This window comes from Vipera ursinii (genome assembly GCF_947247035.1).
Source record: "Vipera ursinii genome assembly, chromosome: 5".
Taxonomy (NCBI): Eukaryota; Metazoa; Chordata; class Lepidosauria; order Squamata; family Viperidae; genus Vipera; species Vipera ursinii.
In genome coordinates this window covers 65,630,280-65,702,368 of record NC_139518.1, presented here as the reverse complement: position 1 = coordinate 65,702,368, position 72,089 = coordinate 65,630,280, and the positions used below count along the sequence as shown (strand labels likewise).

At 40.6% G+C, this 72,089-nt stretch overlaps 1 protein-coding gene across 2 annotated transcripts; it reads right to left on the bottom strand.

Annotated features, from left to right (window-relative positions):
- Nucleotides 1–43,565: 43,565 nt before the first annotated feature.
- Nucleotides 43,566–69,166, bottom strand: GLRX3 (glutaredoxin 3). Of its 2 annotated transcripts, none has more exons than XM_083364115.1 (11): nt 68,968–69,166; nt 64,405–64,513; nt 61,386–61,460; nt 60,638–60,839; nt 55,943–56,115; nt 55,792–55,853; nt 51,399–51,456; nt 50,343–50,395; nt 47,112–47,151; nt 46,939–47,031; nt 43,566–43,832 (listed from the first exon to the last, which is right to left on the bottom strand). In XM_083364115.1, exons 1-11 carry the CDS (start codon nt 69,048–69,050, stop codon nt 43,782–43,784), a joined length of 999 nt encoding a protein of 332 aa, XP_083220241.1. In that variant the 5' UTR covers nt 69,051–69,166; the 3' UTR covers nt 43,566–43,781. The 2 variants fall into 2 exon arrangements, with proteins under 2 accessions (XP_083220241.1, XP_083220242.1); XM_083364116.1 differs by lacking the exon at nt 68,968–69,166 and adding an exon at nt 65,126–65,266.
- Nucleotides 69,167–72,089: the final 2,923 nt, after the last annotated feature.

Below are 72,089 nucleotides of genomic sequence, written 5' to 3'. Positions count from 1 at the left end.
TGATTCTTCTAAGAAGCTGACTTGATTTATTGAAAATCAACACACCAACTTTTCTATTTGCCCACAAATACATGTTGCTTCTTCAAAGTAGCAGAAATCTAATAAATTAGCATGGAAACTCAATGACTGAAAAATAATAATCCCTTAATAGCATTTTAGGCCCTTTAAGAAATTTGAAAGATTTTGCTTAATCAGCATCACAATATTCATTCTCTGTTCTGTATAACTTGTTAAATTCAAAATTATTCCAGAAGAAATATTAGCATTGAGAATTTTAATGTGAGGTTCAACTATATTCCTAAATATGCTATTTGTCAATTATGATGAATTTTGGATCTTTTGAGCCTGGAGCAAACAAACAGGATAATTTTATATAACTGGAAAGAAACTTACTCTCCTTATTTATATAAAATGAATCCACAATGTGCTATTGCTATCAATTTTTGAAAGTTTTTGTGTTCCAAAAAATGAGAAGATGACATTCATATCTGAAATCAATGATATTGTAAGGACTGAGTTAATTACATACTGTTATTTCTGGTTATAATATGGAACTTTTCTTTATTAGAATATGTATGTATGCACCAATTTATTTATTTACTCATTGTCATGTTTATTTTAATCCCTGTGTTATATTTAGATTTTCTTTCTTCATTGTATAATGATTTAAGGTGCTGGTACTTACCTTTAAAGCCCTACATGGCTTAGGCCTGGGATACTTGCAGAACCGTCTGCTACCGGGGACGACTTCCCATCGCCCAGTGCGCTCACACAGAGAGGGCCTCCTCACGGTGCTGGCGACCCCCAGGGGGAGGGCCTTCTCTGTGGGAGCACGAGCCCTTTGGAACCAACTTCCCCTTGAGCTTCGGATGGCCCCGGACCTCCGGTCCTTTCGCCGCGACCTCAAAACTTTTCTCTTCCATCAGGCTGACCTGGATTGATGATGGGTTTTTAAATATGTTTTAATTTTTAACTGTAGTTAATTTATTTTGGGGCTGTTATTTAATTCTTTTTTAATTTTTGTATTGTTGTTTTTATTGTTGTAAGCCGCCCTGAGTCCTTCGGGAGATAGGGCGGCATATAAGTCCCAAAAATAAATAAATAAATAATAAATAATTATTCTTATTTTTCTGATGGTTCTGTAATTTCTCTCTCTGTGTGTGTAGTATATTCGTGTGTGTAGGGGGTGTGGGTGTTTGTGTGTGTGTGTGTGTGTGTGTGTGCGCATGTGTGCGTGCGTGCTGGGGGGGTGGGCAATCATCTCCTTAGCTTGAAAATAGACAGCTGAAACTCTAAACAAAATTAGGAGAGTAAAATCTGTCCCCTTTGGATCAAGTCTGTCCACATTATTCTTGTTTCATCTGAAAACACTGAGAAATGTTTTCAGTTGACTGACATGCAGGTAACCCTGTGATAGATTATCTTCTTGGATTTTTCAGAGAGCTCATTCTTTGATGTTTCAAGTTCTCAGGAAGTTTTTGTATTTAGCAACTGCTGAAAAGTAAATGATACTATATTAAACAAAATAACTGCCTGTGACGAACATGAAACCAAATATAATTAAAGACTAACGAGGAGGCTATTGTCAGTAAAGTTTTAGCATTTTTACAACATTGCTTTTTACATTTGTATGGTGGCTTGTTAAAGACAGATGCTGTTTGAATTCTATTGTCCCAGAGCACTTCAGATTCCTTTCTATTTGCTGTCCATTTTCTCTTTCTGCTGTCACAGATTCCTGCAGTATGTTTGTGCTCATCTGAATATAGTAACGTTCTTTCACAGCTCCTCTTGTGATAGTTTGGATTGTTAATATTTTGCTAACAATAGCTTTCTTCTGTAAAGTCACACAGAGGAGTTAGGTGTGGAAGATTGTTTCAGGTAAAGACTGGGAGAAGGCGAGAATATAGGGATGCTACAATTTTATGAAGTAAATCATGGAGATACAACTATTCCTCCTCATTATAAATATTTCTGTAAGACCCAGATTGTTGGGGGCAATTAAGCTGACTTTGTAATAATGCCGCGTGGGGTGTGTGTGAAAGCCCTAATAAGCAGGCATATACATAGAATGAAGGCTACTGCTAAGCTTGTAAGCCGCCCTGAGTCTTCGGAGAAGGGCAGGATATAAATGGAATTTTAAAAAAATATTCACAATTGTTGTTAGCTCTCAATACTGGCAGTGTAGATTGAAACTAATTAAGCCCCAGGCCTAGACTAGACTGAGAAGGTTTTAAAAAGTCCTGAACAACCTGAACAAAACAATAGTATGGAGATTTATTTATTTATTTATTTATTTATTTATTTGTTTTTATAAACCGCCCTTCTCCCGAGGGACTCAGGGCGGTGTACAGAATAAGATAGGCATACAGAATGAACCGTAGTGAAAAACAAACAATAGTAAAATACAAATTGGGACCCCAATAAGAGCTATCAGGCCAGGCCGGACTGCTGGAACAGGTAAGTTTTTAATTCGCGCCGGAAGGTGCGGAGGTCGGGGGCCATCCGGATTTCGGTTGGCAAGCTGTTCCAGAGGGCTGGCGCACCCACTGAGAATGCCCTCCCCCTGGGGGCCACCAGCCGACATTCCTTGAGCGGTGGCACCCTGAGGAGGCCCTCTCTGTGGGAGCGCACAGGACGGTGGGGCGTTGACATTGGCAGAAGGTGCTCCCGCAGGTAGTCCGGACCCATGCCATGTAGGGCTTTGTATGTCATTGTCAGCACCTTGAACTTCACACGGAAGGCAACTGGAAGCCAGTGCAGCGCACGGAGGAGAGGTGTGATATGGGAGTATCGGGAGGCTCCCAAGAGTGTCCGCGCCGCTGCACTTTGCACCAGTTGAAGCTTCCGAGTGGATCTCAAGGGCAGCCCCAAGTAGAGAGCGTTACAGTAGTCTAGGCGAGAGGTCACAAGAGCATGGGTGACTGTACGTAAGGCATCCAGGTCCAGATAAGGCCGTAATTGGCGAACTAGTCGAACCCGGGAGAAGGCCCCCTTGGTCACAGCTCCTATGTGATCTTCCAGGGAGAGCTGCGAGTCAAGGAGGACACCCAGGTTGCGGGCCCTATCAACAGGGGGTAGTAACTCGTCCCCGATGTTAAGGGATGGGATGTTCTGAGTATCCTGGCTAGCCGGTACGTACAGCCATTCAGTCTTGTCCGGGTTCAGTTGAAGCCTGTTCCTCCCCATCCATTCCCGGACCGCTTTCAGGCAGCGGGACATCACGTCGAGGGCATCACTGATGTTGTTTGGAGTTGAGATGAAAAGCTGGGTGTCATCAGCATACTGATGGTACCCTACTCCAAAGCTGCGAATGATCTCGCCCAGCGGTTTCATGTAGATGTTGAACAGGAGAGGCGAGAGGACCGACCCCTGAGGTACTCCGCAAGCGAGAGGCCTCGGGGTCGACCTCTGTCCTCCTGCCAACACCGACTGCGAGCGACCCTGGAGAAAGGAGGAGAACCAGCGCAGAACCGTGCCTCCCACTCCCAGTCCCCTGAGGCGTCGCAGCAAGATACCATGGTCGATGGTATCGAAAGCCGCCGAGAGGTCTAATAAGACTAGGACAGAGGAATGGCCCCTGTCCCGGGCTCTCCAGAGATCATTTATCAGAGCGACCAATGCCGTCTCCGTGCTGTACCCCGGCCTGAAGCCCGATTGGTACGGGTCTAGATAAACCGCTTCGTCCAGGATCTGAGGGAGTTGGTGCGCCACCACGCTCTCAACAACCTTCGCAAGGAAGCGAAGATTGGAGACTGGACGAAAGTTATTCAATGAGGATGGGTCCAAGGTGGGCTTCTTGAGGAGAGGTCTCACCACCGCCTCCTTCAAGGCGGTGGGGAAGTGACCCTCACTCAGAGAAGCGGAGATGACCGCCAGGAACCAGCCTCGTGTCCCCTCTCGAGCTGCATATGCCAGCCAGGAAGGGCACGGGTCCAGTAAGCATGTGGAGGAGCTCAACCTCCTCATAATCCTGTCCACTTCCTTGGGAGTCACAGGATCAAATTCCTCCCAGGTGACGTCGACAAGACTGTCCATGTCTTGTTCTTCCAACTCAGCCCAGTTGGAGTCCAGGCCGGTTCGGATCCGAGCAATTTTATCCAGCAGATATTGACCGAATTCCTCGGCTCGACCCTGCAAGGGTTCCTCCCTCACCTCTTGGTTCAGTAGGGAGCGAGTCACCCTGAACAAGGCAGCCGGGCGATTATCTGCGGACGCGATGAGGGTGGAAAAGTAGTTGGATTTTGCCACCCTTATCGCAGCGAGATAAGACCTGGTGAGGCTTCTTAATCGCAATCGGTCGGATTCGGATCGACTGGATCTCCAACGGCTCTCTAGGCCCCGTCTCCGACGCTTCATTTCCCGGAGCTCCGCGGTGAACCATGGGGCTCGCTGGGATCTGCGCCGGGTCAAAGGCCGCATGGGTGCAACTCGGTCCAGAGCCTCCGTGGCTGCCTTCTCCCAGGCTTCCACTAAGGCATCCGCCGAGCTGTGAGCAGGGAGTGCATGTGCGTCCCCAAGCGCTGCCTGGAACCTATCAGGGTCCATTAGGCGCCTAGGGCGGTACCATCTGGTTGGCACCGTGCACCCACGGCGGGGGGTGGCAAAGGGGAAGTCTAGCCGCACGAGGTGATGATCGGTCCATGACAGGGGCATAACAGTCGTGGCACCCCCACCGAAATCATCGCGCCACCGCGATGATGGTTGTGAAGTCACCAAATTTGAACAAAGGTGTAAATTATGACCTACTTTAATTAATTTTAATGTATCTGGGCTATCAATGTTATTCTATGTTGCTATGCCTTTCGTGTTTCTATAACAATTCTACATTAGATTTGTTGCTATGGAATTATTTAAAATATTGTCATTATTTTAGCTACTCTCTATCCACTGCAGGATGAAGACATCTTCTGCATGTTTCCAGCCAATACGGTCCTGAGTTTTCTTTTCCCAATTGGGCCTGCAACATTTGCTGATGGTATTGATCCATCTTGTTTTAGGTCTGAAAGAGACCTTTTTATCAAGTGAGATCTATTAGTGTATTTAAAATATACTTATTGAAAATGTGTTACATATGTGTATATATACATATGTATGTATATGTGTCACATACAGACATTCATACACACTCGGACTTTTGTTTTCCTTTTGTTGCCACAATAGAATTATCATTAAAATGAATAAAGCAAGCACAAGCCAGCTCCACTCTATGGCAGGTGACCAGAAGGAAAAGGAGGGAATTTAGAATGGAACCATCAGCTGGCTTCCAGTTTTGCGTCGTGGTGAGACGAGACACACGAAGGTGGAGTTCTGCCTTCTGCGCCCAATTTTGCCCTGCTGGAGACCCTGAAAAGGGCCTAAAGTCACCCCAAAGAGGCAATGAAGAAGGAGGGGTGCTTTGTTGATCACAGAGAGATGATAGTCTCTCCATTCGATCCAAGGAAAGCCCTCTAAATTGGCAGGGAAAAGACTGGCCACTCTTCTGTGGCCGGCCATTACCTGCTGACAACTGAAGAACAAAAGCTTTAATTAGCACATTGTAAACAGCATGTTTGAACTGGGTGAGAATATTGATCCTTTCTTTACTATTTTACAATTGAATTCCCTGGGAAAGGCTCCCAAGAAACTTAAAACCTCCAGATGTGAATGGAAGCGGCGTTTTAAATTTTTTATGGGGGACAGAAATACACAACACTGAAGTGAAAGTAATACAAAGCTACAGTTTTGATAAATCTGAGAACTGAGATAATTGTTAATATTTTCTCTTTGGAAAAAAAACTATTGAGGTAAAATATAAGAAATCAACCTTTTGTTTTAAGAGTGGAAAATGGACTTTGAATGACATCTAGTAGTGGATTTGAGTATAACTAGCTCTTGGCTGCTTGGTGACTTTCAGCTTAAGGGAGAACAGCTGGCAATAAAGGAAAATATTTTGGCATATTTATCATTCTGACCTTCATGGAGTGTAAATACCTACTGAGCTTGGACTTTTAATCTCAAGAGTTAATGGGAGAGAAAGAAAAAACTGACTTTTGAATATGCCTGGCTGCAGGGAGGTTGAACATTTTAAACACTGAGAACATTGTGGATTACAACCTTGCCTGATTGATAATTTTCAGGATACTTGAGACAAAGGATTATTATAAAATATTGCCATTAGGACTGGACTGAAAAGGCTATATATAAGGACCAGAAAACCAGATGAAATTTTGTTCCACTCTTACTGAGACTGGTGATACTAGAGGACATCTAGGAATGATGCTTCAAGAAAAAAATAAATACCTTTCAGAAGGAAATACTCTGTCTGCTACAGCAAATTCATGATACAATTCTTTCACACAAAGAGGACATAAAAATAAACCATAATGAGACTAAAATAACCTAGATGATATAAAGCAGGGGTCCCCAACCCCTGGTCCATGGACTGGTACTGCACTGTGGCATACCAGCAACTGGTCCACACAAACAAGTAAAGCCCCATCCATGGGATGCAGGAAGCACACAAATTCACACCCTTTCCGTGGAACCGGTCCCTGGTGCCCAAAAGGTTGGGGACCTCTGATATAAAGAACCAAATCTCCAAACTGAAGCTACAACTGATAGCTCCCAGACAACGACTACAAAATATAAACAAATAAACCAGAAATCAGAGGGTGAAACAGAAGAAATGGATCTAGAGATGGAGGAGACAGGAGAAGGGAAATATGGTTTGCCATGCACAAATAAAATACTGCAAGACCTACCTATAACAATGAAAAGATCCTTTACTCCTTTCTCCAAAATACACCTGATGGCAAGGAAGATTCTAGGAAAATGGAACATAGAGCAGGCAGGGAAAATGTCCAGGGAATGTGAATGGGTGGAGTTCCTCCCCAAAAATACTCTACCTAAATGGTCTTTCTCATGCCAAGCAGCTTTCACCAAAATAGAAAGAAAATTCTTGGGCGATTTAATTGCCTTGGCCTGGAAAGCTGCTTGGCAAAGAAAGTGAGGATTTGATCTATCAGAGGGGCCACTATCTGTTTAATATACCTGTTTGAATATGATTAAAAGAATGGATGACCCTTAGATATAACTAGATTTTTATAATGGAAGATATGATTTAGAATTAAAATAGCATCTTTTTTCCTACTTTTGATATGGGAAATTTGAAAATAAGAGGAGGATTGGTATGAATACAATTTTTAGCTATATAAATATAATTAATATTGAGAAAATCATAACTGACAAAGATACTTTAAATACTGATGGGAAATCAAACTATAAGAGCACAAAAAACAGGATATTGACTTATGAATTGATATTATTGTTATTTCTATCATATTAGTAATATATGATGAAGATGTCCATATCTAACTTTGTATACATCAATAGTACTAAGAATTGTAATTGTTTAATGAGGGGAAAAGGGAAAAAATATGGGGAAGACAGGAAGATTAAGGAAAAAATACTGAAGTGTGCAGTATATAAATAGATTTATATTGAAGAAGTTAATGTTAAATATCTGAACCCAGACAACATGTTGTTTACTAAGCTCTAAATATTGTAATTTTAAAAAAATTAATAAAATCTATTTTTTTTAAAAAAGAATGGAACCATCAGCAACATCTTGAACCATCGGCCAACTGTAAGGAAATTTCCATTGGGAGATTTTTAATGGAAAGTTTTTTTCTTTGTGTTCCCTGGTCATATCTGGCCTACAGTATTATCCTGTTCTGGATTAATATACTGTAAATAATAATAATATAATATAATATAATATAATATATAATATAATATAATATAATATAATATAATATAATATAATATAATATAATATAATATAATATAATATAATATAATAATATAATATAATATAATATAATATAATATAATATAATATAATATAATATAATATAATATAATATAATATAATATAATATAATATAATATAATATAAACAACATAACATAACATAACATAACATAACATAACAACATAACATAACATAACAATATAATATTTATGATGACAAAAACCAAACGCATCTACTAAATGGCTAGCTTTCCAGGCCGATTCATCAAAAGGAAGACAGTTTATGCAGTTTATAGTTCTTACATATTTAAAGGTGCATTCCATCACTTTCTCGCACATTAAACCTCTGTTAAAGAACACAGAAAGATATGTCACATAGCCTGTCTTGAATTTCCTAAGCTAACATGCTACTTCAGTTTCTAATGGAGAAGCTGATCCCTCAATTACCAGTCCAGTCACATTCTACATATCTAATTGAACGATGAGTAAAAATATATATTGAGCTGATTGCATATCCAGATGAACAAGGTGAGCACCTTAGATTCCTGTGGTATGGACCTTAGATGGTGTGGTCCTACACTGTCTCATGAAACAGTTTTTTAAAATCTCTGAGATCAGCAGTATCCTTATTCTTCTTTATATGGATTTGGATTTGGACGCTTCAGATTAGGAATAATGTAACCATTAATGTTGGTAACGGAAAATTATTATATGCTGCACCATCACATGTCTAGCACTGCATACATGTTTTTTGTTCTTGAAGAAAAACAGCAAAAAAACCTCTGCATTTTAACTGCCAAAGCATTTCCAGAACAGCTCCATAACATGTGACCACTATCAAAAGGCACTTATGCCCATCACCTGAGTCTACTACATCCATGTATGCAGTGCTAGACATGTGATGGTGCAGCATATAATAATTTTCCGTTACCAACATTAATGGTTACACTATTCCTAATCTGAAGCATCCAAATCCAAATCCATAGAAACATTCTGGGTCAAAATAGGATGTATCTCTACTATTGAATCTCTTGGCCAAAATATGCCAGGCCAAGGTTGGAACGTATAAGATGTCAAAAAGAAAAGAAAAGACCAGTGCAAATCAATAACAAACTTGGCTATGAAACTCAGCTTTCCTAGGTTAATTACTCTTGTTTTGAACACCCCATAACTCTAAATGGATGCATCGATCAATAGAACTCTTAAAAGGTGTGTGGTACAGCCGTGGGACACAACAAAATCCAAGATAATATCATCAGCATAAAATACACCATTAAAAAGGCTGAGAATTAAATAACTGACACTTAGCATTCTTTATCATCTCTGTGAGCCTTTTAATTTCCCAAGTATTGCACTTAAGATGCAATACATATATACATATACGAGATCATTCATCCCTTGGAGCATTAATTACTCAGCTTCAGGTTTTAATATGTTTCCTCCAGCATGGTAGAAGAAGTCTTTTCCAACTAAGAACTATTGCTTGTTGTATTGTAAACATATATTTTAGGGCAAAAGAGTACCTGTAGTAGCCTAAAGCCACATTTCACTAAATTAGTGAAATCATGGAAAGTAGAAAGAATTTTAATAACTGAAGCACCAATGCTTTGCATAATCAGGCTTTGCAACCTGCAACTCTCTCCTCAGTCCCTCTGAAGTAATTTACCAAATTAAAATGTTTAACGTGGACTAAGCAGGATATTATTACATTCATGAAAGCAATCACATTAACTGTGTTTAATGAATTTAAGTGTAATTTAATTTAATTCAATTTCATTTTTTCTGACCTTTGTCCGAGTCCACTTTTTGTAAAATGCAGAACCACTTACACTGGATCTAAGGCCACATGGGCCTCTTGATCCTAAAATGATTCCTCTTTAGATTTTTATGTCTGCAGCATATATGCTCTCCATCTGTCACCAAGGGACTCAGAAAAAAATCCATCCTAAACCTGATTGCTTATGTGCCTTAATTCCTGTACAATGAAAAAATTGGAAGAAAAAAAACTAAAAATCAATATGTTCAAAATGTTTATCTCCTGTCTTTCCCTTTCTTTGCAGCTAGCGGCAATAAATAAAATAAAAATAGAAGTTACCAAAAATGTCTATGGAGATTCTCAGTCATCCAGGTCATGGTTGTCCCAAAGGTGCTTTTTCAAAAGGCAATTGGACTTTCTTTGTTTTTCCTTGAAAATGTTTCACTTCTCATCCAAGAAGCTTCTTGTTCTGTACCAGCCTGCTACTGGCCCTGCAGAAAAGGCAGGGACAACCCCTTTAGAAATGGCAAGAGGCTGGAATTACGCCTGCCAAATTTATTCACATAAAACAGAGTAAGACAAGACACCAACCATAAAATACGAGCTAAGAAGCAGGAACAATCCAAGCGGTTGCCTTCAGCAAACCAGCCCTCCCACACATTTCCCTTAAATACAGTTCAGGGCGTGGCCTCTCTGTGCCTCCTTCCGAGGTGCCCCATTGCCTCCCTCTGTTTACTCCTGACTGACTGCCTCCTGTGTCGGGCGTCCTTGAACAGGGCCAGCTGTGGGTCATCTTCATCCACGCTGTCAGGCTCACACAGCTGGGTCTGCATCGTGACCAGATGAGAGGGGCCTTGCTGGGGGCTCTCATCAAGCTGTCCAATCCCCTCAGCAAGCTCTTCAACACTCCCTCCTCCTCCTCCTCTGAGTCGTCCGACCCAACTGCCGAACCCACAGGCTGACCCTGAATCACAACACTTCTTCAGTTCTGACAAAGAAACTTCTGAGATGAGAAGTGAAACATCTTCAAGAAAAAAAAAGAAAGTCCAGTTTCCTTTTGAAAAAGCATCTTTGGGACAAGCTACCAAAAAGATATAAAAACAAAGGGTTCAGGCACTTTGCAGCATCCAGCATCCATTGCTCTTTACCGTTTGTTTGTACTTTGCATTGACTTCTTCATTTATGTATCTTATGTAACATTAAGGTCAGGCATCACTTTGGATCCAATTCCCAAAAGGTGCTTCAGAATGTGCAGGAACACTCTCCTGCCTGCAAATCAGTGGTGGGATTCAGCCAGTTCGCACCACTTCGGCAGAACCGGTAGCTAATTTTTTGTTGGCCAGGCCCAGCATGGACTTCCAGAAGTGGTATCCACGCAGAGAACCGGTTGTTCACATATCTGAATCCCACCACTGCTGCAAATCTACAAAGCAACAGTGACACAGACCCTAGGAAACACATACCTTCACAGATCAATTATCTCTAGAAATGAGTTTTGTTTTCTTTTTCTTTGATACTGACTGATTGCACACACAAAAAAAAGAAGATAAAGTCCTTAAGATACTTTTTTCCCTTAAAAGCAAAATTAGTTCACTGTTAGCTGTCAGGAGATGTGCTACTAAGAGTAAAATGAACATATTCTGTTTTGTAGAAAATCACAATAATTTTTTTTTTGATAAATTGAGGATGAGATGATGAATTTATTTATTAAATTTATATGCTACTCTCAAGACTTACGAGTCTCTAATCCATGACACACAATAAAATGAAGGCAAGTTAAAGTTGGCTTCTCTTTTCCCCACTTCATTTTGTTCATGCCTTAGAAATAACACTGATTAAATCTGCTTATTCTTCAGTGTTAAATGTTCATTCCATTTTCCATGTGAATGTATAAAAACTGAAGAGCTATATCAGTATTCTCTCTCTTTCTCTCTCTCTCTCTCTCTCTCTTCCTCTCCCTCTCCCTCTCTCATACATCTACTTATTCATTTAGAGAGTTTCATCATGCTTTTCCTACAGCACTTCAAGGTAGTTATTGAGTGTCCTTCTTCCATTTTTGCCCATAACAATAACTCTGAGATCAGTTGAGTTGAGAATAAGCTTCTAGGGTTGAAGTGCACTTGAACCTGAGTCTTTCCAGTTCTATTCTAACCCAACTAGCTACTGTTACTTTGATCTCACTGATTCCATTTCTACTTCCACAGGATTCATTATCTTTCACTCATTAAAAAAGACAGCACACTAAAAAGCAGAGACATCACCCTGCCAACAAAAGTGTGTATAGTCAAGGCTATGAAAGCCTGATTGTGTTTTACCTGCTCACCCCATTTTTTTTTATAACCGTGTATTAGGAAGGTGGCTATTTGAGGCATTTCTAAATATTACCTTCTGTTTCTCAGGACTTAAGGAGTCCCTTAAAGGTTTACTACCAATGATAAAGGGCTCCAAGATCACTGCAGACGGGGACTGTAGCCAAGAAATTAAAAGACGCTTTTTCCTCGGGAGGAAAGCCATGGCAAATCTAGACAGCACACTAAAAAGCAGAGACATCACCCTGTCAACAAAAGTGCGTATAGTCAAGGCTATGGTCTTCCCAGTTGCAATGTATGGCAGTGAAAGTTGGACCATAAAAAAGGCTGAGCGCCAAAGAATTGAGGCCTTTGAACTCTGGTGCTGGAGAAGACTCCTGCGAGAGTCCCTTGGACTGCAAGGCGATCAAACTGGTCAGTCCTAGAGGAGATCAACCCTGACTGCTTCTTTAGAAGCCCAGATCCTGAAGCTAAAACTCAAATACTTTGGCCACCTAATGAGAAGGAAGGACTCACTGGAGAAGAGCCTAATGCTGGGAAAGATTGAGGGCAATAGAAGAAGGGGACGACAGAGAATGAGGTGGCTGGATGGAGTCACTGAAGCAGGAGGCGTGAGCTTAGATGGACTCCAGAAGATGGTAGAGGACAGGAAGGCCTGGAGGAACGTTGTCCATAGGGTCGCAATGGGTCGGACATGACTTCTCAGCTAACAACAACAACAACAACAACAACATTAAAAAAAATCACTGGCCCAAGACATTCAGGATCCTAGAAGGTTAAGCTTCTAAATCTTACATGTAACCTTCACCAGCAGGAAACTCTACTTTCCAACATATGGAAGGATGCAGGATCCTAGAATTAACCAACCTAGAACTAAGGAGATATTTCCTGACAACTGTTAGAACAATTAATCAGTGGAACGACTTGCCTCCAGAAGTTGTATGTGCTCCAACACCGGAGGTTTTTAAGGAGAGAATGGATAACCATTTGCCTTAAATGGCACAAGGTTTCCTGCTTTAGCAGGGGGTTGGACTAGAAGGTCCCGTATAACTCTGTTATTCTGTTAAGAAGAGATTGGTTAACTATGATGATCTGTGACAATGTCACAGAAGGGGAGCAGCAGTCCAGGCAATGATCAGATAAGAGGCAGATTAGCCTGCAGAAGAAACCCTCCCTATTTTCTTGGACTGTTAGAGAAGAGGGAGAGATTTGTAAGATTCTGTTAATGTAATCTTACATTAAAGGTAGTCTTTGTACTTTGTACCTGATGCCATTGTCAACCTCCTTTGCCCGGTTCGCTCCCACAGAGTCGGCCTCCTCAGGGTTCTGTCGGCTAGGCAATGCCGGCTGGTGACCCCCAGGGGGAGAGCCTTCTCTGTGGGTGCGCCGACCCTCTGGAATGAACTGCCTCCAGAGCTGCGGACGGCCCCTGACCTTTGGTCCTTCCGCCGTGACCTGAAGACATGGCTGTTCCAACAAGCGGACCTGGACTGATGATGGTTTTAAATTTGGCTTTTATTGGGTTAAATTGTCATTTATTTATTATATCCATTGTTTAATTCTTTTTTTAAATTTTGTACTTTATGTTTTTAAATTTTTTAATTGTTGTGAGCTGCCCTGAGTCCTTGGGGAGAATGGCGGCATATAAATTTAATAAATCTAATCTAATCTAACTTGAAGGGCTGACAATAACTACAGTTGTACTAGACAGGCAGAAATAGCCATTCTCTCGTCATGTGCTGATGAGGCCTATAATGAAATAACAATAATCTTGCATTTACCTGGCAGCCTCAATAAACTCTGACTGACATTAGAAAGCTCAGAACTGAGTAAAATCCATATTTGCTTTAAGCCAGCGGTTCTTGCTTTCAGACCAATTAAGCACCACTGACTTAAAATTCTCTGGTAGTCTTGGTTTTGATTCTCCATATTGTTTCTTAAACCTTTCTGGGAAACCCACCCAACACATAATCTATAGGTACAATAAAAACAATACTGCTCCCTTATTTTAGCAACATACTAAAATAATGTATAGTCTTATACACGCTTCAGGTTGTGGGCAAAAATTTCATTCTATATTGTTAATGCAAAAGAAGAAAAAATGAGGGATTTTTGTCAAGGATTGTAAACTGCTGGGATAAAGTTTCAGTGTGTTTTTTATAACCTGGGAAAACCAAACCTTTGACGGGGTTTATGAATGTGATAAGAGTTAACTAGAGGGAGAGAGATTGGGTTAATCTTAATTGGGTTGAGTTGCCTGTGAAACATTCTAGTAGACTCCAGGTCAGGCCAGACCAGGTGAAGAAAAAAAGTGAAAAAATGGCCCATCCTCTGTTGTGATTCAGCGTCAGCCTGTGGTTTTGGCAGCTGAGTCGGACAATTCTGAAGAGGAGGAGGAGGAGGGGTTTGCAGAGACTTTGGTTGCAGAGGAAAGTTCTGATGCACCGCAGAGCTCTCAGGCAGGCCTCTCCCGTCTTGTTCCTCCTCAGACCCAGCTGTGTGAGCCTGAAAGATTGGAAGAAGACGATCCACAGCTGGCTTTGTTCAGGGATGCTCGAAGCAGAAGGCAGACAAGCAGAAGTGAACAAAGAAAAGCAATGAGGCACCTCAGGAGAAGGCAATGAGAAGCCACACCTTGAGACTGCTGTTTAAAAGGGGAATGTGTGGGAGGTGCTGGTTGCTGAAGGCAACCGTTTGAAGAGCTTCTGATATAGTCTCGGTCTGTATTTGTTCAACTCTGTTTTCAACTGTTTCGTTTAGTTTTTGCAAATAAATTTGGTTGGCTTAATTCCAGCCTAATGAATATAAAAAAGGGGTTGTCCCTGACATTCCAACAGGGCCGGTTGTAGGCTGGAACAGAACATCCTCGTTCAATCTACAGTTCAACCAGAGGTGACTCAGCTCAACTATCCAATACAGCAGACATTATGAAACACTGTACTGTGAGTTCTGCATTTACCTTCAGATGGGTGCAGAATTTTTCATGAGAAAATGCCCTCAGAAAATTTTACCTGGAGACCCAGCAAGTTATACATTAGATTTGGATCAGGTTAGAGATCACCCAAGTTAAAAATCCATTCTTAGCCATTCTTAGTTACTGGATGACTTTGGGTTGGACCCTGTTAGGTTTATGGCTTTGGATGGGGACAAAAACAATACCCTGAGCTTCAAGAGACAAAGCTAGATATAATTCTGACAAATTTATTCCAAATCAAGAATATGCAGGCTTAGCTGATACATTTCACTACCTGCATTGCATCACACATGCAGATATCTCACTCTGAAAACTCACTCTTGACAACATCCATTGCTAAATATTCCAGAAAAAAATGTAGATTCGCTGGTTCCTTCTCTGTTAAAGGTAAAGGTAAAGGTTCCCCCGCACATGCCGGTGCTCATCTCCGTTTCAAAGCCGAAGAGCCAGCGCTTGTCCGAGGACATCTCCGTGGTCATGTGGCTGGCATGACTAGACGCCAAAGGCGCACGGAACACTGTTACCTTCCCACCATAGTGGTCCCTATTTTTCTATTTGCATTTTTATGTGCTTTCGAACTGCTAGGTTGGCAGAAGCTGGGACGAGTAACAGGCGCTCACTCTATTACGTGGCACTCGGGATTCAACCCGCCAAACTGCCGACCTTCTGATCGACAAGCTCAGCGTCCTAACCCACTGAGCCTTCTCTGTTACAGAGCTGCTAAAGCACTAGTTCTCTGAGGTCACCTAACTGCACATGATTTATTTTTTCTCCCCGTTTATATATTGAGAAGTAACGTATTTCTGATAAATGAAGGGATGGGGGGGAAGGAAGAAAGGGATCAACATTTAAAGTTTCCACATGGCTTTCAGCAAAAAGTAAATTCCCAGTTTAACAAATAAATGACAAGAAGCAACAGTTAAAAGGATTTTTTTGTCCCGGGGGTGGGGGGGAGAGGTATGTTACCAATGACATAATTAGGCAGAACAAAAGGAGACAAAATCTGCTGAATTTGCAGACAGAAAACCTTTCATTCAAGTCACAGTAGTTCTGGAAAACTGTGCATTGAGCAGGCTAGAGCTGTCTTGAATTCCATTGCAAACAGGAGAAAAAAATCACTACAGCTGAGGTCTGAACTAATGGAGGGGTGGAGAGAGATTGAACATACTACATGAGAATGCAGGGGGCTGGCTCCTTGACATCTCCATAAATAATTGGTGAAGAAAGAATGGCAATTCCAACCTAAATTGCTAATTGGAAACAAAGGATTGATTTTTTTTTTAGTTATCATTCTGTTCACCACTACTAGACAATCTGGAGACAGAGACCATGTTCTGAAAACAATAGTAGTAAATCTGTCTTTCTTTTGCTCTCCTTTCTACCAAGGAATAAACTATATATTATTCAAGAGATGTTAATGGAAGGAAGACTCTACCAGCTACCAGAAGAGAGAAGGTGGGAGACAGACTGCACCAATTTCCTACTTTTCCCACAGGAAGTGAATATGAACTATATATATATATATTGATTGGGGAAATGACATGGGTTGAAAAGTTAAATAGAGAGAGGGCGGAATCCCCAGGGAATTAGATTTTATCAAGGAAAAAAAGTAAAATAATAGTTGTGATTATTTGACATAAAGCTCTTCTACATCCTCACACCTGTCAAGTATAAATAAACCCACCTGCTTTTAAAATTTATTTGTGAGCTGCCTAGATAATTTTTATTTATGGAAGCTGCATAAAAATGTTGCCATTAGGGAAATAAATAAATAAACATCAAGCTACAGGGCCTCGGATTATAACCGTGAAAGCAGGAAGTGGGGGAAGAGAATTTCTGTGCCACAAAGTCTAAACCGCTCAAGCATATGCTCTCATTAGTTTCTCACCTTTAAGACACCACAAGACTCTGATTCTGTAATTGTTTGGAAGCTTACAGCAAATACGTGACTGTTGATACTCAACTGTATATATCCATTATTGTTTATCAATGCACAAAATCCATCTGGATTCTCTATTTTCTTCTCTTCTACCCACTCATTCCAAAAGCCGTTTTATTCTAAACAACAGCATGCGAAATTATGTTGCTCTTTGAAAGACTGAAATAAAAGATAGATAGTGTTGAAAGAAAAATCTTCATCAGGCTCCAGTCCAAGCCGGGAATAATCAAAATGGTGACTGCTTTAGAAAAAAGGTTGTAGTTTATTGAAGAAGAGAGCCAGACGGGAAGATGGCTCTGGAAAAACTGACAGAGAATGAGGTGGCTGGATGGAGTCACTGAAGCAGTAGGCGTGAGCCTAAATGGACTCCAGAAGATGATAGAGGACAGGAAGGCCTGGAGGAACATTGTCCATGGGGTCGCGATGGGTCGGACACGACTTCGCAACTAACAACAACAACCTTCTTGAGCTTTTGTTTGGAGTTGTTCCTGTGGCATGAACTTTGACCTAAATCTGACTGTGCCTTTCTGGTATTCTGATAGTGGGGAGTTAATCCTATTATGTCGCCAAGGTCATATCCTGCTTCTCTGGAGCTGTGGCTGATGACTGTTGGATTTTATTTTATTTTTTGGTGTGAGGGATATTTCTTTCTAATCCCAGCTTCCTGATCACAAGATTACCACATCTGCATTTCTGCAGACCTGGTTTCTGTTTGGGGCAGAGAGGCTTGAAGGGGGTTGATTTCTGCGTTTAAAATCCTTTGGGGGAATATATTCTGCCTTTTTTAATATTTCCCAAAATATTTCTTTCTCTGGATTCTTCTCACAATTGAATACAGCAAATACAGAGGGGCAGGGATAGATAGGTAGATAATCAATTCAGCCTCTTCAAAGACTTTTGATAATATTCTTTGTGGGATGCCCTGAGCAGTTACTGTAAACCAAAGTTTAATTTAGTAAGCAGCCATAGCAAAGGAATAAGGCCACCTAATCTCAGTTGGATATAAAGGAAATCTCCCAAGATTTCATCCAGAGTAAAATCGGTATCAATCTTGGAGCAGACTCCACTAGAACATAAGCAGACAAAAATGGATTCAAGCTTTCATTTCATATATTAACAAAACAAAAAAGGAAAGTCCACAATCTGGAAAGAGGTATCAAACAATCAATATTTTTTTTCGTGGAGGGGGAAACAACCCTCCCCCAATCCATTAATTATAGAGACAAATGCATACAAAATCCTGAAAATTCAGAAATGTTTTGAATGGTAACAGATATTTTTAGTGTTCTAATAAGGCAAAATAATATGTAAAACCTATGGCACTGACGAATGGAATATTCTGCGCATTCCTATATTTCCTTTGGAGGAGCTAGCATAAAAAGACAAATTTTCTACTCTCTTTTAGGATTTCAAACTGAACAGCCAGTTTGGTCAAGTACTTAAGGCACCAGGCTAGAAAGTGGGGAACTGTGAGTTCTAGTTCCGCCATAGCCATGAAAGCCAGCCGGGTAAGTTAGAACAAGTCACTCTCACTTCACAAGGTGCTGTTGTGTGAAAAATTGGAGGACAAAGGTGTGTTTGCCACCTTGAGTTATTTGTAAAAATGATAAAGGCAAGATACAAATAAATAAATAAAATAAATTTCCCAACAATCATACTTCTCTGGTCCTTTCTTTTAAAATGTGGCCAGCTATAAGTGATTGTTCTAAATAATTACTGCATTTGGGGGGGGGAATCAAAAATTCTCTGTCTCACATCAGGCATTCACAAGATTTTGGACTACCTGTCAAACACAGAATCCACATCTTCATGAGTGACAGATTTTTTGCCCCAAACACTGATAGATATTGAAGTTCTTCACCCTGCAGATTAAAGAGAACGCCTTTTGGTCATTGTATATTTGGGAATCACATTGGAGAAGAGAACTGAAGCAGTTGCTGGACCAAGGCTGGAAAAAAAATATGAGTAGCATTTTTTCCCCTGAACATCAGTTTAAAGTTTTAATTTCCAACAAAAAGAGAATTCCAGATAAAAGAAGCAAGTGGTCTTTGCTTAAGCACAAAAGCTCTTAAAGTAGAAAGACACGTACATATTCAGAATTTATATTAGAAAGTTTCTTTATTTTTAGTCTAACAATTCCTCTATGTAACCTTTGCATTCTATATAATTTCAACCTTTACCCATTTTTCAGGTGGAACAGGAAGATATTAATTTTATTTATACTTTTCTGATGATTTATATATTAAATTGCATCATCTCATGGGTTGAACGTTCATTTGTATCAGACCAGTAATTTCTTATGGTCTGGCTAGAACATTGCATTCACTTTTATAAATTTTCAGGGCTTTTCTATTTTCTTCTTTTTAAATAGCATTTATCGTGTTTAATACTAAATAAGAATGAGAATGACACTGATGTATTTCCCAGTAAGGAGAGGAACAAAGTTATATCACATGCTTCTGTGACAAATGGCCAGAAGGTAGCATGATTGAAATTCATTCCATTTTTTTACTTGTAGACATTTTTAATTGTCAGAAAGAACAGATGTTGGAAAAGCCCATCTCATTTTCAAACAGAGATTGGGGGAAGATTCCTCCAGAAGAAAGGTGATGGCCAAGGAATTGGTAGTGACCAAGCCACTAGCCCCCCAAGGTAGGAGATAGGAACAGATGTGAGGACATGGGATCTTAAAAGGGAGGTTTAAAGCCTCCAGACTATTCTATCATTTCAGCTCTTCTGCTACAAATCCACATTTTAATGGTTTGCATCAATCTTTATTGGGAATCAAGGATAGTTGTTTTGGCTCCTTTCTGACTTGGATATTGAGCTTCTGTCAGCCATGCAAAGCAGTCCAGAAAAGAAATACACCTAGGATATGAGCTCTATCTTTACTGTAATGTTATATTAACAGAATCTTGCAAGTCTAAAAGTACTTCTCCTAACCCTCACATTGACTCTCCCTAAAGCTAGGGAGAAATCTTTCTGAGACGCTTTCAACCAACCCTCCTCTTTCAGACTCAAATTTTATTTATCAGACTGTGGTCTAGGCTGTGTTTTCTCTGCATGCCTCCCAAGATCATCCCCATATACTGTTTGGTTCTAATTGACGAGGACTCAGAGTGGTTTAACAATGAACGAGTTTATTGAATACACAAAGTCAACTGTCAACTGTCAAATGTTGCAACCCTTTTATAGAGAAAGCCTTTGAACTGTAACCAATCAATGGAGTCTCTTTTCCCGCTCCTAGGTTGTGGCGTCCAATGAATGCACCTTAATTTCCCGCTCTGAACCTTGCTAAGCTGCAATGTGTTTGCAATCTCTTACTTGCCTTGTTAATAACTATTTACATACACAACACCCCTTACCCCCCAGTTGATGTTATTTCTTTACAAAATCCTTTAGGTATTTTGGTGGCCTATGTATTCTAGAAGGGTATCTGTTACTTTGGCTGCTAGGGACCCCTCTTCCTGGTTGACTGCTTGGCTGCTTGTCACTGCTGGGCCTGGGCTCTGGGTTACTGGCTTCAGATGTGCTGTCTTGTGTATTAGTTTGTGTTTGTAATTCAGTGGTCACTGGCCTACTTCGCAGGGGTATTTCCCATTCAATTTGACTGAATTGTTGTTGTTGGGTACGAGGGGATGAGTCATTTTGCCCCTCCTCTACGCCACTCTCTGGCCTGTTGTTATCTGTACTGTTTCCCCCTACTATGCTTTGGTCCCCCTCAACTGGCACACAACCACTAGATCTTTTCCTCAGCTGGTCTATGTGTCTTTTACAGATCCTGTTCCCTTCCCCCTCAATAGTGTACGACAGGGGACCTAAGATTTCAGTCACCACCCCTGGAATCCATTTGTCCCCTTGAGCATAGTTTCTGGCCCAGATCAAATCCCCCACTTTAAATGTTCTGTTAGGAATGTCTAATTCAATGTTTGTTTGCAGTCTGTCAGGGTGCAATCTGTCCAATTTGGTGGATAGTCTCCTGCCCCACCTCATTTCAGCTGGACTTTTCCCTGTAGCAGAACATGGGGTCGTGTGCTGAGCCAACAAGAACTCTGCCAGTCTCTGATGCCAGTCACCTCGAATAATTCTTTTTAAAGCGTCCTTTGTGGTCCTCACATTTCTTTCAGCCAATCCGTTGGTGGAGGGGTGGAAGGGTGCTGAAGTCTTGTGCTTAATCGAGTTGGCCTTGAGGAAATCCTGAAATTCAATAGATGTGAATTGTGGCCCATTATCAGACACAATTAAATCCGGCAACCCGTGAGTGGCAAAGAGGCCCCTTAATGCCTGTATTGTTCTGCCTGAAGTTACTGAACTGACCGGTACTACCTCTAGCCATCTAGAGTAGCTGTCAACCACTACTAGGAACGTTAACCCTTGGAAGGGTCCAGCAAAGTCAATATGAATCCTGGACCAAGGATTCCTAGCTTGTTCCCATTTATGTGTGCGGATAAGTTGTTGTTCAGGCCTGGAACGTTGGCACAGATGGCAATTGGCAACACATTCCTCAATGTCGTTGTCCAGTCCTGGCCACCACAAGTGACTCCTAGCCAACGCCTTCATCCTTACTATTCCAGGATGTCCCTCATGCAATTCTAGTAGAATAGCTGATTTGTGGATTCCTGGAATAACTACACGAGTTCCCCAGAGTAAGCATCCCAAATGAACTGACAGTTCATCTTTCCTTCTGAAATATGGACTGTATATTTCGTCCGGTTTGGTGTTAGGCCAACCGCTCATGACCCAGGCCATTACTCTCCTTAAGGTGAGGTCCTTATAGGTTGCCTCAGCAATGTCTTTTGCAGTTAAGGGCAAATCAGGAATGTCCTGTAGGGACATTATTTGTCCCACTGGGGCAGGGTCCTCCTCTGTTGTGCTTAGGGGCAATCTGCTAAGAGCGTCTGCATGACCCATGTCCTTACCTGGTCTGTATTGGAGGGAAAATGAGTATGCTGAGAGGAAAATGGACCACCTCAGCATCCTGGGTGACATAATTTGGGGAGTCTGTTTATCTGTGGTAAACAGTCCCAGCAAGGGTTTGTGGTCCGTCAGTATAGTAAAGTTCCTACCATACAGGTAGTCGTGGAACTTTTTAACTCCTGCCACTATGGCTAATGCCTCCCTGTCTATTTGCGCATAGTTCCGCTCTGCCTTGGTTAGTGTGCGGGAGTAGTATGCAATGGGTCTTTGTATTCCTTGGTTGTCTAAGTGGCTGATCACAGCCCCTACGCCATATGGCGAAGCATCGCACGCCAGGTAGATTGGTTTGTTTTCTATAAAGTGGGTTACAGTTGAATTACTGGAAAGGATGTCTTTTAAAGTTTGGAAACTCACTTTGTGCTTGTTCTGCCATTGCCAAGGGGTCTTCTTATCTAAGAGTCTGTGTAAGGGTTCTGCAATGGCAGCCTTGTGTGGCACAAACGTGTGGTAAAAATTTACCAAGCCAAGGAAGGCCTGTAGTTCCGCCTTGTTCCTTGGTTCTGGGGCCCCTTTGATTGCTTTAATTTTTTCAGGGGTAGGGTGGATTCCACTTTTGTCAATCCTGAACCCCAAAAAATCAGTGGATTTAACCCCTATGCTACATTTTTCCTTCTTTAGTTTCAATCCAGCCTTCCTAAATCTACCCAGTACCTGTTCCAGCCGCTCTACTAACATTCCTTCATCCCTTCCGGCTATTAGGACATCATCGAAGTAAGGGCATACTCCAGGTATGCCCTTTAAGGTCCTCTCCATCACTTCTTGGAAGATGCCTGGAGCTGCTGCAATTCCAAATTGCAGTCTGTGGACTCGGAACGCCCCCTTGTGGGTAACGATCGTCTGTGCCTCTGCAGCCTCTTTAGAAACAGTCAACTGTAAGTACGCATGCGCCAAGTCTAGCTTGGCGAATATGGCGGCGTCCTGGATCGTGGCGAGGACCTGCTTCACCGTCGGGACCGGGTAAGCATGCTTTTTCATTCCAATGTTGAGGGTGGCTTTGTAGTCAGCGCAGATTCTCACATCCCCATTGGGTTTGAGGGGTGTGACAATCGGCGTTTCCCACAAACCGCCCTCAACAGGTTCTAATACTCCTTGGCCTACAAGCCGGTCGAGCTCGGCCTCGATTTTTCCCTTTAAGGCAAAAGGTACCCTTCGGGCCTTAAGCCTGATTGGTTTTACTGAGGGGTCTAGGTTGAAGTTAATGGGGGGCCCTTTGTACTTGCCCAGAGATCCATCGAATACGTCTGCAAATTCATTGCAGACGGATTCGAGGGTCTTATTTTTAATCACTGAATTTATTCCCCCGATCCAAATTCCCAGGGCAGGGAACCAATTAAGTCCGATTAAGCTAGTCCTATTCCCCTCTGTAACTATTAGTTCTAAGACCCCCTTAAACCCCTTAAATTTTACACTAAGGCTGGTCTTTCCTTTTACTTTTATTGGACTTTTTTGAAAGTCCGTTAATTGAATATTTGTTGGACTAAGTGGAATTCTTTTTCCACTTATTTGTTCAATTCTCTCAAGGGTTTCAGTGGAAATTATCGACACTGAAGCCCCTGAGTCAATTTCCATTCTGCAAGGGACCCCTTGCAGAAGGACTGTGATTTTTAATTTTCCATCCGGAAAATTGTGACCACTTCCCAGCCTTCTCCTATTGATTCGCGCCACCTCCCCTAGATTTGGAATTTTAACCCGGTTTTTAGGGGTCTCCTTGCCACTAGCATTAGGGGTTACCTTACCCTCAGGCCACACATCGACTTCGTTCAGACGGTTGTCGCGAGCGCGGTTTCTGCAGATGGCCTGGATGTGGCCGGTCTTGCCGCATGCCCTGCACTTGGCGGTACGGAATCGGCAGGATGCGCGGGGATGGTTGCCGCCGCAGCTGCCGCATCGGTTCTGGCTATCGTTGTCGCGCGGTCTGGTTGCGGTGTCCCGCCACGGTCGTTGTCTTTGCGGAGTTGCGGGTTGTTGCCAGCGGCCAGGTTCGGGCCCCTCGCTTCTGGGTTGTCTAGGTGCCATCTTTCCAAATCGCCTGGAGACTTCGGCGATCTCTTCCTCCCACTGCTGGTCCACCTCCCCGCAGTCCACATAGCCCGCTTGGTTGATCTCGGGCGCTGCTGCCATGCTACTGCGGGGGGGGTCGCGATACCCGGTTGACTCGTAAGTTAGAAGTTCGTCGAGCACTTCCTGCAAATCGCCGGTGGGTTTGGCGATTATTCTGTTTTGTAGTTGTTCATCACGCAAGCCCAGTACTACTCTGTCCCGAATTCTTATTTCTAAATTATCGTATTTACATCGTACTGCGGCTTCCCTGACGGCAGCGACAAATTTTTGTATGGACTCTCCCGGTCTCTGATTCCTCTTTTCGAAGATGCGCCGCCAAAAGAGTTCGGACCTTCGGGGTGTAAAGTGGACCTTTAATTTAGCGAGGAGGTCGGCATAAGGCACGCTAGAGACTGGTTGCGGTTGACACAGTCCGACAGCGACTCTGTAGACCGGTGTGCCGCAGATCGTCAATAATGCCGCCGCTTTTTTACGGTCGTCTGTGATTCCGTTCACTAACAGGAACCCTTCGACTTGACCGATGTATTCTTCCCAATCTTCGGGGAAGTTTGGGTCGAATTCCTTCAATGACCCGATTTGCGCCATTCGGAGAATTTTTTTCTTATTCTGCCGCGGCCGCTCGGTTGACTGTGACTCGCTCTGAATTTGCCGCCTTTCGCGACAATTCCGCCAATTCTCTGGTCTTCTGTCAATCCCACCTTCGTCGCCAGTTGTTTGGTTCTAATTGACGAGGACTCAGAGTGGTTTAACAATGAACGAGTTTATTGAATACACAAAGTCAACTGTCAACTGTCAAATGTTGCAACCCTTTTATAGAGAAAGCCTTTGAACTGTAACCAATCAATGGAGTCTCTTTTCCCGCTCCTAGGTTGTGGCGTCCAATGAATGCACCTTAATTTCCCGCTCTGAACCTTGCTAAGCTGCAATGTGTTTGCAATCTCTTACTTGCCTTGTTAATAACTATTTACATACACAACATATACCAACTACAGACTCAGACAATTTTCTGCAGATATCCTGGATCAGGCTTATTGATTAAAAATTGCAAACAATTGTTCTACATCTATTACGGAAGGTTTTATGCCTAGTGGCATCTTCAGTCTGGCTCAGCAATTGACATAGAACTATCTCCTGAGACTAGTTGTAGGCGTCTAAATTGCAATTTCTCAAGATTCACTGTTGGAAGGTTTTGCCCACAGAAACAAGCTTTATAATGTTTTGGCATTTTTGGAAATCTAAGGTTTATGTAAAAAAAAATCTGTTAAAAGTGAGGCCAAGGAATACACGTAATCCTCGACTTGCAACAATTCATTTAGTGACCGTTTGAAGTTACAAGAGCACTGAAAAAAACTGACTTATGGCCATTTTTCACACTTATGACCAATTGCAGCATCCCCGTGGTCATGTGATTTACATTCAGATGCTTGTAAAACTGGTTCATATTTATGATGAACGCAGGGTCCTGAGCAGTGGTGGGATTCAAATATGTGAACAACCGGTTCTCTGTGTGGATGCCGCTTCCGGAAGTCCATTCTGGGCCTGGGAACAAAAAATTAGCTACCGGTTCCGCCAAACTGGTGCAAACTGGCTGAATCCCACCACTGGTCCTGGGGATATGCGATCATCTTTTATGACCTTCTGACAAGCAAAGTCTATGGGAAAGCCAGACTCAGTGTGTGACTGATTTAACAACTGCAGTGATTCACTTAACAAATGTGGCAAGAAAAATTGTAAAATGGGGCAGAACTCACTTAACAAATTTTTCCACTTAGCAACATACGTTCTAGGCTCAGTTTCGGTTGTAAGTCAAGGACTACCTGTATAAATTTCCACTGACATGTCTAAGCCTTGGCAGAAGGAAGAGAGGACAGAGTTTTGAAATTAAGGTTACCTCCCTTTTTTCCTATGTTGATTATTAACCTGAAACAATATATTTCTTTATTTGTATTTTCACAAATGGAAGGTGAAATAGATCTTCAAGGTCTGAGGTTTCCATGTTAAGGGAAAGAAGCAAAACTATAAAATAAAGAGAATGATTCCTGGACTCTGGTTCTGGGGATCCTGGCTGAAGGTTTGTAGAAATCCCCTTAGTGACCGTCTTCAGAGGAGTAACCTCTTTGCAAAAGTGTAGAAAAAGGAGTTGCCACCAGAGGCTTTGAAAAAAAAAGTTCTCATTTACTAAATTGAAATCTCTGCTATGCCAAAGGTTTCAAGTTCACCCTAGATATTCAGACAGTTTTTGTCTGGGGCATTCCTCTCTTGTCTGGGAAATTCACTCTTGCAAATTCAGGTACAGTTTCATAGCACTCACCTCCATTAAGCTGTATCACTAGAAGAAAATAAAGCCATAAACCTTCTGCAGAGCTGAAGGAAGTTCAAGGAAACTCATAGGATGAAAGATAGGCTGTGATTCAGGAAAGTACTTCTTGTTGTTCCTCTGAAGTTAACAGTAATCTGGTTCATTCCACCAAACAAAATGTTAAAAAGAAAAGCACTCCCTATCTCTGTCTTAGGTTCTTCCGTATCTAAATAACTTAATCTTTTTTTTCCTGGTAAGATACTTAATAGTTGATATTTTAAATATATACTCTCTTTGATTAGTGTAAAAGCAGAATGCTTATTTTTAATCAGTCTATGGAGATTCTCTGTCATCCAGGTCATAGTTTATTTATTTTATTTATTTATTCGGTTTATATACCACCCTATTCCCAAAGGACTCAGGGCAGTTTACAAGGCAAAATTTAAAAACAATCCAATATAAAATTAAAATAAAATTAAATTAAGTCTAGCCGCAAAAATTAATTTCAGGGGTGAATTTGGGGAGGGGGGAGAGAAGGGCATCGCTGTCGTTTGCATTCTGGCAGAAAAGTTAATTCTAACTTATAAATTCTAATTTATCATTTTTTTCCCAACCCCCCCTCCCTCCAAAATAAAAGGAAGTGGGGGAGTCAGGGGGAATTATGGGGGCTCAGCAAGGGGGCTTCAGGGTTCGGACCTGGTGGCAGAAAAGCCCCCCCAGCATGGCCTTGGACACCCCCCAGTGCCCCCCCACCTCCCGCCATTTCGTCCCCCTCCCATCTTCCCGCCGTCCCCTTTCCCAGCAGGCGAGGAAAGGGTACTCAAGCACCTTGTCCCAAAGGTGCTTTTTCAAGAGCAGGGGTCTTCAAACTTGACCCTTTTATGACTTGCGGACACCAACTCCCAGAATTCCTCAGCCAGAGTGCCTGGCTGAGGAATTCTGAGAGTTGACGTCCACAAGTCATAAAAGGGTCATTTGAAGACCCCTGTTCAAGAGGCTACTGGACTTTCTGGACTTTTCAGCCTGCACCTGTGTTCAACAGTGAAGGGACACAGGGTAGAAAACATCCTGCAGAAAGCACAATTCCACAGCATAGTCCTTTCAGCAGTTCCAAGAAGGCTCCAAGCCCATTTGCACCACTCAGGTGATCCTGAGGACACAGATAAACCTCCAGGTGGCCTCAATGATTCTCTAAAACAGGGGTGTCAAACTCAATTTCACTGAGGGCCGCATCAGCATTGCGGTTGCCCTCAGGGGGCCGGGTGGGTATGGCCAGGGTGGGCGTGGCCTACTGGGTGGGCGTGGCTAGAGTGCATATGGCCTACTGGGTGGGCGTGGCCAGCTCTACATCGTTTGCATCAAGGGTGCCTATGGGGGCCTGGGCAGGAGTGGGACAGATCTGAGGGTCTCTGGCAGAAGGAGGGTCTCTGGGCCAGGGCCAAGGCAGTGGGGGCCGTTCCCTCACTGTTTCCAGGATGGCTTCGCGGGCCGCATGAAACCGCTTCGCGGGCCGGATCTGGCCCCCGGGCCTTCTGTCTGACATGTCTGCTCTAAAATAATGCAAATGATGAGCAAGGAATATAAATCCTTCCATTCCCCACTACCCAGTCAGAGCTGAAGAAGCTTTATTTTCAATACTATTTATTTTGAACAAAATAAAGAGTTGATAAATTTTTACAACTCACTTTCTACAACTATGCCCAAGGCGACGAAAATCAGTAAATCATTAACACAGCAATAAAATTATGCTGTGTAAAAGCTTATAAATATATCTTACATACTTGCATTGCCTTCCTATAGCCTTTGTCATAGGACAAAGATTGTTGGCGAGGATAGAAAAAGGCAGTGGCACTGCATTCAAGTTGAAGGCAATAACTGTGGTGGCAACAATCTAGATTGTCCTATGTTGATGAGGAACACTCAGAAATAAGGGAGATTCTTACAAATACAAATAATCCCTTTGACCACTTTATAACCCAGGAACAAAATCAGTCAGGCAACTGGCCATCTGCTTAAATGTTATAGAAAGCACTTTCAACCATATTGTCTACAAAGATTTTTACAGGATTTCAAGCAGGAGTTTTCAGCCCTAGCTAAGAAAATCAGGAACTGAACATGAAACATTTATTTATTTATTTATTAAATTTTTATACCGCCCTTCTCCCGAAGGACTCAGGGCGGTATACAGGGCAATAAATATTAAAAAACAAAGTACAAAAGTTAAAAAACAATTAAATAATTTATGCCCGATATATACAATAGTTAAAACCATATTAAAAACCCAACCCCAAACCCATTTAGTATGCAAAACAGTGTTTCCCTACTGAATGTATAGTCATGGAAACTTAGTATTGGAGAAGATGGAAAGAGAGAATGATTTAAAGAAGAAATTGGAACCAGCTCCCTATTCCTGCTTTGGGCAATGCCATTCTGTTATTTCTGAAGGTATAAAATAGAATATCCAGTGAAAATCTAAATTAATGATCGGAACCATATCCGGAAATATATATTTTTTAATTTCTTAAACTGGAAAAATGTAAGCAGATGGTTTGAAAATATTCATGTCCTTAATATATATTCAAAAGCTGGCTCCGCATCAGATATTATATCCTTTCTTAGCCTATTAGCCTATTGAAAATAATGATAAGGATACATCTAGAAAGATAAAACATCAGCCCTTAGAATACAATCCAGCTCTGAAATATTTTTTTCTATACAGTAGGATCGTTTTGGAATGGTAAATGATCTGATGGTCCTTTCCACTTTCCACAGTAACTAAAATGTAAGCCTGAAAGGGATTCATTGCTTCAGCACTTTATACTAGTCAGTTTTCTGAATGCTTAAACAGCCCAAGAGATTAGCCCATTGGCCTTGTTAACAATCCTTGACTGATTGCTGCATCAGCTGGTTAGAATATTATTACAGTTTTTGACAGATTCCGATCAGCATATTGAAGTAATGTCAACTTAAACGTTCACTGAAGCAATTCCCCCTATGCTTCGAAATATTGTATTAGGAAAAGCTAATAGAGGAGGCAAGGGGGAAACGTGTTTATACAATCTTAGTATTTTTTTTTTCATTTTTCTGTACTCTGCATAAAAGATTTTTTAAAAATACGAAGGGTTCCTTAAATGCAAAGATGACTTTTTAAGTTGTAAACGGGGGGGAAAGCAATGTTAGGATTCGTGCAGGAATAATGGTAACCATTATTAGTATTGTTTTCTTTTTATGAACCTTTAATTTTTTTATCAGGGATGCGGTGGCTCAGTGGGTTAGGATGCTGAGCTTGTCGATCAAAAGGTCGGCAGTTTGGCGGGTCAAATGCTGAGTGCCGCATAGCAGAGTGAGCACCTGTTACTCGTCCCAGCTTCTGCCAACCTAGCAGTTCGAAAGCACGTAAAAATGCAAGTAGAAAAATAGGGACCACTACGGTGGGAAGGTAACAGCGTTCTGTGCGCCTTTGGCATCTAGTCATGCCAGCCACATGACCACGGAGACGTTCTCGGACAAGCGCTGGCTCTTTGGCTTTGAAACAGAGATGAGCACCAGCCCCTAGAGTCAAAAACGACTAGCACGCATGTGCGGGGGAACCTTTACCTTTACCTTTTTAATTTTTTTATTTGAGTTGTAGTTGGGGCCACTAAGTAGAGCTGAGGATTTACTGGCCAGATGCCCTTCCTGATGGAGTTTGCAGCAGATTTTTTTTTCTTTGCGTCCTAGGAAAGAAACATTTGCCACTCCTAGGACTGAACTCTCAATCTTCCAAGTGGGAAGCAAGCGTCTTCATTCTAGGCCACCATGCCCCTCCCAGTAATTAGCATTAGTAAATAATAGTAGCTAGTTCAGTTCAGAAACAATTAAAAATATCCTTTTACTTGAAGTAAAGGGAGAAAGTCTGCTTTTGAATTTTTCTTTTCTGTTATTGCTTTTGCTGTTTTAGGGCTACTTTGCTCAGAGAAGTCTTTAAAGTGAGTGTCTCCAGGGCAGGTGACCAAAGACAATTGTGAGGTGTTGTCACGACACATGTAAAGTGAGCCAAGCCTTCATTTCCTCAATATATTTAACTCTATGTGCCAACAGCCCAGAGTTCAAGCTCTGCCATGTAATGGCCTTTGATTCAAGGTGCTGGTGATGACCTATAAAGCCCTAAATGGCATGGGTCCGGGTTATTTACGGGAGCACCTTTTGCTGGCGTTAACCTCCCATCGTCCTGTGCACTCCCACAGAGAGGGCCTCCTCAGGGTGCCATCGGTCAGGGAATGTCGACTGGCGGCCCCCAGGGGGAGAGCATTCTCTGTGGGTGCGCCTGCCCTCTGGAATCAGTTTCCGGTTGAGCTCCGGATGGCTCCTGACCTTCGCTCGTTTCACCGCGACCTGAAGACTTGGCTATTTGAACTTGCCGTCCTGGACTGAGGGACTGGGATTTTAGATCTTAAATTTTAAAAGTTTTAAATTTTAGAATGTGTTTATTGTTTAGGGCTATTTGATTTAATTTCATTTTAATTTTTATACATTATGTGTTGTTTATAGTGTTTTAATTGCCCTGTACACCGCCCCGAGTCCCTTCGGAGAGGGGCGGTATATAAATCCAAATAAATAAAACAACTAAATAAAGTCTTTGCAGTCATTTGAGCACAACTGTCACTTTATAAACCATGAGTCTCTGAAGAGAAGTAATTTTCACTGGGATATTTTATTTAAAAACCCTTAGGCACAAGGATTTTTCTATACCAAAACCTCAAGCTGCTGTATTCCTGTACATAAGCTAGATAAAAAATGAAGCTGGCTTAAGAACCTAAGTCCTATATAAATAGGGGGGGAAAACCCTTGCTTTCTAGATTTCAATCCATTCTTGAACTCCAGCTTCTCAAATGTTACAGGTGGAAGGGAGAGAAAGACAATTCCTTCCCCTCACCTTTTTATCAGTGAACTTGCCAGGTAGACCCAGCCCTTCATCCTTTCACTTGTGAACTTGTAGAAACAACCAAACCAAAGGAAGAAAGGGGAAAAAGCCAGAAGTTCACTACCCAAAGCCCCTTCAAAACAGGCAGACCTTTCAACAGCTTCTGACTGTGGAAGATTACCAAATGTAAGCCTGAGATACACGCACACAAAAATTCCCAGGCGATAGCCTAAATTCAGAAGTTGAAAAACACCCTGAAAGAAAGCAACGACAAACGTGCACAGTCGACAGGAACCTAACTTAACTCTACCTTATCTTTCATGGTGAGCTATTTCTACTCACATGCCATTTACTTTACCTAGAGGCATCTTAGAGTAGCAACTCTTTCCTACAGCAACTACTTATGTCAAGGCAGTTTAGGATGATATCAGTGGATTGCCTGCTTGTTCCCATTTCTGTCTTTAAAAAAAATAGGTAAAGGTAAAGGTTCCCCCGCACATGCGTGCTACTCATTTCTGACACTAGGGGCCGGTGCTGATCTCCGTTTCAAAGCCGAAGAGCCAGCGCTTGTCCGAGGACGTCTCTGTGGTCATGTGGCCGGCATGACTAGACGCCAAAGGCGCACAGAACGCTGTTACCTTCCCACCGCAGTGGTCCCTATTTTTCTACTTGCATTTTTACGTGCTTTCGAACTGCTAGGTTGGCAGAAGCTGGGACGAGTAACAGGCGCTCACTCTGTTACGCGGCACTCGGGATTTGACCCGCCAAACTGCTGACCTTCTGATCGGCAAAGCTCAGCATCCTAACCCACTGAACCACTACGTCCCTTTAAAAAAAATAAAAAATAAAAAATAGATGTCTTTAATTTGCTACAAAGATCTAGATCAGTGTTTTCTCAACCTTGACAACTTTAAGATGTGTCGGCTTCAGTTCCCAGGATTCTCCAGCCAGCATGAGTTGAAGCCCACACACAAGTTGCAAGGTTGAGAAACACTGCGGTTAGAGGTCACAGAAAGGGTTCTTTGAATACCAATGTTGACAGCTTAAAATTAGACAGCATTATTTATTTAGCACAATCTTTTCATCCTGATCTTCTTCAGAAATATTGGAACTACAAATTCAAGATAAGGACAGAAGAGAACTTAACTTACTTCACATCCAAATGTACCCTTTTCTAATTCTGGTTTTATGAATAGAATCAATGCACAAATCAAACATCGTTCTGTGAATTCCCTTTCTGAAGTTTTCAATCCAGTTCAAATTCTTTAAAAATCTCCGGTACAAATTTTTAAAACAGACAGAAAAAGATGGAGGAAATAGCAACATATTGCTGCAAAAATGCCTATGCACATTTACAAGAGCCTTGGTGGAGCAGTGGGCTAATGCCTCCTTAAGTAACACCAGCTGCCTGCAATTAGTGCAGGCTCGCATCCCACCAGGCTCAAGGTTGACTCAGCCTTCCATCCTTCCGAGGTAGGTAAAATGGGGACCCAGATTGTTGGGGGCAATTAAGCTGACTTTGTAATAATGCCGCTTGGGGTGTGTGTGAAAGCCCTAATAAGCAGGCATATACATAGAATGAAGGCTACTGCTAAGCTTGTAAGCCGCCCTGAGTCTTCGGAGAAGGGCGGGATATAAATGGAATTAAAATAAATAAAATAAAATAAATAAATAAACATATTCAGTATGGATTGCATATTCCTAAAGCTCATCTCAAACTAGTACAAAAATGGAAATGGAAAAGTGACAAAATATGAGAAACATACACTGATAAATTCTCCCATTGCCAAAACTTCTTGTGCATGAAATAAGAATTACAACATCCTACTCAACCACATTGGTTTTATGAAGAGCAAAGCAAAGGGTTGTGCTGCAGAAATTATTGCTATTAATATATAATTGGATACTTTAAAAAATTAATTCACTTAGACATAAGTTAGCTCTTAATCAGGCTATCCACTGGATATAGTTTAAAAAAAAGTTAAAATGGTGGCCACAATGAAGTGATCAAAGCTCACCCTGATTTTTTTTATCACAACCACCATCTTAATTATTTTGAACCTAGGTCTGCCTATCCACAGTGTTCCTTTTCTGTTACATATTTACTTGGGGCAGGATATGGCAAGAAATTCCTAATGCCAGCTATCCTTTCCCAGATGTGTGCATTTGTATTCACGATGACAACTGAAACTAAAGGATAGAACACTCCACCGAGCCTTGCTCATATTTATTCTGAATTCATTGTAAGCTGAGTGAGCAACTTTAGAATAATTGCTATAAATGCCATCCATTTTTTAATGTCAGAAAAGCAACTGGGTATTTTTGCCATCCAATGTCATATGACAGCTGAGAGGCAATATCTCCTTGTGAATAGTAATGCTTGCATCAAAAGCAATTAAATGGGGATAATATATTGGAGATGAATAACCATGCCTACCCCCATTAACACAGTTTATTACTACCAGTTAATCTTAACTTAGAACCAACAGAACACTTGGCACAACGTCAGTGAAGTTGCCAAATCTAATCAAGCCCTTTAGATAAATGAGTTAGGGTTGTTTTGTTGTTGTTGTTATTGTTGTTGTTTTCACTTAATACAAAAGAATAGGAACTCAAAAATTATAATATGCTGTTTGGAAGCAAGCCACTAATGCTGAATAGTGCACAAATCATTGCCTCTCATATTAAATGTGAGTGCTGATGCATATTTGGGCAAACAGCACATCAGCATTCACAAAAGAGAGGAGTCAGCAAACTTTGACTCATAAAAGAAAAATATATACATGTAAAGGGAAGCATAGCCTGACTTGCAGGGAAGGATCAAGACTATTCATTGAGAACTCTGCATGCAAAGTGGCAAAAGAATTATGATGATTGGGTATGGGAATAAAGGCAGTGGAATGGAAAAGGCTGAAATCCTGCCTAGCAGCATTTCCAGCTGCAGTGCTTTGATGCAAGTCCCCTTTGCCTTTCATCCACTACTAGGATGATAGTTTGTAAATGGCTCATTACCAACTCCACAGCATAGGCCTCTTTGCAGGCATGACTTGAGAGGGCTTCAAAACCTGTAAAATTCAGGTACAATGGCTGCCCACTTTGCTGCAGCCTCACAGTAACTTCTAAAAAAAAGGGAAGCATTGTTCATGTTCTCCAAGCTCAAAAAAATCCATTTCGAGAAAAATGAAAGTTTTCATTACAAAAGAAACTTTGTGTAGTCGGTTCTTGATGCTCCCCACCAAATTATTATTTAGCAAGCATTGGTATACATTATTAAAATTAGTAACGATCTGATTTAAGCGACACTGTGCAATGAATCCCTCTTGCATCTTATTCATGTTAATAATTTGCAACACAAATGGCAGGGCTTGCAGGAGACTATCTCCAAGCTTCCCTCATTGATAGTCATGCTGATTGACAAAGTGAAATTATGGTATTAACAGCATAGCTAACATGAGGCAATCAACCTCATATATCAAAGGGTAGGATCACCTAGGTTCTCCAGGAAAAAAATACTAATTAGAGAACTCAGGAACAGATTCTGGAACATCTTTAAATGGTGGCCCTTTCCATTTAATACCAGTTACTCTTCCATTGCAACCCAAATTTCTGCCCATTTTCTCCTTTCCTTAAAGCATTTTGCTACTTGCATACCTAAGGGATAGAATTATTCTGCTAAAAGAAGAGATTGCTTCTATTAAAATCTATAAATAGGTACCAAACTACAAACTGTAATCAGTCAGAGAGCAATGGATCCACTCAGTAGAGATAGATGTTTGCTCAAAGTCCTGAATTGTTAATATTCTGCTGGACTTTTGCTATGTAACTTTAACTAGCATCATCTATGGAGAGAGATAAAAGGCAGCATAATTGATAAGCCATTGTGGCGCAATGGTTCAGAATGTAGTATTGCAGGCTAATTCTCGGACTGCCAGCCGACTGCCAGCAGTTTGGCAGTTCAGTCCTAACCAGTTCAAGATTGACTCAACCTTCCATCCTCCGAAGGTTGGTAGAATGAGGAGCCAGATTGTTGGGGGCAATATGCAGATTTTATAAACTGCTTAGAGAGAGCTGTAAAGTACTATAAAGCAGTGTATAAATCTTAGTGCTATTGCTATGAATTGGCTGCACCTATTTTTCATTACTCTGTGTGTGTTTCTGTGTGTGTGTGTGAGAGAGAGTTCACCAATTAAGAATATATGGCCCTTTGCTATAATGTCCTTTAGCACGGCTGAGATCTTTTGAAGCTCCTTGCCCACAAGCACATTTTTCAGTGTGCTTCCACAAAGTACTTACACAGCACTATTTAATCTTCACTGCAATCCCACATGGCAAAGGAAGAAGCAATAGCCAGCAACTTTGCTGGACGACTGCACCAAGAACAACCATCAATGCAAAAGGAGTCAGAATGTTTTGTTTCTTAAAGTGGATTAGCACAATTTGAAACAATTTTCCTTTTGAAAACTTGAAACCAGTCAAGGAAAGGCAGGGGCCCAGGCTAAGAACAACAACAAAAACAACGTTGTAGGAGACAGGTCTTCAAACTTGGCCCTTTTATGACTTGTGGACTTCAACGTACCTGGCTGAGGAATTCTGGACGTTGAGGTCCACAAGTCATAAAAGGGCCAAGTTTGAAGACCCATGTTGTAGCAGATGTAGTAGCAAAGATACAAAGAACCAATGCAAATTAAAACCTTGCTATTTGAGAGAGATCAGTTTCACTCATTCATAAATTCATTCATTCTGCTTGACTACCCAACAGGTAGGTGGTTGTGACTCCACGTTTTGTATCAGAATTGTTGTTAGGTTTTTTCCCCCCAGAAAGGATAGAGGAAAAAGCAGTCAAGCAAAACATGGCAGAGATGCCAACGGTTTCACGGCCCACTTATTAATTTTGCTAATTCAACGATATGTTTAGAATGCATTAAGATAATGAGTGACAGTCATTTTATAATGGTTCACCTTTAATATTACAAGTGTAATAATGCAATCAAAGAAAAATAGAAAGAAAAAATCAGTGCAAATTAGAACTTTGCACACAGAAGTTTGGGGAGAGGCAAGAAACCCTCCAGTGCAAATGAAAAAAACCTGGATCGAGAAATGTGACTATCCTGCAACAAACCACTAATGTGCAGTCAATCTCAATAAACATCTAGCTCTGCATTCATTTTTTTTCTTAGTGACTAGCCACGACTGTCAGAGTAAGTGAAGATCTGAAACCTTAAAGGAGAAATCCTCAGCCTTAGAGCACAAAAGATTCTTAATGCATGAATTGTCTTAGGATGACATCCTGTGGTAAAAATTATTAAGGCAGCCATATGTTATTTTCATGGTAATTTTGTATTTTACTTTCGTAAAGATGGTATATTGCACCCTCTTGTGGAAAAAAGGCATAACTTCATACCAGTTAAGCACTATTTAATAAAACACTTCTCATTCAGAGACGGCAGGTAGATGTTCCTGGAATTGCAGGAAGATATTAGCGTTCTTCATCTCTATGCTGCAAAGGCTGTTGGGATTTGACACCAGCTGCACATTTCTGTTGTAAATAGCTACAAATAGGTTTCTAATTTGCACCAAAAATATGCAGGCCACTATACCAGATTAAAAGAGTAGAAATAATAGAAATATTACTAACTAGAATCAATCTAGTTATTTATAATAATCTAGAAATAATACTAACTCACTAAGGCACTGTATGTGAGGATAAAATCTAAACTCGGTTATCTTCCAATTAAAAAAGCCAGGCTCAATTTTGCCTGATATTTTTGTTTGTTTGTCAGATTTCTAAACTAGTGGTATAAACAATGTGATAATGTATTCATCGGTTGGTTACAATAGGAGGGAATTTAAAAGTATGTAGTTTCCCAAAAATGTTTTTACTTTTTTTCTTATTCATTTTTATTTCCTTGTTCCTTTTAAATCATTATGTGTGTCTGTCTTCGGGACAATGATAAATAGTTATGATATCAGTATTAATATGCTTACAGTTTTATAAAAATTTCTAGTTATTTGTAAGATAACAGAATGACCTTAGTTCTAGACATTTAAGTTAATGAATGAAATAATACATTTTAAAATTTATGAATATTGTAAACTCTTTGCTTTTTTTATTTATTTATTCAATTTGAATGGCTGCCCATCTCACCTAAGTGATTCTAGATGGCTCACAACAGTTGAAAACAATTCAATAAAAACAACTTTAAAACCAATATAAACCCTATAAAACAATCAATAACCATTTAAAAGCAAAAATAACCATGATCAGAAATTGAAGTCCATCCTTGTGTGAAGTTCAACAAAGGCAGGTGACATTTGTATAACTCCCTTGTCTAAGGTCCCACAGAACTTAAAAGTAAGTTAAGCTGAGAGAGGATGAAAGTAGACTTGAATCTGGATCATCCATATTTTAGTCCAACAATTTAACTGTTAACATGGGCAAAACGTAATAAATGAGATCTCTGCTTGAAGCAAAAATACAAGACTTGCAGGATTCCCAAAAATTACCATAGAAGAGAGATGTTAACTGCAGTGTTTGAATTTTCAAGCTAAGATATGGAAGATATGGATCATTTTGACCATCCTCATAATTGTTTAGCAATACAAGAGACAGACCTGTCAATATTAGTAACATTTTATACTTGGGATGATGCCAAGAACTGATGATGCAAAACAGGTGAGACTATTCAGATTTCCCTTTATTCACTTTGTTTGCATTTATTTATTAATTAGGAAAATAATTTCATGCAAGCCATGACAGAGCTCAGAGAAGATTTTGCCCTCCCATTTTTTCCACATATTAAATTCTAATTAAAGTTAAGAGCAGTTCAAAGAAACCAAGTAACTATCAAGACAGCAGCTTTAATTTGCAGAGCTGGAGTTTTGTTGTCGTTTAATCTAAATTCATTTCTGCACTATTTCCTAGCCAGTTTTTTTAAAAAATTATCTTCCAAAATCTCCTGATACAACATATTCTATAATTATTAAACTCAAATTAGCTATTTTCCAATCTAAGTAAAATTAAATTAGATGAAATGATCCAACAAAACGTATTGTTAACCAGGCACTGGTGACGCTCCTTGTTAAGGAATCAGCCAGGTTAGCTCTTCAATTAAACAGGGAGACTAAGTAAAAATAGATTTTTAAAATGTTAGAAGAGAAACTAGCACGCCATAATGTTCCAAACATCAAACTATAGTGGAATGGGTGGGATACCTAAAGCATATAGAATATTTTTTCTGAAATGCATGAGTCTTATCACCAGTGCTTTTTTTGTAAAAGAAAAAGGTGCCGGAACTCACACATGTCATACAACCTGCCTTGCCTACCCTACAAGGTTCCATCCAAAAAAGGTGCCGGAACTCCGTTCTGAGCGTTCTATGAGAAAAAAAAGCCCTGCTTATCACAATATAATCATATTAAATTGGACTTTAAGATTAAAGTCTGATTTGATAGAACAAGGCAAAATGAAACATTTAGCTTTGCCTTTAAAATAAGCCACATTTCCAAAGGCTAAAGACCTCTGCCACAAAAAGGGTCAAGGTTAAAAAAAATCCCAGGATAAGGAGTACATGTCACCAGCTGCTAAAAGACAATTTCAAGAGATATTATTGCTACCTTTGATAGAGGAAATGGGTTAATATTTGTTTCTCTTTAATATGGGTATTTGTGTTTTTCTTTGCAGAGAAAAGATACATACTGATAATGCATTTAGTGCAAGGAATACAGCAAACAATATGGTTGAAAATTGGAAAATGAGGAAAGAAAAAAATAAAAAAAAGAATTCCATATATACTGGAGATATACAGAATAGTAGACGTGTCCAACTCATCTGAAGGTAATGGGTATGCTAGTCTAAAGTATGAAAATGAATTGTTACTTCCTTATTCAAGGGGCAGATAAATACATGCTGACAAATGTTCTTGCCACTACAAATTTAGTTAAATTCACTCAGATTTATAAGAATCCTAGCTAGAATTTGAACCAAAAAAAGTTATTTCAGCACACTTAAGGACCAGGAAGATTCAATGTGTTATAGGAATTTATCCTAAGTTCAACCAAACAATGAAAGTAGCTCGAGCAAATGAGCAACAGATAGGAAGGAATGGTAGTAAATCTATGTAAACCTTGATATGATCAGGGACCCTGTTACTCAGGTGACCAAATGTTTCTTCATCTGAACTTCTGTGAAGGGATAAACTATGGATTCTGCTGGTGTACTCCCACCAGTTGCCAAACAGCATCTTTTTCTGAGATCCTAGATAACATAATGATGTTAATATCTGGATTTTTCCCAATTGTTATTTTAGGAGACTTTGATGTCTATGTGCTGAGAGGGAGATCAGAGACAGACCAGAAATTCCAGACGTACATGAAAACTAAAATCTGACCATGTCAAATGACTGGTGACAAGTTTTCAGTTTCAGATCACTTTCCATCAGTCTGAGATGATAATTAGGGTATCTTGGCCTATTTATCTTTGGGTCATAAAAAGGAAGGGTTGAATGAGATGGCCCATACTATATACTTCATGGATTTGCTCAGTACTTGGTAATTTTCTTAATGGCTGGCAGCTATGCCACAAGTCTTTTGGCTTCCAGAATAAGGCCAAAAAACCATTAAAAAGGATTACCCTCAAGCAGCCTCATCGTGACATCAAATCCTGGGGGGCTTTAAGGAATAACAGTGCATAGCAGAAAAATAGTTGGCACACCAGTATCAGAAGACAAAGGACATAGCTAGCCATACCTATGAGCTCAGGCTGGGACCAAGACTCTGATGATAAGCACAGCAAAAAGTATTTCTCTGCTCATATTGCACTGACAAAACATCACTCAGCAATGCTGTTTTCTTTAATCCTCATATTAGTGGGGCTATGTCTATCAGTCTGCTGTGATTTGCTAAACATATTATCAGGGCTTTTTTGTCATAGAACGCTCAGAACAGAGTTCCAGCACCTTTTTTGGATGGAAAATTGTAGGGTAGGCAAGGCGGGTTGTATGACATGTGTGAGTTCCGGCACCTTTTTCTTTTACAAAAAAAGCACTGCATATTATAGATAAAGGGACACAGTGGCTCAGGGGGTTAGGACGCTGAGCTTGTCGATCAGAAGGTCGGCAGTTTGGTGGGTCAAATCCCGAGTGCCGCATAATAGAGTGAGCGCCTGTTACTCGTCCCAGCTTCTGTCAACCTAGCAGTTCGAAAGCATGTAAAAATGCAAGTAGAAAAATAGGGACCACTACAATGGGAAGGTAACAGCGTTCCGTGCGCCTTTGGCCACGGAGACGTCCTTGGACAAGCGCTGGCTCTTCAGCTGTGAAACGGAGATGAGCACCGGCTTGGAAACGACTAGCACGCATGTGTGGGGGAACCTTTACCTTTACCTTTTATTATAGATAAAATGACTCATAGTTGGAAGTACATTTTACACAGCCAGGACAAATAAACTAAGTGGGATTACTTGTGAGATGATCTTCTCTGATCTTGTGGAATGGATTTTTTGCATGAGTTATCCATCATAGACTGAATCCTTGATTCACTTGATTTTTTTGGGAAGCCAAAGATGAGTGGAAGGGTTAGGTTCAGGTTATTAATGACTAAAGGAAAAAGCCTGACTGTAGACACCATCTTAAAACCCAACATCTTTAGATATCTTCCACCTTTTTTTAGCAGGAGTTGAGAGGATGTCATGGAACTGCAGCTATAAAGCTATCTGAATAATGTAGATCAGCTGGATTCTTTTTAATCGGATTGAAGACCAAGACCCTGGAGTGAAACTACATTTGAACTCATGACTACTCCAACATGAGATGCCTCAGGGCTAGGTCTCTCCCCCATGTTGGCATCTGTAGGAAACCATTGGGTGAAATTACCTGTGGGCTTGGAGAGTTATCAATATATAGATGACATACGGATGTATTTCTCCCTACAGAATCAAGCAGGAGGTGCAGTGGACATCCTTACTCAATGTCTGGAAGCACTAACGTGACTGGATAAGACAGAACAAGTTAAAACTGAATCATAGCAAAATGCATTTTTTTCCCTTTTGTGTATTGTTAGAAATCTTCATACAATATATTGTTTCAATACAATGATATTTTTAGTTTTAAAGTTCTTAAGGTACTATTGCATTTATTGTCCACAAGCCCTGAACAGTTACAGTTCCATCTGCAGGGCCTAAAATGGTCTATTACTTCAGGATTGAATTATTCGATCTGTGAGTTAAGAAGGAGGGTGGTGGTGGAGGAAAGTAGCTGAGCCCCTGCTGATTGGACCTCCATTGCATTTAAACTGCCCAGAGGTTGCTGGGAAGAGCTACAATTTGTGAGTTAAGAAGGAGGAGGATGGAGGAGGAAAATAGCTAAGCCCCTGCTGATAGATGGGGAACTCATCAAATTTGCAGATGACACCAAGCTGGCAGGAATAGCCAACAGGCATAAGATACAGGAGGATCTGGACAGACTTGAACACTGGGCGCTATCTAACAAAATGAAATTCAATGGTGAAAAAAGTAAAGTTCAACATTTAGGCAAGAAAAACCAAATGCACAGATATAGTATAGGTGGTACCTTGCTCAATAGTAACTGTGAGAGGGATCTCGGAGTCCTAGTGGACAATCACTTAAATATGAGCCAGCAGTGTGCTGCAGCTGCCAAAAAAGCCAACACAGTGCTAGGCTGCATTAACAGAGGGATAGAATCAAGATCACATGAAGTACTAATACCACTTTACAATGCCTTGGTAAGGCCATACTTGGAATACTGCATCCAGTTCTGGTCACCACAATGTAAAAAAGATGTTGAGACTGTAGAAAGAGTACAAAGAGCAACAAAGATAATTAGGAGACTAGAGGCTAAAACATATAGGGAACGGTTGCTGGAATTGGATATGTCTAGTTTAATGAAGAGAAGGGCGAGGAGTGACGTGATAGCAGTATTCCAATATCTCAGGGGTTGCCACAAAGAAAGAGGGAAATTAAGCTATTCTCCAAAGCACCTGAAGGCAGGACAAGAAGCAATGGATGGAAACTAATGAAGGAGAGAAGCAACCTAGAACTAAGGAGAAATTTCCTGATAGTCAGAACAATTAATCAGTGGAACAACCTGCCTCCAGAAGTGGTGAATGCTCCAACACTAGAAGTTTTTAAGAAGAGACTGGACAGCCATTTTTCTGAAATGGTATAGCATTTTCTACCTGAGCAGGGGGTTGGACTATATGACCTCCAAGGTTTATTATTATTATTATTATTATTATTATTATTATTATTATTATTATTATTATTATTATTATTATTATTAATTTACTACTACTACTACTACTACTACTACTACTACTACTGCGATGCACTCTGCCAGGGCTGCCCTTCACTCAGAAACTGAAATAGGTACAGAATGTGGCATCTCAAAGATTCAAAGATGAGAATCAATTTACAGTTTAGCCCATATTACTAGTTATGGCAGATGCTTTTGGGATAACTCCTAAAAATAGTTTGCCTATCCCACCCAGCCCATAAAGGTTAACTCTGCTATAGGTCGTTTTGACCCAAATGTTTGTGGGGTGGGAAAACAGACAGAATTTAAGTGCTGGAAAGTAAATTATATGTTCTGCAAATCCCTAATATGAATACCAGAATGTGCAAAAATGTAGCAGTCCAGCCAAAGTACTCATACTTTCCTCTGGCTTCCCATTTTCTTTTGCACCAATATTATATATTTCAAAGCACCTGTTAAGCTTTCAATGTTACATTTCAGCCCAGCACCCATGTTTTAAGGAACATATATCAGGAATTCCAGGCTTCCAGTTACTTGATTGTGAAATGGATGGTTATATACATATAAATATAAATAATTAATAAATTCTAGGCTTTTTCTGCAATTTAGCAGATATTTGACCATTGTCTTGAAGGTCAGCTGGAATATGCTGATGGACTATTCTGCTGCAGGAAGTGGTTTCCTGCTGCACTGCCACTATTGCTTATATTCTTTTGGGAGTACATGGACTTGTTTTTAATCCTTTTGTGTGGCTTAATAATTTAGAATTTATCTAGAATTTAGCATTATGTTAAATCATGCTGATATTTCTCTTAACGCTCATCACCTATTTCTTATTGAGAGTGGATTCTATTTTCTATTGCTACTTTATTCAAGTTGTTTTAGCTGCATAGATATTTTTATGCACTTTAATCTAAATTATAGAAATTGCAGCCAAAAGGCTTGAAAGAATGAGCACAAATTTAGTTAAGAGATAGATAATTCAGATCAAATTACCAATCAATAAAGGTAAGGGAAAGCCCCTAAGTGTTTTATACTATGCCCCTTTTAAACAGGTTACTTAAAATCTGGCTAAAAAGATTTGGCTCATGAGTTCTGATAGGATGGAATTCTCATTCTTGAACTTGACTGGACCACCATAATGATGTCCTTATTGCATGCACCAGACCAAAACATTAGAAAGTTCAATGGCTATAGAATTGTGAGCAGATCTACCAGTTCAACAAGGGCTAAGACAGCTTGATGCTTGTGTGAATTGAATGAAAAATAAAAGTACTCAGATACATATTTGAACTTCAATTTTAATTCAGTTTGATGATGTTTACAAGTTTACAGTTGCATGAAGATCTAACATTTACATACATCTCTAGCATGGCCTGATAAAGGATGAAACGGAAGTCAGAAACCTGCAATTCTGTTTTTGCTGTTGTAACCTGTTCCGGTGCAAATGTCAATAACAATGTTTGTATTTCTGTTGTTCTTGATTAATGTATTTTTCATTTGCATCAATTTTCTACTTTCAGGATAGATGACAACTCACCAGATTCATTTAGTTCCTAGATGAAGAAAGGGAGAAAACATTCAGGGAGTGATACGATTACAGAAACTCTACCCAAAAAAGCAAGTTGGATCCATAAAGTCCGGTGACTATAACTGTTTTATTCATTAACAGGGTATCTACCAAGGTATCTTAGAAATCTGTCATATAAACTTTCTATATTTCAACTATAAATCTTATCTGGCACAGCTTCATGGAGTCTTCGCAGCCTCAGATATGAATCTTGCCTTAGACCAGGTAAATCAGGCGTGTCCAACCCATGGTCCATGGGTGTCATATGGCCCTGGACAGTTAGAATACAGCCCCACAATTTCATAAACTTTATTATGGTTTATCTACATTGTCTATATTATATGTTTTATATGCAGCCCAAGACAATTCCTCTTCACTCAATCTAGCCCAGGCAAGCCAAAGGGCTGGACATTCATGTTCTAAATCCAGTACTGTAATTCACAACAGCAACAATTTTCTGGGACTTAAAACATTAGAAAGTATTACCACTACTTATTATAAGATAAGCCTGTTAGGCATATGGTGATAGCCTACATAGTTGGGTTGAAAATATATAAACTATGATGTTGTGACTTTAAGATGTTAATTGGCCAATGGGTGTGTAAGTGTTCGCATGGCCATAAGAGGGAGCTAGGAACGTAGCTTCTCTCTGTGAATTCACTGCTCTCTCTACTATTGCTGTTTTTGCTGTACTGTTGGTTTACTACTGTGATAAACCTGAACTGTGTATTGACCTCTGGACCGGTAAGAAGACTTTGTGTTTGGAATACTCCTTGGACTGTTACTATTGTGTATGACCTGGACTGTTTCGTTTTGACCGTGCATTTTTGTTTTTTACACCACCTCAAAAGTAAAGTACTTTCTGTTTTCACAACTCAGTGTACTCTTGTGGTTACTGTGTGACTCTTACTGCTCTCAGTACCCTTCCTTGTCTGTGCAACTCCTTGGTAGCACAAGGAGACCTCTGCACACCAATTCCTAACAAACCCCTCAAATGAACCTGGAATTTTCTTTATCTCTGGAATATATTCTACATTTGCATTGTTCCTGCTCATGTTTCCCTAGAAACATGAGCAAGAAGAACATCACAAAAATGGAATAGGGTAAATGTTATAAGCATGCTTTTTTGAAGGTACTGTTAATCATATTTTATTATATCTTTGGTTGCAAGAACAATTCAGAGCAAAAGATACTGACTTAAAAAATTACAGGCCAAGGCTTACAACTAGTTAACGACATTCTGAGAAATTTCTATGTTAATGAAAATAAAGAAATCTGTTAAATGTTCTACGCTGGGGGGGAGGTAATAACAACTGTTTTTGGAACATTTCAAGCCCTAATTATAGTTTTAAATAAATGCAATTAGAAGATATGGTTTTTAAAATCAACCCAAAAAGAAATCACAGGATTCTCAGGGTGGCACGAATCTGAAGAGAAACGCAATGCTGGATTTTTTACTGAACATTACTAAATAGATCTAGAAAATAAGAAAATGATAACTGTTGATAAAAAATACTTTCCAGTATATTTTCAAAATGATTAAAATGTGAACTGTATCATTTGATTCATCTTGATTCCTATGGCCTCAAAACATAGTGTATCATGTAAGGAAAATTAATAGAATCTACATGTAACGAACGTGAAAATATCTTACATTCTTGAAAAACCATACAGTGTATAATCTTTGAATGCAGCATACTGCTGAACATTTGTTTAAAAAAAATAACTACATGAGCTAAATAATATAAACCTATTTTTTTTTAAAAAAAAACTAATGAGACTTATTGATTCTACCTTCCCAGGAGATACGATGACTTTGATATTGGCTATAAAACACTGAAGACAAGAATAGACCCCAGAGTATTTAGGTTTAGAAGTCAATCCTTGTTCGTGCGCGCACACACACACACACACACACACACACACACAATATGGAGCAAGAAATACAGATCTATTTTTTCCTTAAGGGCCATTTTTTAAAAGCATACAATAAAATCTTACCTTCTTTTTCAGAAATGTGACACTTTTTTTTTTGCAAAACACTATTGTTTGAGGAAAAAAAATGTTAAAGACTACAGCTAGTCTTTAAATATTATCTTTAAATGCACCCATGGGAGTAAGAAGAGATAGCTCTTAGAACAAATAACTGATTGATGTCAAGAAACAACATATCATTACTATTAGTATAACCATTAAATGAATATTTAAGGGTGTTTTTTTTACAACAATGTATAAGGCTGATGATAGGTTACAAAAAAATTCTAAGATGTTATGTTTCAAATGTCAAAAGCACCAGAAATAAACTTGTGCAAATTAATGCAATTTATGCATTTGCATGTAAGAATCAACTAGCCATCTACTAAATGTTAGTCACAAATAAGTCTTGAATGATAAGAGGAAGTCTATATAACAGTTACAGAGGTACTGCAGAAGTAGGTCAAACTATAGGCAGCTGGGCAGTGAAGAAATAATTATTTGTAAAACCCACAGCCTGATTTTCTAGTATGCATGCATGAACCAGTGTATGCTTCAAAAATGATCTGGATAAAATGCTCCAGAGTTTGCATTTGTACATCTTTCTGCTATTCATTAAAACAGGTTCATCTTTTTTCAGGCAGGAAGACTAAGAAAAGACAGTTAGCTTTGATATATTTATTGGAACAGCACACAAATAAAATTAAAATCAAACACCATATAGCAGTATAAAATCAGTATAAAAAATTCTATTAAAATAATCCATCATATCTGAAAATGAAAAACCAGCAGTCTGGGCAATAATGTTGAAAGAATAAAGAAGAGATAATTAATGAATAAAGGGAAGCAAAGTTTTCATATGAGGTAGATGTTCCATAATCTGAGTATACTTTCTCCCTGACCAGCAAATAATATGGCCCTGATAAAATGTGATAAAGCTATTTCCACTGATTTAACTTTAATACTGGGCCCAAGTTTTTAAGACATTAAAACAACACTTGAGGAATTAAGTAACAAATCATAAATCTGAACACCAACTAATATATCAAAATGGATAAACAGAGACCCATATTTTAAAAATGAAATGGTTACAAACTTCTCAATAATTCTTTTCTCACCTTAACAATATCTAGGCCTCCGATGAGTTCACCTTTCACATACAATTGTGGGTAAGTTGGCCAATTTGAATATTTCTTTAATCCTTGCCGCACCTAAGAAATGTAGACTTAATTAATATCCCACATTATACATGTTTAAACTCAGTAATAAGAGTTACATATCAACAACATACCTCTTCATTCTCCAGTATGTCAAAAGTCTCAAAATCCACACTAAATTAAAAAAAAGACATTGAGACTTATTATTTCACCTAGAAATAAATAGTAACAGTTTTGAAAGGTAGCCTATTCTCAAGGAGCAACCTGCTTAGAAAAAATGCCAGCATCTGTGCTACCTTCTTCCTTTCTGTTTAAGCCTTCTCCCCAATGTCAACATGGTAGAGTGGCCAAAAAAGCTTGAAACAGGTGCAGACAGGGAATGGAGGAGACATTTCTTTTGGCAGCCCTGCAGCCACCAGCAAACAGAACAAAACAGCCAAATAAACAAAGTGAATGGTCCAGGGGAAAAGCAAGGAAAAGTACAAGCATAAAAAAAAAGCACAACATGGAAAGTTGCAAGTATCCTGGTCAGTAACAAAAGTAACAAAAGAAAAAAGCAGAAGAAATTCCAGAGGGATAAAATTAAGGCAGAACAATATTTTTAAGAAGAAAACATTACTATATAATAGTTCTACTATGAAGTAGATAGTACTATTGTAATAGTGATTGCTATAGCAATATAGGATACAGCACCCCCACTTGTGCTAGGGCCGCGACCGTGGGAGTCGAAAATGGGCCGCGGCCGCACTGCAAAAACATGCCATGGGGTGCAAATACAGGCAGCTGCCACACCTCGGAGCACAAAAATGGGGTGCTGCTGCACTGCATGGGGCGAAAACAGGATGCCGCTGTGCCTTGGGACATGAAAACAGAGCACTGCCATGCCTTGGGGTGCAAAAAACAGGATGCCATTGCGCCACAGGACGTGAAAACGGGCTGCCACTGCGCTGCGGGGTGCAATAATTGGTGCCGCCCTGCCATGGGGCACGGAAACAGGGCTAGTATCACACAGGTGCTAGCCCCACCCCTTTGCAATGTTTGCTTGCTTACACATGCACATGCAAAATGTTTTCCCCCCCTTTCCCTCCGGTCCGCCAACCGATAAAGGTTGGTGACCTCTGGGATAGAGGCTATGCAGGTAATCCTCAAATTAGGAATGTAATAGAGCCTGCCAATTACATTTGTAATCCGATAATTCGTTTGATTGAATCACGTTAAATTAACATGATCACTCCCTGCTTTCCCCAATGCATTCGCTTAATCGAATGCCCACGTTGTTAAATGCACTTGAGATATCTCAGGGTGAGGAAGAGCATGCGGGGCCTGGTGCTGGAGCAGGCCACTCAAGCCCTCCCCCATCCACTGACACATATCATGCTCTCCTGGAGTCCTCACAACTGCTTCCCCACCCCCATCCTGCCCCGCCGGGTCTCCACAGACTGGCCCTGGTTTGCTACCGTCCCGAATTCCACTTACTCCTCCTTGCCCCATTTCCCATGTATTACTTACTTTTTGAAGATATCCAGACCTCCAGAAGAGGCTGACCTACTGGCAGAGAAGCCAAAGTGTTTTATTCAGATGATGGCGAAGCTATAAGAACGTGAAATCTGAGGAAAACATTTTCGCCAACTTCTGAGTAAAAGACGTCAGCTTCGGGCCATGTGACCAGCAGGCCTCTGGTACCGTGTTTCCCCAAAGTAAGATCTACCTGGAAAATAAGCCCTAGCTTGGCTTTTGAGGGTGGGCCTAATATAAGCCCTGCCCTCCTCCCCCAAAATAAGCCGTAGTTTTTGAGTGAGGCACAAGCCTAAAAATCAAGCTAGGGCGGGGGTGCCCCCTCCTTGCTGGCCCACTTCTTCTACAGTATCCCCTGGTCTGCATTTCACAGTCACAGAGGCCTCTGTAGCCGAGAACCGAGCTATGGGTTCAAACCGGAGCTCAGTTCTCGGCTGCAGAAGCCTTCTATAAAGACCTCTGACTGCGAAATGCACGTCGGAGCTCCATTCTCAGCTGCAGAATGAAGCTGCTCCTTCAGCCGCAGAAGAAGTAGGCCAGCTGGACGTGGCTTTTGGTGCCGCCACGAGGTGAGTGGAAAAGACCCATACCCACCTCCTGAAAATAAGACCTGATGCCTCTTTTGGAGGCAAAAAAAAAAAGGCCAGGTCTTATTTTCAGGAAAACACAGTAGTAGAAAAGGCCTAGGCAGGGCCACAGCCACTTCCTTCTTCAAAACAGCTTTAGGGAACTGGGGCAGCAGCAGCAGCCGATCAACGGGGAGCTTGCTTCCTTTGTCTCATCAGGATTTAACTGCAATCAACTCCTCATTGACTGGCTGCTGCTACCCCAATCCCTGAAGTTGCTCATTCGAACTAGCTAGTCAACGGCAAGCAGGAGGCTGCTCAGCACCAGTCAGACTGGGCCCAAACCGTGCCTGCAGGGCCACAAGGCAGAGGATCCAGCCTTTTATTCAGATGGGGCAAAGCTGTTTTCCTTACATCTCACATTCTTGCAGATTCACCAGCTTCTGAATAAGAGACTTCGGCTTCTCTGCCACATGGATCAGCCTCTTCTGCAGCTTTTTGAAAAGCAAGTACAGTAAAGCCATATGGGAAATGGGACAGGGAGTAGTACATGGAATCCAGGACTCTAGCAAAGCAGGCCCAGTCTGTGGAGACCTGGCGGGGCAAGATGCGGGGGGGGGGGCATGGGGTATGTTGCAGCATCTCTGCAGTCGGTCGTAAGGGCGAATGACCACTGTGGTGCTGCAACATGCGTAACCTTGGGACGGATGTCATAATTTTGAACAATCGCTAACTGCACTGTCGTAACTCGAGGAATACCTGTATACAACACTCACATATAAACTAGTTAAGTTTCATAATTTATACCTTGTTTTTATTTTTTTAAAATAAAACACTTCCAAACCCTTATAGGGAGATTCCCCCCCCCAAAAAAAAAAAATCTGTCCAGAGTTCACTGCTTTTGTGGCTCTTTTGAGTCTGGGTAAATCTAATTGGAGAAATTTTAAAAAAGAATCCTGACACTTAATAGGAAAGAGTGGTTAGAACATATAATCAAAGCATACTGAACTTGAACAAAGGGATTTAAAGTAAGAGCTAAGAGGGGTAGAGATGGAAACTTGAACAAAAGATCTTGAACATGAGATCTAATTCTGATTATATAATTAGCAAGATTAGCATTACAGTCTTAAACTGACTACTGAGATGACGCAATTAGAGTCCAAATCCAAATTCAGCAGCTTGCCACTGACAGAACAAACAGAACTGATGCATGGAAATGGGTTAGGATTAGGATTAGGTGCCCCAACAAAATACATGATTTAAGACAATACATTAGTCACATACCCAGTATTATTTAGAAGTTCTATAATCTGCTTGCTGAATCCACACTCTGCCATCTAAAATAAAAATAAAAGTACAAACCGTTGTCTTCTACTATATTAACACATATGTATAAATTTTAAAGTTGTGACTTCTGGCAAGTTGATTTTAAAAATGGATGATAGTTTTTGGATGTTTACATTTTCCCACCTGAAATCTTCAAGAGACAGTGGATTACTACTCACATCATTATTTTAATTTCCAAAATATTAGAAGGCAACAGGTTGGAACAGTTCATAGGTAAGAAAGTAAGAACAAGACATTCTAAAAATTAACATGTCAGAAAATCCTGATTAGCATATTTGACTTTAACATCTAACACAGAAACCTAAATCATGTAATAAACCACAAGAGTAATTTTTCCTCAGCCCTCACCTCAGAATGATATTTATACCAGTTTATCAAATATGCAGTACAGTCCACTGTGAACTTTCTACATGTCTATCTACCTAACTACACATGAAAGCATGGCTGCAGGTAGTCCTTATTAAGTAACCACAATTGGAACTGGCAACTAGGTCATTAAGTGAAGTGGTTGGTAAGTGAAACTGCAACTTTAATTATCATCCGAGTTCAATTTTGTGTAGGTCTACAACCTTGTTCTTGACATCCTTGGACAGTTCTTTGGTCTTGGCCATGGTGGAGAGTTTGGAATCTGATTGCTTAAGGTGGACAGGTGTCTTTTATACAGGTAATCTCCTAATCTCAGTTCGTTACCTGTATAAAAGACACCTGAGAGCCAGAAATCTTGCTGATTGATAGGGGATCAAATACTTATTTCACTCCTTAAAATGCAAATCAATTTATAACTTTTTAAAAATGCGTTTTCTTGGATTTTTTTTGTTATTCTGTCTCTCACTGTTAAAATAAAACTACCATTAAAATTATAGACTGATCATTTCTTTGTCAGTGGGCAAATGTACAAAGCAGGACATCAAATAATTTTTTCCCTAACTGTGTAATGCATTATTGTAATAAGCTGCAATGGTCATCAAGCTAAAAATTTTTGACTAATCTTACCTGTTTATTCCCTTTCATGAAGAGCATCACAGGGGCCTTGTTTATTAAATCTTTGAGCCTGGAAAAGGAAAAGATTGATAAAATCTGAACATTAACTTGTAAGACAGAGGTGTCAAACTGCTAGCCTGTGGGCCGGATGCGTCATGCTGAAACCGTGCCTACCCCATTGCTGGCAATGGGAAAAAAGTTGCGGTACGTCATCACGTGTCACGTGACGTTGCGAGTTTGACACCCCTGTTGTAAGAGGATATAGATCAAAAATAGATTTTCACTGAAATGTGTCACTGTTCTTTCAACAATTTAATGTTTGCTTATTTTTCTCTCATAACAAGATATGGTTTTTAAAATTATTTTCTACCAATACTTTTCCATATATAAATTTAAAGAATGTCTAAAATTGGCCATTTACAATTACTGTTTTATATTATAAATGCATAGTCAACATGATAAAGGCAAAGGGAACTTCCACAAATGAGATGAAGAAGATTCCTACACCAGAATATCAGTTTCAGTCTTACAAGCACTATTACAATATGACGGCAAAGTTACTAGAAAAGTTACTATTTTTATGTAAGTTATGCTATCTCGAGGAATTCTAGAAAATTATAGTGATTGTACTTGAAAGAACTGAACATAAAGACTCCTTAAGCCATTAGTATATAGAGAATAATAACTTATCAGTTTCCCAATGAATGCAGACAATATTTTTTCCATCCTTGATGGAAAGCTAGTTGGGACTAATCTGAGTTGGCAATCAGTTTCAGTTTTATTTTCAGTTTTATTTAATTTATATACCGCCCTTCTCCCTAGGGACTCAGGGCGGTTCACAGGGCATATAAATAACAATACAATACAATACAAAAGTTAAAAAAGATTAAATCAATGCCCAGTTAAGAACAATAATACTATTCTAACAACAATTTAAAACCCAAATCCCCCGTCAGGCCAGACCAGCTAATTCAAATAAATGGGTCTTCAGGCCACGACGGAAAGTTCGGAGGTCTGATGCCATCCGGAGCTCCACCGGCAGTTGGTTCCACAAAGCCGGGGCACCCACAGAGAAGGCTCTCCCCCTGGGGGCCGCCAGTCGGCATTCCCTGACTGGAGGCACCCTGAGGAGGCCCTCTCTGTGGGAACGCACAGGGCGGAGGGGAGTTGACGCCGGCAGCAGGTGGTCCCCGAGGTAACCCGGACCCATGCCATGTAGGGACTTAAAGATCATAACCAAGACCTTGAACCTCACCCGGAAGACAACTGGTAACCAATGCAGCTCGCGGAGCAAAGGTGTAACATGGGAGTACCGGGAAACTCCCAAGACAACTCTCGCGGCCGCATTCTGTACCAGTTGGAGCCTCCGAGTGGTCTTCAAGGGAAGCCCCATGTAGAGAGCATTACAGTAGTCAAGGCGAGAGGTCACGAGCGCATGAGTGACCGTGCACAGGGCATCCCGGTCCAGATAGGGCCGCAACTGGCGCACCAGGCGAACCTGGGCGAAAGCCCCCCTAGTCACGGCCACTATATGATCTTCCAGGGTAAGCCGTGAATCTAGGAGGACTCCCAAGTTGCGAGCCCTATCCACGGGGGGTAAGAGCTCACCCCCCATAGAAAGAGATGGAACATTTTGAATGTCCGGGATGCCGGAATGCACAGCCACTCAGTCTTGTCAGGGTTGAGTTGAAGTCTGTTCCTCCCCATCCAGACCCGAACCGCCTCCAGGCAACGGGACATCACAGCGAGGGCATCACTGGGGTGGTTTGGGGTCGAAAAGAAAAGTTGGGTATCATCAGCATATTGATGATACCCAACTCCAAAACCACGAATGATCTCACCCAGCGGTTTCATATAGATGTTGAACAGGAGAGGCGAGAGAACCGACCCCTGAGGAACTCCACAAACGAGAGACCTAGGGGCCGATCTCTGCCCCCCTGCCAACACCGACTGCGAACGTCCCAGGAGATAGGAGGAGAACCACCGAAGAACCGTGCCTCCCACTCCCAGTCCCCTGAGACGCCGCAGCAAGATACCATGGTCGATGGTATCGAAAGCCGCCGAGAGGTCTAATAGGACTAGGACAGAGGAATATCCCCTGTCCCGAGCCCTCCAGAGATCATTCACCAGAGCGACCAATGCCGTCTCCGTGCTGTACCCGGGCCTGAAACCCGATTGGTAGGGGTCCAGATAATCCGCTTCACCCAGGACCAGAGGGAGCTGATGCGCCACCACACTCTCAACAACCTTCGCAAGAAAGCGAAGGTTGGAGACTGGACGAAAGTTGTTCAAAACAGCCGGGTCCAAGGCAGGCTTCTTGAGGAGAGGTCTCACCACCGCCTCCTTCAAGACGGTGAGGAAATAGCCCTCACTCAAGGAAGCAGATATAACCGCCTGGAGCCAGCCTCGTGTCCTCTCCCTAGCTGCATAAACCAGCCAGGAAGGGCACGGATCCAACAAACATGTGGAGGAGCTCAGCCTCCCCATAATCCTGTCCACTTCATCAGGGGTCACAGGGTCAAACTCTTCCCAGATAACGTTGACAAGACCGCCCGTGTCCTGATCGACTGACTCCGCCCAGTTGGAGTCCAAACCGGTCCGAATCCGAGCGATTTTATCTGACAGATGTTGACTAAATTCCTCGGCACGACCCTGCAAAGGGTCCTCCCTCATCTCCTGATTGAGAAGTGAGCGAGTCACCCTAAACAGGGCGGCTGGGCGATTATCTGTGGACGCGATGAGGGTGGAGAAGTAATTACATCTCGCCACCCTCATCGCTGCGAGATAAGACCTAATATAGGTTCTTAACCGTAACCGGTCGGGTTCGGATCGGCTAGACCTCCAACAGCTCTCTAGGCCCCGTTTCCGACGCTTCATCTCCCGGAGCTCCGCGGAGAACCATGGAGCTCGCTGGGATCTGCGCCGGGTCAGGGGCCGCAAGGGTACAACCCGGTCAAGTGCCTCAGTGGCTGCCCTTTCCCAGGCTTCCACTAAGGCATCCGCCGAGCTGTGAGCAATGGAGGCAGGTGGGGACCCCAGCGCCGCTTGGAATCTATCAGGATCCATTAAGCGTCTGGGGCGGTACCATCTAATTGGTTCCGTGTCCCCACGGCGGGGGGTGGCAAAACGGAAGACCAGCCGCAGGAGATGATGATCGGTCCATGACAGGGGCATAATAAATGGAGAGCCCCCACCAAGATCATCCAACCACCGTCCAGATAAAAAAATCAGGTCAAGGGTGTGGCCTCCCTCATGAGTTGGTTCTGAAATTACTTGCGTCAAGTCCATGGCCGTCATGGAAGCCATGAACTCCCGAGCTAGCTCAGATGAACCTCCCAGGGATGGTAGATTGAAGTCTCCCAAAACTATAAGTTTGGGAAACTCAACCACCAAACCCGAGAGGATATCGAGCAGCTCGGGCAGGGCTGCCGCTGTGCGACTAGGCGAAATGTACACCAGCAGCAAGCCCAACTGCGCCCCAGAACCAAATCTCACAAAGAGAGACTCACACCCGACTATCTGAGAAACGGTGGACTCCCGCGGACATAAGGTCTCCCTAATAGTAACCGCCACTCCCCCACCCCTACCATGAGCTCGTGGCCGGTGTAGCACCCGGAAGCCTGGTGGGCAGAGGTCAACCAAAGGGACCCCACCCTCTGGGCCCAACCAGGTCTCCGTGATGCAAGCCAGGTCCGCATGCTCACCCTCAACTAAATCCCTAACGAGGGGAGCTTTGTTAACCACGGACCTGGCGTTCAGGTACACCAGCCGGAGCTCAGGAGGCTGAACATGCTCGCTCCCGGGATCTCGGGGAAGAAACAGAGGGTCGGAGCGCCTCACCGCTTGCAAATAGCGGAGACGGCCCTCCCGGTAGCGATACGGCCCCCTGTCTATCCGCCTGCTGCCATTCCCCGTCGTGGGAATAGATAATCCCACGACCCGCTCATGAGCCCCGGCGACAACGCCACCCCGTTTTCCCCCCGTGCCGTCAGACCCAAGTCTGGCCTGAACCATAGTTGATTGGCCACCCCCCATAGCCAGACAACCCCTATCTCCCACCCCACTCCCTAGCCCTATAAAAATTTTTGATAAAAAGATAATCAGAGGCTTTCTAGATTTACATTGATGGCCCCTGCCCCTGCCCAGCCACCAATCATCATTTTATAGAACAGCAATGAATATTCTTACACTTAAATAGGTATAGGGGGGAAAAAGAAATTAAGCTGAAAAACACTAAAAAGAAAAAAAGATGCTTAAGCACATATAATACACATTTCTGTAGAGTTTTCTTCTGTAGCATGAAAAAGAAAACTAACAATACTATAAAGTGGACAGCAATTAAATTCAATCATGGGATATACCCATTTTCTTCTTTATAATAAACAGAAAACAAAATGCATCATACCTGTCTTCTAATTTGTGGGCCTTAGGGCAGACTGTATCCAATTCTCCTGAGGCTTCAAGCTCCTAAAATACAATAATTTTGTATTTATAAAAATATTTTTTAAAAATTACATGTTTTTTTAAAAAAGAAACAGATGGCTTTAGTTTCTAACCTTAACAATATCCAGTCCGCCTATAAGCTCTCCATTTACATATAACTGTGGATAAGTAGGCCAGTTGGAGTATGTTTTTAGACCTTGGCGCACTTCTTCATCAGAAAATATATCAAAGCTGCTAAACACAATGTTATGTTTGTTAAGAATTTCTATCATTTGTCTGCTGAAACCTGGAAGATGGGGGGGAGGGGGAGACAAAAAGAAAAAAAGCACAATTTTTAATGAGGTTGTATCGATCTTTAACTAAAAGAAATCTCCCACAAAATTAAATTATGGTAAGATAAGGGATATGTCTAGTCTTACAAGCAGAAGGACTAGGGGTGACATGATAGCAGTCTTCCAATATTTGAGGGGCTGTCACAGAGAAGGGGGGGGGTCAACCTATTCTCCAAAGCACCTTAAGGCAGGACAAAAAGTAATAGGTAGAAGATCATGAAAAATAGATCCAACTTAGAACTAAGGAGTAATTTCCTACAGTGAGAACAATTAATCATTGGAATAACTTGCTTCCAGAAGTTGTGAGTGTTATATCACTGGATGTTTTCAAGAAGGGATTAGACAAACATTTGTCCAGAATGTTATCTCCAGCTTGAACAGGATGTTGGTGTAGAACACCTCAAAGGTCCCTTGTTATTGTACGTTGTATGTGGTTCCTACATATACTCTATAATTTTATTCCAGGCACCATTATCAACCCCTGATAACATCTTTTTCTTCCTCTCCAGCTGTGACATTATTGAAAATATATTCACATTAATGGAGAGTTCATAGCCGACCTCAACCAGAGAAATATTGCTTAATGTCAATTAACGAACATTTTAATAATTCAAGGTATAAAACTGAGCATCTGCCAAGTAGTGGAGAGCATAGGAGAAGGGCCTAGTGAAACAGGATCACTTACCCATCTCCTTAATCCCAACTGTACAACTGTGATATTTCATATTTATATTTCAGAATCAAACATGTTATTTTACTATTAAGTCCATTTAAACAAAAATAATAAAACTACCTAGAAAACTGATTATATATTGTACATGTGTATGTGTGCACAATCGCGTCTACTATATTTAAATTTTCTCCTTACAAAACAGAAACCTTATATGTCTACATGTGTTGCTATATATTCATAGCTTTACATGGCATCTGAAAAATATTGCCCAATTTACAGAAAGTTCTAAGACACCAGATATATTATGACAGTTTTAAAATAAGTGCACATTCTAAGGAACCTATACAAGATTTTTATCTGGCAAATTTTCCCATTACTTTTGTTTTGTACTGTAGCTTGAGGTCTTCATAATCTGCATTTTGAGCCGAGAGCAAACAGTATTTATTTATATGATGTATAAGTTGCTTTTCTTCATACAACTGAAGCATTAAGTTCTTGTACTGCCTCGAGTGAAACAAGGATCCTGATCTCCCTTCTTTCCCCATTCATCTGGGAGTTCATTAGTAAACAGCTACAGGGTGATTGCTGATGGTTATTATGCTACCAATATATTAATTCATTTCTACAGTTAAGAGGCTTCTAAAGAAAGAGAGCGAGCGCTTTATTTTAGCTGTAGGCAACTATAAATAGACAAAAAGATTGATTGATGTGACTTCATTTTTAAGGGTTAAAGTAGCAGGCTGAAAATATTATGCTTAGGGATAAAGTGCCAACACTACTTTATTCCCATAACAAAATATTTGACTTTTTAAAACCAATGCAATCTGAGCAATAGAAAAGCTAATGAAAGCATGTCTGGAGCAGACATTTAAGACCAAGGCCAAGACTGCATAATGAGAATGTACACTGGAAGAAAGTTATGTATAATTGTTGTATAATACGAGTGACAGCAAGCAAAACACCTACCGTGTTTCTCCAAAATTAAGGCCTACACCAAAAATAAGCCTAGCTTGATTTTTGCAGGTGGGCCTAATACAAGCCTTAGTTTTAGGGCGAGGTGCATGCCTAAAAATCAAGCTAAGGTTTGGGGGGGGGGTGGAGCTGCCCCAGCGTTTACCACACCCGTTTACCGCTGCAGCCAGGCCTCTCCTCGCTGACCTACTTCTGTGGCATCTTCTGCAGCCAGGCTTGCATTTCTCAGTCACAGGCCTTTCCAGAAGGCCTCTGCAGCCAAGTACCTAGTTATGGATTCAAACTGCAAGACCTCAATCTGCAAGACCTCAGCAGCTGAAAACCGAGCTTTGGATTGAATCCATAGCTCGATACTCGGCTGCAGAGGCCTTACGGAAAGGCCTCTTGTAAAACTGCAAAACGCAGGCCGGAATGCAGCTGCAGAATGAAGCTGCTCCTTTGGCCACAGAAGAAGTGGATCGGATAGGCGGGACTATCGGTGCCGGCGGTGAGTATAAAAGACATCCCTGAAAATAAGACCTGGTTCCTCTTTTGGAGGAAAAAAAAATAAGACCCAGCCTTATTTTCGGGGGGAAACGGTATAAGCAGACAGCTAGGGCACAGATGAAATGTAACATTGTTGTAAATAGATATTACATAGGCAGTGATGAAATACCAGCCATAATAAGGATTGCTATTGTTTTTCTTATGGCAATTAACCTTAGAACAAGTAACTCTATGCAGCTGATATCCTGTCCTGCAAGCGATGATGCGGTGTTTATAAGGCAATCTAGAGAATTTTATAACATACATTCGTAACTATTTTTATAAGCTTCCTAAGGAAGTAAGAGCCAAAACACAGATAAGCTGCTGTTATAAATTTACATGAGATTTATACACAGATACAGCAGCAGCCAAGGAATAACTAAAACCCATCTCTCCCCCACATTCATTTATATTCTGGTCCTTGCTGTTCTGGAATGAGTATGCATGCACAGCTTATCAATCAGTATTACACTAAACTCAATAACTGAACTCAATACATGTGAATGAGAATTTCCGTTTCTAAACAAAGAAGTGAATCACATCCAGTTTTGTGACCTTTTTTGCCACTGTTATTAAGTGAATCACTGTAGTTGCTAAGTGAATCACACAATATTAAATTAATCCAGCTTCCCCCATTGCCTTTGCTTGTCAGAAGCCAGCTGGGATTGTTGTGAATGGCAATAATGTGACCCCAGAGCCTTGCAACCATTGCAAATACATGCTGATTGGCAAGCGCCTGAATTTGGATTGTGCGACTGTGGAGATGCTGTGATGGTCGTAAGTGCAAGGACGGTTGTCTTTTTTTTTTCAGCGCCATTTGCATCTTTGAACAGTTGGTAAATGAATGGTTTTGAGTCAAAGAATGTACATTTCTGAAAGAAACAATTTATATAGGACAGTGCTTATGGCAAGCCAATGGCATAGCAAATTTAAATTAGAGACAGAAATATTTTGATAACAAAGAAAATGAATAAAAATATGAATAAAATGCATAAAGAGAAGGGTAATGATAAATATATTCAAAATTTGGTTCATTCATCAAACAACGATCTCCTTAACGATGAATCCTTGAGATATTATTACAAGAGATCCATTTTTGTCACGAACAGATATTACTCAGAAGTTATACAGGCCCTATATAGAAGTTAAGAGCCTTGGTGGAGCAGTGGGCTAATGCCTCCTTAAGTAACACCAGCTGCCTGAAATTAGTGCAGGTTCGCGTCCCACCAGGCTCAAGGTTGACTCAGCCTTCCATCCTTCCGAGGTAGGTAAAATGAGGACCCAGATTGTTGGGGGCAATAAGCTGACTTTGTAATAATGCCGCTTGGGGGGGGGGGGCAAAAGGCCTAATAAGCAGGTGTATACATAGAATGAAGGCTACTGCTAAGCTTGTAAGTCGCCCTGAGTCTTCGGAGAAGGGCGGGATATAAATGGAATTAAAATAAAAAAAAATAAAAAATATACATAGAATGAAGGCTATTGCTAAGCACATTGATTTGTGCTTTAGACTGTAAGCTGCCCTGAGTTTTCAGAGAAGGGCGGGATATAAATGGGATTAAAAAAAAAGTTTATAAACAAACTTGGAATCTTTTACACATACTTAGATATAAATATAGCTGAATGATTCTCAAATATTCAGGTGTTCCAAGCTCCTTGCAGAGAGAGAACAGACAGAGTACTAACTTAAAGAGTACAGGCATTATTTTGAAGTGGATGAAGCCTTCTTCTCCTCAGAAATCCAGCTGCGTGGCTCATTGATCCATATTATATACCGTATATGACAGAAATTACTCCAACCATTTGCCCATTATTCACACATAAAATATTATTCTACTTTAAGTGTTAAGGTTTCTTTTGTGTGGTTTAGAAGAGAGTGGAATAATTATACTCTGATCTGCCAATGTTGGAATAGTTTCAGTCCACAAGAGTGGCATCTTTGTAAGCAAAGATTTTACATAACCTCTTCTTCATATACCTCAGACAGGACAACCTCTATTATCTCCTTCCCTGTTCCCCTTTTTATTCTAAATGATCTACAGTATTCTTAACCTAACAACAACTCTTAAATCTCCTGAACCCAGAAAACCAGACTTGGATGTAGCGTAGTTGCAATTAAAGCAGCACCAAGGCAATTGTGTCATCCACTATTTACTGCCCAGGCTAAATGAGTGAACTAGTAGTATTGCTAAAAAGAGGGTTGATCACTCTTGAGTAGAGGTCATATTTTTTTTTTTTTAAAAAAAACTTACAACACAAAATCGTGTAATAAATTGGCCCACTACACAAACATTTCAAATAATTCTTACCACAACGAGGTTCATGAGACGTTCCCTTCATAAACAACATGCAAGGTGCGGCATTAATCAGTTTCTTGAGTCGTGAGTTAAGGTCCTCTTTTTCATTATCAGCAGAAGCAGATGAAAGAGTCAGGCTAGATGCATGACGCTGAACTTTTTTGGTCAGTTCTGGTGCATGAGCGCCATCCAATCGATCAATTTTCTGGGAATTCTGTCAATAGACAGTAGCCGCTTTGAACAATTTGCAAGGGCTACAAGAACATATTTCTAAAAATGATCACCATAAGATAAGAGAACAAAATCATATCGCTGTATTAAAAGCTACAAGAAAATTTCAAATGCAGCAGCTGGTGTAAAGTTCATTTCACAAGAAGCTATGAAAAAGGAGGTTTTGTAAACACATTCACAAAGCATAGTAAATTAGTAAAGCCATCAGTGGGCATGAGAACCAAAATGATTAAAATACAACTTCTAAAATATCTAGTAACTAAGTCATCACAATGAGCTTAGATGTGAAATTGATTTTAACATGGTTATTTAACAGTACAATAACGGAAATGTAGTTTCTTGCAAATACCTTCTGAGGCAATATGTAAAAAACAGGAATTCTATATAACTTAATCATGACATCCCTAACATTTTTATATAAAACATTTTTTATATAAATTGAATATTACCCCAACATTTATCTAGCCAGTACTGGAAATAATGTATTTCCTCCAAAGCATTAATTCAAGAAAGATAAAAATAAGTTTACCTTAAAAAACAAGAATGTTGGAACAGAAGATATTTCATATTTTTCAGATACTTCGGGCACTGCTTCAGCTTCCAGCTTTTGTTTTTTTTTTTTAAAAAAAGAAAGAAATATGATTTTGTTTCCAAAAGCTTATTTATAGTTTAGATTGCACTGGCTGATCTTGTCTACACTGTTCTTTTAGTCATGTTAAATGTTTAAAAAGGATTTCAGTGCAAAAGTTTGTGACACATTTGCATTTAAATGAAACTCACAGGGCAGGCTTGTCATCCACTGAGCCTGCCATGTCAAAACAGGTTCAGAGGTTTTTATTTTGTTGCACATTTCAAAAGATGCCTAGAGGCTGTGAATAAAATTCGTGGTGCACTGGTGACCTAGTAAATTTTCAATCATATGCAGCTACTACTATATTGAAATCCATAAATCACTGACCCCAGTTATGTCATGATTACAGTGCTTATTTTCTGCCCACAGCAATTCTTGCTGTTTGCTCTATTGACTAATTTCAAGAGGCAGTACATCATGACTGACATTTCCAGCCTTCTGCAAATTATGAAGCAAAAAAAACAACGAGTATTTCTTCAATAAACTATTGATGCCTGGTACATTTTAGTTTTTAACTCCTGAAAGGCCATTAGATATTAGCGCATTACTAAGTTGACAAGAGAAATTGACAATCCAATATCAAACTGCAAAAGTGCAATTTGGAATGAGGCTTCCACATATAACTACAGAAGTCCTGATCTAATCTTGCATACTTGGAAACTACTAATGTGAGTGTTGAACAATTTGGAGATGGAAAATAAGCAAGTATAACAGACACTTAGGCTTTAATTATAATGTATAGTTATAATAAAGCATTAATTATAATGCTTTAATAATCAAATTGTGTCTGTTACATGTAATATAAATGTATTATAATGACAAAGTAAGAGTTGGTGACTTTTAGGATTAAAATATAAATAGCTCAAAAACTGATTATTTGACCATAGAAAGTGTGTTTTTCCTATCTATTAACATCCAGATGTTTTCAAGCTGAACATATTTTGAAAGAATTCAAAATATTTTTTTATGGAAGTGGCAAATAAACACTTCTTTGCACAATATAAACATAATATAGTAGTTCAAAACTACACAACTGAATGAAATACTTGAATTAATAAAACAATCTAAAACTATATAAACATTTAACAAACTTTGGTGTGAAGGTACATGTTAATAAATAGAAGTAATGCTGCTAGCTTTCATTCACTGAAACAACCATACATATTCATCTGAACATTCAGTAGCTATGCTTAAAATATTTTAAAAACCATTAATTATGAAAAAGTGATTAATATATAACTCTAGATAGATAGGGTAGCTTTCTTCAAATTTGCTCTCCTCCAAATCTGACAACTTCAGCTTGTATATCACACTGCTAGTTGAGACTTCTGGGAACTGAAGTCTGTATATATCAAGATGGTATCCAAGTAGGGAAATGCCTTGTATGGGGGTCTATAGCAGGGGTCTTCAAACTCGGCCCTTTTGTGACTTATGGACTTCAACTCCCAGAATTCCTCAGCCAGGCACGCTGGCTGAGGAATTCTGGGAGTTGAAGTCCATAAGTCACGAAAGGGCCGAGTTTGAAGACCCCTGGTCTATAAGATAAATCTTGCACCTCTCTCCAAGATGAAACAACACTTAGTAACTAATTCACTTAACAGAAGAATTGCCAGTCATAATTAGGGTCATTAACAAGGACAAGCTGTAACATTGTATTACCACATATTATCTATGAATACACAGAATGCATTATAGACTGGGGTTTTCTTATTTTTCTCATTTTATTTAAGATTTCACGAGTGATAGCTACATGTTGCATTCTCTTTCTCTATAAGGAAAGTATGCATATCAAAGATTCAGAAGTGACAAAAACTGTTGGTAGTAATGGTACTTTCAACAACTGAGACTGATTTAGAATAAAATTCATACGGCAAAATGTGTACTGTAAGCTTTGATCCTTCCCTTAGCTATACAGCAAGAAATAAAGCAGAAACATTTAATGTTTTTATAATGTTGGTAATTTCTTCAGGTTTTGATTTCAACGTTTTATCATAAAATAAATGCAGAAAAGCCTTATTTATTTTAAATTAAATTTTAAATAAATGATATCAATGCATTTAACAATATATGGTTTTACAATCTGATATACCAAACAAACCAGGTTATATAACATGATTCATAAAGTATTAAGGACAATTAATTTCCATAAAGTTTTTTTTAAAAAAAAATGTGTTACATATATTTCAATTTTATGGCAAGTTTTCTTTTTAAAATGCTCTTTATCAAAATCTTGCCATTTGAAAATTTCCACCAATTTTGCATTTTATTAATTCCAAGTATACGTATTACAGCACACAGATATATATGACTGCACGTATAGTAGACTTAATTTTTCCTTGATTATTTGAAACATCTTACTAGAAAACGTAGATATTTCTATACCCTGGATGGCAGTCCAAAACATATTATGCACATCTTATATACGTGTGATACCCCATTTACCTTCTATTTGACATTCATCTCTAATATGATCCTCCTCCCATTAGTTGGTTATATCAAGGACTTATTGCATGCTTTCTTAATTTCAAAATCCTCTGTAAAGGATTGTTAAAAATAAAGCAAGGCAAGAAAGCTTGGAACATAGCCACTTTTAATGTCACTGCTGACACAATCCTGATGATTATGAGTGAAGTCTGTGCTGCATCTTTTTCTGGATGGCCAAGGATTACCCCTCCCTCCTTCTATATCCATATTTTAAAAGTTTACCCTGGTTTACAAGGAAGAGTGTAGGAAATATCCACTTTTACTAAAGAAAGCATTTGATATGCCACCAATGAAAATGGAAAATAATTGTGAGGTTGACAAAAATCACTTGCCCCAATTCACATTTTTTTTAAACTTAAATTTTGAATAGCTGGACTTTCGTTGTTGTTCTTCTTCATGTACAAAGTCAGCAATCACACATGTATTGACTTACTTTCACAAACATAACCTGTGGGTGCTCTTTTGCTAGTTCCGCCATGACATTATTCATCTGAACACACTGAGGAGCCCATGGGGCCCAAAAATGAACCACCACTAAAGACCTGCAATAAGAAAAAAGGAAACACACAGTAATCATGTTTGGGGTTTTTTTGCAGACCAAAGCAAGGTAAAAAGCAACTAGAGGCACAGTGTACGAATTTGGCACTGGGAAAAAAAAACCTCCTCTTTGCCTAAAGAGAACCCCTTGTCTGTCAAAATAGACAGTAGCAACAGGCCAAGATTTTGACATGATATATTACCAGTCCCTATATTCCCTGCAGCCTAGCTACTGATTCTGCCCGAGGCTGATCCAAATTCAGCTCACATTCATTGCCTTTCCCTTCACATCCCATTTACTGCTGCCAAAGAATAGACCCTGACAGCTGCTCCTCAGTGGGAAGCTGAATATCAAAGACTTCCAATCCAACCATTCTCTGTATAACCACAGGAGTTACAAAAGTTGAAAGTACTACTTTACTTCTCAGGTAACTCTTGGTACCAACATCTGACTCACTCACTGCAGAGAATGCTATGGAAAAGAAACTTTTTTTTTCCACTTTTTGAACTTCCAGGGACAAAATGGTGAAGACAGGTGACCCTGATAGAATGAAGAGCCAGCAAGTTGACGAGCTCTTCATACTTCCACTCCAGATAAGGAGAAGACCTGAGATCACCTCCAAGTGTTCCAATCAGTTGCACCTTGCGAGGAGATAAGACAGTGGTCTCTAGTGGGTTTAGAGTTCTGGGAGGCAAGAGAATAGCCATCTTGCTCAAACTACAGTCAGTGCCTTTCAACATTGGATTCACACGCTTCTTTTTTCAAATCACTTTCACTGCTTTTAACTGCTTTTCCGCTAACAGGAATCTTTGGATTGACAAGTCTGAAAACACCCAGTGAGTTTCCTGCAGTCAAAGCAAAAGAAATTTTAAAGAGAAGTTTAAAGATTTTTTTTAAAAAAAATACATTTGGAATAAACAGCAAAAGACCGAATAGAACTTTGTGGCTGGGAAGATATAAACAGGCTAAGGGTTCAGATGGATTTGAAATAAAATTTTGGAATTAATTATAAGAGTCCTTCCTGTGGGAAAATGCAAAAAAAAGATTTTTTTTAAAAAAATGATAGGATATTGAAGGAACTAAAAGGAACTAGAACTAAATATTACAATTAAAGGAAAAAACACTTGACTTACTAATATAAAAATGGAGCAGAATACTTTAACATTGGGCACACTGAAGAATATTTTTAAATAATGGACCCAGAAGTTAATTTTTAAGAGTGTCTGCTTCTATTGATAAGTTGTGTTTAAAATGTGTTATGGGAAGAGGAACAAGTTTTACCATAGAACAGAGTTCCTGAACATTTCTGGCTTTTGCAGACCAGCGGGAAGAGAAAGATGGGATGGTTCCACGTGAGCGGCGGACAAGTGCACGCATGCAGCTCCATTTGTGCCAATGGAGTGTGCATGCACACTGCTCGCACACATGCTCACCTGTTGCTTGCGCACATGAGGATGCACATTGCTCGTCGGCCGTTTCCGCGGCCTGGTTGCAATCCCCTCATTATTTGATAGGGACAAAAAATCAAGGTTGTTAGAAGTAAACAAAAGGAATACAGAGTTATTTTTATCAAGGTTAAAATTAATATATTGTTATCTCTGGTAGCTCTCAATGGACTTTTGTTGACATCAGAACTGTAATGACAAAGTTTTGTGGATTTGTTTGTAGATATGAGATGGAATATGGGAGAAAGATCTTTGTTACATTTTAAGAGAATAAGTTACTAAAATTGTTTATTGTTATTGTGATATTGGCAAAGTCATTTCTTCATATATTTTTCTTGTTCTTTACTATATTTTTTTACTTTCTATTTTCTTTTTTTACACCATTTGGGATACACACACATTCCATTTTTGGACAGATATTTCGGTGAAGGATATAGAAGAATGAATTCTTACATCTTCCCCACACATACTTTTATTTCATTTCAATGTACTATGTTATTTATACTTTCACCTAGAATAATTCTATCTAAAATGGATCTGTGCCTATTTCTTAAAACTGTACTGTACCAGTATGTAAGAAAAACAATTAATACACCTTGGATTAAATCTTTGCCCTGTTGAGTCACTGGCAAAACTCATTTTCTAACCTAAATACAGCTTTATGCTCTCATTCTCATTTTCTAAAATGTTAAGGAGATAATGCCCTTCTCTCACCTCTATGTTCATACATATTCATAGGTTGCAAGACTCCTTGGGGCCAAACTCTACATTCAGCAAGATCAGGGTTTTATTTTAATATTTCCTTGCTCAGCACAAAAACTAGTTCTACAGGAATAATACACACAGTTCATGCATTCCCTCTCTAGTTCAATTCAGTCATGAAAATAATAAGAAACAAGATGAAACTGGAGTAGCAAACCAAATTTCTGCTTAATTATTTGATTTTCAGTGGAAAAAAAATAAAGAATACACATAAGAAACTAAGGAACTAGAGTAGCCCTTGACTTACAATCATTTGTTTAGTCACTGTTCAGTTACAATGGCATTGAAAAAAGTGACTTACAACCGATATTCACACTTACAACCATCACAGCATCCACAGTGTCCCAGGTCATGCAATTGCCATTCACGATCTTCCCAGCCAGCTTCTGACAAGCAAAATCATTGGCAGAAGCTGGATCCGCTTAATAACTATGTAATGATTTGCTTAAAAACCATGGCAAAAAAGGGCATAAAATCAGGCACAACTCACATAACTGCTGTGCTTAAGAACATAAATTCTGGTTCTAATTGCATCGTAAATTAAGGATTACCTGTATGCATCCCCAACACAGGATTCACCTATTTATTAATGGTAAATAACATTAAAAAAAAGAATTTAAGGATGAGATACTACTAATCCTTTGGAGGGTTCTTAGCGTACCTATATCTTTCTCTTTAATTTCAACCTATCTAAGAAACGTTATGCTGAAGAACCAGAGTTTTATCAGAAAGGTTCTACAGTTAAAGAACAGAGAGGAGGCAGCCTGTCAACACACTATATTTTTAATAGGTGGAATCCAGACATGATTTCACTGAAATCTGTGGGATTTGACATATTAGTCACAAATCTCTTTTCCATTCAGCCTCAATATTCCCAGATGAATTGACCTACACTGTTCTCGTGCCCGAGACTTATAAAGCCTTTTTACTTCTGTCTCATCATTCTCAAATGCTGTTCTGTTGAACACCGTCTTCCCACCAAAGAATCCAACCATTCTAACAACAACAGAGTAGGGGATGAATATGATACTTAAAGAGCGCCAGGTCTAATGGCTGATGGATGTGATGGGCAGATGAATGACCACCATATAGTCACAGAAACATTTTCCTTTATGTCCTAATTGTTTACAGAAAAGATGCTGAATGGGATTAAAATAAGACCCGCAGAGTGAGGAGACGAACTGCAATTAAGTTTGACAAAACCATGACCATTTGCAGGAAGATTGAAAAAAAGCATGGGAATCTTCTGGTCTGCGCTCAAACGAATAAGGCTGCATAAAGGTGGGTGCATGTATGTTTGCATGTATCCATCAAGAGACAGGTCCACCAGTACCCCAAAGATGCTTTTTCACAAGGCAACTAGACTTTCTTGTTTTTCTTTGAAGACGTTTCGCTTCTCATCCAAGCGAAACTTCTTCAAAGAAAAACCAGAAAGTCCAATTGCCTCGTGAAAAAGCATCTTTGGGATAACTCAGACCTGGATGACTGAGAATCTCCACAGACTTTCACTAGTACCATTTCTGTCAGAAAATACAGGGTACCTTTTTTCTGCAAATAAATTCAACTTACCTTCTTACTCTTAGGAAAGCTTCCCCAATTTATGCTGGCCACCCCCAACCAGGCAACCTGAAAATAACCCTAGACCAGGGCTCCCCAAACTCTTTAGCACATCAAGCCCTTCATGGAGTTTCACATTGTTGATCAACAAACTGTAACGTGAAAACAATTTAATAAATGCTGGTTTAACTAACAGTGCCACAGATGCCTCACAAACAGAAGAATCTCCATAGACAGTGCTACTATAGATGATGATGATACAGATCTCTTGGACAGCCTCTTGGGGTTCCATATGAACCACTTTGGGGGACCCCATCTTCTATTCCCTAGCCCAGGGGTAGGCAACCTCGGCTCTTTTATGACTCATGGACTTCAACTCCCAGAATTCCTGAGTCAGCATAGCTGACTCAGGAATTCTGGGAGTTGAAGTCCATGAGTCATAAAAGAGCCGAGGTTGCCTACCTAGCCACCAAAAGCTTTAATCAAAGGGTGGCTGGGGAATAAAACAAACATGATACCTTAACGGCAGAGCTTTCCACAATGAAAGTTGAAATTCGAGCCAGACCCACACGAGAATTACGCATTTAAATCTCCATCAGAGCACCAGCCCGGCGGCAACCGATACTTGGCAGTAAGTCTTTGCTCTTCCCCGTCCCAAGGAAACGGAACCGCGAAAAGGCGGCTGGGAACCCACCTGTCCGGCCGCTGCAGCAAATCCTGGAACTGGGCCGAGGATGTCGCTTCTAGCAAGGCTCCCGCTGTTGCCTCCGCCGCCATCGTCGGTGTTCAGCTCCAAGGCGGGGAAGGAGTTCCTCAGCCTATCCCCCTTCGCGCGAGGTTCTTTCATCACGCATGCGCCAACCACCCCCCTCCGCTATCCGTTCCTGCCTCCCGAATGGTCGCTGAAAATCTCGCGCATGCGGGCCGGGACTCGGGCAGTCTCGTCGGAAAAGGTCCCCTGCGCTAGAGCGATTGTTTGCCTTGGGGGGGAGGGCGGGCCGAGCGACTGGCAAGTTGCCAGGTGAAGAGTCTTAACTCTATGCCAGGGGTAGGCAACCTCGGCTCTTTTATGACTCATGGACTTCAACTCCCAGAATACCTGAGTCAGCTACGTTGTGACTCATGGACTTCAACTCCCAGAATACCTGAGTCAGCTATGTTGTGACTCATGGACTTCAACTCCCAGAATACCTGAGTCAGCTATGTTGTGACTCATGGACTTCAACTCCCAGAATACCTGAGTCAGCTATGTTGTGACTCATGGACTTCAACTCCCAGAATACCTGAGTCAGCTATGTTGTGACTCATGGACTTCAACTCCCAGAATACCTGAGTCAGCTATGTTGTGACTCATGGACTTCAACTCCCAGAATACCTGAGTCAGCTATGTTGTGACTCATGGACTTCAACTCCCAGAATACCTGAGTCAGCTATGTTGACTAAGGAATTCTGGGAGTTGAAGTCCATGAGTCATAAAAGAGCCGAGGTTGCCTACCCCAGCTCTCTGCGATGAATGGAGGAGACAAGAGAGCTGGAGCTGAGCGCCGACGGCCCCCGTTGTGAACCATTGGCACGAACGATGTTTTGAGACAGTTTGAAAAAAGGGTGCTTCAAGCTGTCGGCTGTTTGGATGGATGAGTGGGTGGATGGGTTTTCTGACTGTGTGTTGATCTCTGGGGGTTCCCTGGGTGAATTAGAACAAGTTGTCGGGTTATGGTACTCAGTGGCTGTGAAGAAGGAAAAAAATGAGATAGAATAGAAAAATAACTTTATTGTCACTTTGAATGTACGCTAACCGGCATACATACAGATTCAAGGTGCTGGTGATGACCTATAAAGCCCTAAATGGCGAGGGCCCGGGATATTTGAGGGAACACCTGCTGCCAGCATCAAGCTCCTTTTGTCCAGCGCGCTCCCACAGGGAGGGTCTTCTCAGGGTGCTGCCGGCAATGGGGGAGGGCCTTCTCAGTGGGTGCGCCTGCCCTGTGGAACCAGCTGCCTGCAGAGCTTAGGACTATCCCCAACTTCCGTTCATTCCACTGGGACCTGAAGACGGCTCTTCGAGCTCTCTGGCCCAGGCTGAGAATTTTTTTTAATTTTAATTTTATTGGGTTTTTTACTGTTCTCAGGGTTTTATTTAATCTTTTTTAGTTTGTTTTAACGTTTGTATTGACTCTCTTTTAAATGCCCTGTAAACCGCCCTGAGTCCTTCGGGAAAGGGCGGTATATAAATCTAAATAAATAAATAAATAAAATACATTAAAATAAAAATCAAATTAAAATTAAAATTAGCACCTCCGATATACAGTGCATAAGTATGACATAAATAAATACAGAATTATGCATATGCCCACATATATGACATAGAGAAACTAACAGTCTAGTTCGGGTTATGCGTACATGTGCACGGCGAGAAAAATGAATCTTGCGGGTTTACCAGACGGATGGCATAGGGAACAAAGCTATTACAGAATCGGGTAATCCTGCTAGAAATATTTTGAGGGGAGCAACAGAAACAGACCGTAAAGTGGGTATGTGGGGTCTCTAATAATGCTTTGAGCTCTACATCCTCATATATTACCTCGAGTTCCTAAAAAAAGAAATATAAATATATAACATAATAAATATATAAATAAATGCCAGTATACTAACTGAAATTGTTGTGCACAAACATTTCCTACGTTCCATCATTGGAGGCTTTTTAAGAAGAGACTGGACAGCCACTTGTCTTGAATGGTATTGCAGGGCTTTTCAACCAGTGGTACGGGTACCACCTGTGGTACATTGGCACCTGGCAGGTGGTACGCGACCATCCTAGAAAAGTAGCGCGGGAGGGGAATGAGCTGAACCGGGGGCAGCACCGCACAAGCCTGAGCGAGAGATGGCTAGAGCTGCAGGGCTGTCAGGGCTTAGTGGAAGCACCAGGATCAGTGCCAGGCTCCAGTTGGAAATCAGTGCTGATCCTGGCGCTTCTGAGCCCAGAAGAAGTGCCAATCAGCTATAATGTTGCAGCACTCCCAGGGTCTTGTGATTTACATTCAGATGCTTGGCAACTGATTCATATTTATGATGGTCACAGTGTCCCAGGGTCATGTGAAGTGACCAAAACCTGCTGCAACCACCTAGCAGACGGGGGGGAATAAAACCAAACACCCACCCCACCCCACCCCCGCTACCAATCCTCAACAGAAATGCTCACAACAATGAAAACCTTGGACAGGTGGAAGAGCACCGTTGGGCGGGCAGGCAGGTGGCTTGGGAGGCACTTTTTTCAGTGCCATTGTAACTTCAAACGGTCACTAAGTGAACTGTTATAAATCAAGGACTACCTGTACTTCATCATTTTTTTCCCTTTTTTTTTTTGGTCATCAAGTTTTTGACACCTTGCTAGGTGACTGGTGGTACTCGGATGTTGCTATATCCTAAAAGTGGTACAATGGGTGAAAAGGTTTAAAAGCCCTGTGGTATTGGATCTCCTGCATATGCAAAGGGTTGTACTCCAAGGTCCCTTCCAAACACTGATATTCTGTTCTGTTTTTCTATTCTTAGTCATTGTTAGGAATTTAGCCATTCAATCATTGCAATTGTAAACCACCCAGAGTCACTGAGAGTCAGGCAGCATATAAATGTAGTTTTAACCAGATTTCAAGCATTTCAACTTTCCACATTTTTCAAAAGGAATTAATATTTTCTGGATTATACCTAAGAATCTTGATTTCTCTTTAGGAATTATTTAATCTTTTTGGAGTGCACCCTGACCTTTCTAAAATGAGAATTAAATGTTTCCAGTGTGTTATTACTGATGTATAATTGGAT

Coding starts and splice junctions, on each gene's coding strand:
- GLRX3 (XM_083364115.1), bottom strand. CDS start 69,050: ATGGCGGCGGAGGCAACAGCGGGAGCCTTGCTAGAAGCGACATCCTCG. Junction 60,840..61,385: donor CAACATTCTTGTTTTTTAAG/GTAAACTTATTT, acceptor GTCTATTGACAG/AATTCCCAGAAAATTGATCG. Junction 55,854..55,942: donor GCGGACTGGATATTGTTAAG/GTTAGAAACTAA, acceptor ATTGTATTTTAG/GAGCTTGAAGCCTCAGGAGA.